Source organism: Notolepis coatsorum (assembly GCF_963971535.1).
Source record: "Notolepis coatsorum genome assembly, chromosome: 6".
In the NCBI taxonomy this organism is placed as follows: Eukaryota; Metazoa; Chordata; class Actinopteri; order Aulopiformes; family Paralepididae; genus Notolepis; species Notolepis coatsorum.
Genome location: NC_140170.1, coordinates 161,832,674 through 161,904,762, shown reverse-complemented (window position 1 = coordinate 161,904,762; position 72,089 = coordinate 161,832,674). Strand labels below are relative to the sequence as shown.

The following is a 72,089-nucleotide window of genomic DNA, read 5'->3' as shown; positions in this document are numbered from 1 at the left end:
GCTCAGGGACGAACCACCTGGGTAGTGAAAGACTCTCTGGCTGCAGCGTTTTAAAGGCAGCTCAATATGGGATTGTTCAAACAGAGGACGAGCATCGTTGAGCGTGTATGAGCTCTGAATCAACATAAAGACCACCTGCCTACTAGTTTTGGGCTAAATCGGAACAAACACAACAAAGGAGGCCCATTGCAATACGCCCAACCTGGAGGGGCTTCCGACCACAATCATCTATTCACTCTCTGTCCCCATTCAGCTTTGAATAGGATTCAATGGCCACATCTGTTGATGTGATGATGGCTATTAGCTATATGAATTTGCCTATACAGGACACCGGGCCAACACACGAGAGGGACAGGAGGTTTTACATGGTCGTTGAGCCATTGCTTTCCAGTGTGAATGCTGCTGTGTTGTGTATCTCCGAGCCCAGGCAGAGAGTAGGTAGGCCACATCTTCAGCTCACTATTCCTTCACCATATAGAATTAGACAGGAGACCAACAACAACAACAACAACAACATCTGTTGGCGTATTTAACTTCAGTCAGGAATCCATTTTGAGCTGTTAGTGGCACTTGTTGTTGTCGGCCTCCTGTCTGATCCTATGGTGAAGGAATAGTCTGCTCAAGCAGCTGTGAGACTGGATCTGCCTCTTTAGTCCCTGGTGAAGGATCCCTGAATTACTGCTGGCTCTGTTCCCTGGAGACCCTCTGGCTGTCTGTCAGTCGCATGAGCTCCACGACCCTGCAAGTTCACCTTCCCTGGCATGAGCTCTGTGACCCTGCAAGTTCACCTTCCCTGGCAGGAGCTCTATGACCCTGCAAGTTCACCTTCCCTGGCATGAGCTCTGTGACCCTGCAAGTTCACCTTCCCTGGCATGAGCTCCACGACCCTGCAAGTTCACCTTCCCTGGCAGGAGCTCTATGACCCTGCAAGTTCACCTTCCCTGGCATGAGCTCTGTGACCCTGCAAGTTCACCTTCCCTGGCATGAGCTCCACGACCCTGCAAGTTCACCTTCCCTGGCAGGAGCTCTATGACCCTGCAAGTTCACCTTCCCTGGCAGGAGCTCTGTGACCCTGCAAGTTCACCTTCCCTGACATGAGCTCCACGACCCTGCAAGTTCACCTTCCCTGACATGAGCTCTGTGACCCTGCAAGTTCACCTTCCCTGACATGAGCTCCACGACCCTGCAAGTTCACCTTCCCTGGCAGGAGCTCTATGACCCTGCAAGTTCACCTTCCCTGGCAGGAGCTCTGTGACCCTGCAAGTTCACCTTCCCTGGCAGGAGCTCTATGACCCTGCAAGTTCACCTTCCCTGGCAGGAGCTCTGTGACCCTGCAAGTTCACCTTCCCTGGCAGGAGCTCTGTGACCCTGCAAGTTCACCTTCCCTGACATGAGCTCTGTGACCCTGCAAGTTCACCTTCCCTGGCAGGAGCTCCATGACCCTGCAAGTTCACCTTCCCTGGCAGGAGCTCTATGACCCTGCAAGTTCACCTTCCCTGGCAGGAGCTCTGTGACCCTGCAAGTTCACCTTCCCTGGCATGAGCTCCACGACTCTGCAAGTTCACCTTCCCTGGCAGGAGCTCTGTGACCCTGCAAGTTCACCTTCCCTGACATGAGCTCTATGACCCTGCAAGTTCACCTTCCCTGGCAGGAGCTCCACGACCCTGCAAGTTCACCTCCCCTGGCAGGAGCTCTGTGACCCTGCAAGTTCACCTTCCCCCACTGGGAGCTATGAACTGTGAGACGGGCCTGCTCAGGGTCCGGGAGTAATGGTATAGGATTACATTAATGCAAGTACAAATCAAATAAAGTACTACTTAACGCAGCCTGTTAATAGTTTCTATGTAAAGGATATATATATATATTATGGATATATTTAGCTGATTTGATGACACTTTAAGTCAAGATGTGGGGCTTTGCACTATGTTCCCAATTAAATGTGAATTGACTGCCACCTTGTGGTGCATTCCCACAGGGTTTTGGTGAAAGGCACAGAATACCACAAAGCACACACATTCTTATTTGTGTTTCTTATTTGATGTCTTGCACTATGACAATACACACAACATCTGCAACATGTAGAATACTCACGTGTAACAGTGCTAATCAGATGTATGTACAGATTTGTAGTATGTACACAGTGATATAGGTATAAAGACAGTATGGTCTTTGTATGTATACACATGTATGCACACACACACACACACACACACACACACACACACACACACACACACACACACACACACACACACACACACACACACACACACACACACACACACACACACACACACACACACACACACACACACAAATACTGCTAATTTCAAAAGGATGTATTTTTAATTTATTTTTTAATTTATCCATTATTTATCCAGGAATGTCCCATTGAGATACAAGATATCTTCTTCTGTTCTGACCAACATGGCACACAACAAGTTTCATGTACAAACAACTTATTCTTGAGAAGTATGCCGTGGATGGTTAACCATGTGTTTCGAAACTAATTGATTAGATCAATTGTAAAAAAAAAAATATTGATTTGATTTAGATTGTTCGTTATTATTATCTTTTTTTTTATTTTTATTTTATTTTTTTTGTATTTATTTTTTTTATTATTTTTTAAACAAACATATAAACAAACATGACAACACACGATAAGATATACAAGCATTAATTGTCAGGGCACATCCAATGAGTTCACATTTTAGTTAGTTAATTTATTTATTTTTTATAACAAAGATCAGCGATATATTTAAGATGGTGCACTGGGTTAGGGCATTTACAAGCTTGTAGCTTCAGCCCTAACCTTTTCGGCCAACTTGTAATTTGATTTGTGTGTGTGTGTTTTTTTTTGTACATGCTAAATGGCTCGAAAAATAAACTTCATTCAATCATTCATTCAAGTGCTAGGTGCTGGACAGAAAAACAAGTTCCTTAAATGTGTCTCTTTATCTTTATGTATGTCTGTGCTGGGGGGGGGGGGGGGGGGCTAGCAGAAGAAACATTTCACTCTCGGTGTACTTCTATAATGTGTATGTGATAAACTTGGAGCACATACTCAATGATACCTCGCGGAAAAAAATCTAATCTACGAATTCCAATCTGGCTTCAGAACATCCCACTCCACTGACACATGCCTTCTCTATTTAAACGACCACATCAAACAAGAGGTGGACGCGGGCAAATACTGCGGCATGGTCATGCTGGACCTACAAAAGGCCTTCGACACTGTCAATCACACCATTCTGATTGACAAGCTAAAAGCAATTGGTTTTGATAGTCTATCAGTGAGCTGGATGCAATCCTACCTGGAGGGGAGAGAGCAGATGGTGGAGGTAAACGGTACCCTATCCCCCCCCCCCCTCACAGTAAGCTGTGGTGTTCCACAAGGAAGCATACTAGGTCCGCTACTGTTCCTAATTTATGCAAATGACATGTCGTCAGCTTGTGACTGCAACTTGTTCCTGTTTGCGGACGACTCAGCCCTGCTGGTCTCTGACAAGAACAAGTTACAGGTTGAAAAAACCCTCAGCTCAGAACTAGGCAAAATCTGCATATGGCTCGCTGATAACAAACTATCATTACACATGGGCAAAACAGAGTCCATTCTCTTCGGTTCAAATAACAAACTCAGCCAGACCGACGGCTTCTCAGTTACAGTGGGTGACAATATTGTCACAAGGAAAGAAGATATTACCTACCTGGGTTCCATCCTAGAGGCAAATCTTTCCTGTGACAAAATGGCATCCAATGTAATAAAAAAAGTCAACCAACGAACTCGATTCTTGTACCGGATCTCCTCACTGGTAAACAAGAATACCATGAATACTCTGGCAGGAGCACTCATTCAAGGGTACTACGACTATGCGTGCACCTCATGGTACCAAAGCACCTCAAAGGCGCTAAAAACAAAATTACAAACATCTCAAAACAAACTGGTCAGACTACTGCTTGACCTTACTCCTAGAACCCACCTCACCCCTGCCCACTTTGACAACCTAGGATGGCTTAGAGTAGACGACAGAGTACAGCAACTTGCAATGGGCCTGGTCTACAAGATACACTACACGACCAAGGTACCCATGTACATGTCAAAATACTTCCCAAAGGTCAGTGAATACCACGATCACAACACCAGAGGGAGCTCCACAAATCATGTTAAACCCAGATTCGGCTCAAACAAGGGACTAAACACGTTTCGCAATTATGCCACATCAATGTGGAACGCCCTACCCAAAGCTGTAAAGGAATGTGAATCACTACCCACTTTCAAAAACACTCTCAAAAAACACCTACGGGAGACTGCAATTCGAAACTGGCCCCTGTAAATGTCCTAACACAACCCCCTCCAATGTACAGTAAATTACCAAGTATGGTCTTGTCAATATTCCAATGTACAGTTTTGTTTGTACAGTTGTACAGTGTCCCCCACCCACCCCTCCTACCCAACCTCCCCCCACTCCTACCCCCCCTCCCACCCAACCACCTCCAATGTACAGTCCCCCCCACCCCCCCCCCACCTACCCAATCCAATGTACAGTTTCTACGTCAAATGTATATACTCTTTTTTTCTGGACTCTTTTTGTATCACAAACAGTACTGTATTTGCAAATCTGGTATGTCATAAATGTATAGATGTAGCAGTACTGTCTATCTGTATGTCATGTATGTCATATATGTTACGATGAATTGAAAATGGGGGACCCTGATGTAAACAAGACGAAAGTCTTTCTCTGGTTTGCACCCCCTTAACAATTGTATGTATTGAGCTGTACTGTACTGTACCCATTCTGCAATCTGTTAATAAAGTTTTCAATCAATCAATCAATCAATCAATCAATCAATCAATCAATCAATCAATCAATCAATCAATCAATCAATCAATCAATCAATCAATATTGATGTTTTCATAATATATCTCAGAGACATAACAACAATGACCACCAGGGGGCAGTGTATGACAACAGAATAAAATCCCAAAACAGAGGTCAGATAAAAGATGCATGAGTAGGCGGCCTACTGTCTGTATTTATGACACTATTAAACAAATGCTGCTCCCAGACATCATTCCTTACTGAGATGAGGTAACACAAACACTTTACTATCACTGAGGGGAAATCGTTAGTTGCAGCCCTACATGGAAATTAATAGAAGAGAAAGTATTGATTGATTGATTGATTGAAAACTTTATTAACAGATTGCAGAATGGGTACAGTACAGTACAGCTCAATACATACAATTGTTAAGGGGATGCAGACCAGAGAAAGACTTTCGTCTTGTTTACATCAGGGTCCCCCATTTTCAATTCATCATATAACAAATAAACATAAACAATAACTAAGTCATTTTACAACAATAATTATCATACTTTGCTGTACAGCTTTTTCACAATGACACAACATCATGTATCATACCACTTTTAAGATCATAGTGTATAGGCGTAAAATGTTGAACATTGAAAATTGTGCATAATGAACGACACAACTGTTATAACAACATTATAATCATCATAATCAAGGCTATGATGCCTTATAATATGATTACAAGCCACTCAAATGAGTAGTGAAATAGCCTTACTCACTTTAGTGCCTTGTAATCACACTATAAGGTATTATTTCAATGATCATATTGCATTATTATACATTATCTACATTTTGAGTGTTGTTATAAAATAGTATACCTGTCAGTCAGTGTGTATTTAGAATTATATGCTACTGAAATTGTGCTTTCAGTAGTTCCAAGCTTACACCAGTGACTTCACAAACACACAGAACAAGTTTACAGTTTTTCATTTGCATACAGTAGAATGAGCAAAGCCACAAGGCAGCAGCTCGGGGAGGATGCACAAAGGACACTATAAAAGAAGGAAGGGTCATTACATCAGAACACCAGCTTTCTATAACAAGGAATCTATAAAAGAAGGAAGAGTCATCACGTCAGAACACTAGCATTCTATACCAAGAAAACTATAAATGAAGGAAGGGTCATCACGTCAGAATACCAGCATCCTATACCAAGGAAAGTATAAAAGAAGGAAGAGTCATTACATCAGAACACCAGCGTTCTATGCTCTGCTTGGTGCCAGTTTTAGTATTGAAGCCTATGGCAGATACATGGAGAAGCAAAATATACAAGCTATCTGAGGAAATATACATCAACCAATATGAAACGTTAACTAGTTAACAATGCAACAAATTGCAGATGCTTCTGACATCTGAGGTAATAACCCGTCTAAACGACAGGTCATAAATGAGGAGATGGGGATAATGTTTTCACACTTGGCAACAATGTGAAATTTCCTCTCTGCCCTTGACCCATCCCGTCGTCCTTCCCCCCAAGGGCAGCAGGGAGCAGACATGGGCTGCAGCGTGGGGCCGCGCCCGGGGACCAATCCAAGTGCTCCTGTCCGTCTCCATTGGGTTTATCTCTTCTTCTGGAGGGGAAACCCTTGTGAGCACGGGGGAGAACATGCAAACTCCACACAGAAAGGCCCGGGAGATACCCCACCTGGGTACCTGGCAATCTGGCAACCTGGTTCCCAAGAGGGATTCAAACTCAGGACCTTCTTGCTGTGAGGCGACAGTGTTAACCACTACATCACCACGCCGCCAAGTGGAGGTTTGGGCAAACTAGAGACCCCAATTGACCTATCTTAAACCCACCGCCCTTTTTTATTGGTCCTCCAATCACAACTGTTGCTTCGAGAGGGGTTTGAGATAGGTCAATTCCAAAGGGAAGAAAAAAGGGTGAGATATCCTGGGTCAATTAGTATAGACTGAAGAAATTCAAATGGTATTTACGGCAGACTAGCACCTGTTGTGGCCCCTGTGTTGTGGCCCCTGTGTTGTGGGCCCTGTGTTGTGGGCCCTGTGTTGTGGCCCCTGTGTTGTGACCCCTGTGTTGTGACCCCTGTGTTGTGACCCCTGTGTTGTGGGCCCTGTGTTGTGACCCCTGTGTTGTGACCCCTGTGTTGTGACCCCTGTGTTGTGGGCCCTGTGTTGTGGCCCCTGTGTTGTGACCCCTGTGTTGTGGGCCCTGTGTTGTGGGCCCTGTGTTGTGGGCCCTGTGTTGTGGCCCCTGTGTTGTGACCCCTGTGTTGTGACCCCTGTGTTGTGACCCCTGTGTTGTGGGCCCTGTCTTGTGGGCCCTGTGTTGTGACCCCTGTGTTGTGACCCCTGTGTTGTGACCCCTGTGTTGTGGGCCCTGTGTTGTGACCCCTGTGTTGTGGCCCCTGTGTTGTGGCCCCTGTGTTGTGACCCCTGTGTTGTGACCCCTGTGTTGTGGCCCCTGTGTTGTGGCCCCTGTGTTGTGACCCCTGTGTTGTGACCCCTGTGTTGTGACCCCTGTGTTGTGGGCCCTGTGTTGTGACCCCTGTGTTGTGACCCCTGTGTTGTGACCCCTGTGTTGTGGGCCCTGTGTTGTGACCCCTGTGTTGTGACCCCTGTGTTGTGGCCCCTGTGTTGTGACCCCTGTGTTGTGACCCCTGTGTTGTGACCCCTGTGTTGTGACCCCTGTGTTGTGGGCCCTGTGTTGTGGCCCCTGTGTTGTGGGCCCTGTGTTGTGGGCCCTGTGTTGTGACCCCTGTGTTGTGACCCCTGTGTTGTGACCCCTGTGTTGTGACCCCTGTGTTGTGGGCCCTGTGTTGTGACCCCTGTGTTGTGACCCCTGTGTTGTGGCACCTGGGTACGTCCTTATTTTCCATGTCCACTGCACTGAGTTCCTCCTACACACAATGGCGGCATGTCCTCTCTCCTGACACAGGAAGCACCTGAGTAGGGATTGCACACATGGTCCGTTAACTTACATCATCTAGGAAAACCCTTTTTGGCAACTGCTCTGCAAAAACACAACAAAACTGACTCAGAGTCAGCCTTCTCTCCGAGGTTGTTGCATCTTGTTTAGTCTCCTGACCTCACAAACACTCTCAGTGCTTCTTTAAACCTGTCCAGATCCAATGATAACGGAATGACTCCCAATGAACGATCGGTAGGAGAGAGGAAAAAGGTGCTGATGAACCATTATAGTTTTACACATTAAAAAGATCCTCCTTGTTGCACTGTGGCAGACTCTGTCACAACCAGTTCACTCCCTGTCACCCTCACGGATTGTTGAGAGTTTCCTCAGTTTTCCTCTGGATTCTCTCCACCACTTTGTGTGGATTTGCAAAAGAATTGCAGATGTCCCTCTCCACTACATTCAGACCTTGGCTACTACATAAGACACTTTATTAACTTTTATTGTATTAGATTTAATTATTTTCTTTGTATTGTAAGTAAGTAAGTAAGTAAGTAAGTAAGTAAGTAAGTAAGTAAGTAAGTAAGTAAGTAAGTAAGTAAGTAAGTAAGTAAGTAAGTAAGTAAGGTTTATTCATATAGCATATTGCATATACAGTTTCTTCCCCTTCGGATGTATATATATTTTTTATGATGTATTTTTCTTATACAGTAGGCCTACTGTATATTTGTATGTCTTGCATGTCATAAATGTCTTGATGAATTGAAAATGGAGGACCCTTATGTAAACAAGACGAACATATTTTTCTGGTCTGCATCCTCTTAGCAGTTGTTTGTATTGAGCCGTACTGTATTGTACCCATTCTGCAATCTGTTAATAAAGTTTTCAATCAATCAATCAATCAATCAATCAATCAAGCAATCAATCAATCAATCAATCAACCAATCAACCAATCAATCAATCAATCAATCAATCAAGCACCTTTCACAGACCAGGGTCACAAATTGTAGTCATACTTGTACCACTGTGTATAATACTGCACATACATTAGTTTGCATATTTACTCTGTAGCTTTGTCATATATACTCCATATAGTCACACGTTATACTGTACACTACAATGCAGTTTACTGCTCCTTTGCACTCTGATGCCAACTTCCTGTCGTTGTACTTGTACTTGTGCAATGAGATTGAATCTAATCGAATCTAATCGAATCTAATTTCCATCCTCATTCACTCGTGCCAAGTTCAAAATAACCCCTGACCTCCATCCTTCTCCCTTCACAAGCCACCCTCCTGTCTCACTGACGTAGGCCTTCCCTGGGGAAGATGTCCTCCCTGACCTCTCTAAGGGCCCTTTCTCACTCAGGTATTGGGATCGAATCACCGCCCCGGAGCACGGGGGGGAGTGTTCTCACGAGACATTACGAGACATTCTCACTCACCCCTTTTGGGATGCGAAACGGCGCTGATTCGTTTTACCCCCCGCTGAACGGGGCCAGTTGGATTAGGTGGTCTCGGAATCGGGCCGTGGGAACGGGGGGCGTGACACACACAACGTCGTTACTGTCATGCTTGCTTGAATTTTGGGCAGATAAAACCACCTCAATCAAAAACAAGCATGTGGAACCTCACAGCTCAGTGGATGAAAACATGAAGCCACATTACAAAGCACAGCACTTCTGGCTCGCATTAGGCCTGGCAATTTTTGTTTGCCATGCTATTTCTATACATTATTGTTTCTTGTTTGAATGCATTTATTTCTATTAGACCAGTGGTGCCCAACCAGTCGGCCGTGGTCGACCAGTAGATCAATGACATGTAATATAATTGCCACGAGCGATGGGATGTTAGCTGCTGGACAGGCTAAGCTAACTAGCGTTAGCCGTTAGCTTAGCGTTAGCCATTGCTGTATACTATACTTTCTTGTTCGAATGCATTTATTTCTATTAGACCAGTGGTGCCCAACCAGTCGGCCGTGGTCGACCAGTAGATCAATGACATTCAATATAATCGATGCAGCAATGTTACTAGTAAAAGGCTAAGCTAACTAGCGTTAGCCGTTAGCTTAGCGCTATTGTTAACCCTGCAAAACGCTCAAAAGCGGACTCTACAACACCATCCATTCGTGATAAAATGGGGTGGGTTATATTGACAAGGCTTGACAACAGAGGTTCAAATATAACTTCATATTTATTGGTAATTTTGTTCATTTTATATCAGCATTCAGTCTCCGCAGTAGCGTTAAGACACTTCCTGTTTACATTTTTGAACGTGACATCATCGCCTACGGCAAGCGTAAACGCTCAAAAGGCAAACCGTAAACAGAACCCGAAGCGAACCAAGACTGCAGTGTGTACACAAACTAGAGGGGGGAGAGGGGGGGGGGGTTCGCACTCTGACCCGGAATGAGGACAGTACGGGACCGGTACGGACAGAATGAGTGAGTGAGAAAGGCCCCTAAGGAGCTATGTCCTGGAATGTGGGCCTTGGTTAGGAGGTAAGGGGTGGGGGGGGGGGGGGGGGCTTCCTTTCGGGATCGTGGGCAGATCTGGCAAAGAAATGGAGAGAATAATTAGAAGTTGCACAAGATATGGAAATACACTTTACATTTACGTTTAGTCATTTAGCTGAGACTTTTATCCAAAGCTATTTACAAGTTCTGTTCAACAAGTGAGCAGGAAGGGTACAACTCTGGCAGCTAAGGGTAAGTAACATTGTTCGTCAACTTGAGTGCTACAGACTTGAGTGTATAATTTAGCATAGTAGGTAATGAAATAGGCAACAAGGTAGATTCCTTATGTAGCAGTCTGGAAAATATGGTATATTATTCAGAACTGCTGACTGTGTTTATATCCCTTTTTGTACACAAAGACATTCTAACTAGTGTCATTGATTCACACGAACAATGACACAAACGTCCCCGTCCCAAGAGCATGTGAATACGGATTATAAATGACAGTATTGATTCATATTTTACAGTGCGTCTCCCCTTGTGACTGGCGGGCGGGACCAGCAGGGGGCAGTAGCAGGCAGAGAGTGGCGGAGAGAGCTGAGAGATGATAAAGGGAGGAGGCGAGCGGAAGTCGTTCTCTTCGGCAGTGAACTTGACAACGAGAAGTCACGTCTAACGGGGGGGCTCTGGATAGCCCCGTTGCTGACTTTATGCCGGAGTGCCCCGTGGAACAGTGACGGGTGATAGGAAGTACTGGCTAGTGGATACGATATCCTAGCAGTACCAGTGTTATGATATTATGAACATTAAGTGCAGAGTCAGGCACTAAGAGTCGAGTTATACCTAGTTACAGTGAGCGGTATAGGTAGCGTGCGGCTAAGGATCACAGTAGCATTGCTCGTGTTATACCTAGTTACAGTGACGGTATAGTCTGCGTGCCAGAGACGTACGGGACATCCAAGCAGTCTGCCCGGGCGTCAACAGCTGTCTGCACCGGAGAGCAGCAGCACACCTGCTCCAGGCTGCCTGCAGGACACGGGGAGTTCTTTACCACCAGCAGAGTTCGCCCAGCACCAGCTCAGCCAGCACTGCCTCTCTGCTATAGCTCCGCCTGCTAGCACCTGCGGCGCGAGTGTTCGACGCCATCTTGCCACCAGGACGGTGGTGGAGCGGCGCGGCCGCCATTTTGGTAGAGTAAACATTAGGGCTTCGGCGCCCAGGATCTATTGCACCTTACACAGTGTGGAGCGGCCTGCGGGTGAAGTTAACGTTGCTAACTGCAGACCCCAAACATTACATTACATGCCGGCATTAGCATAGGGCTTTTGTTTTGGTAATTGTGGGCCCACACTTTTGGTTTTATTTCCTTTTCTTTGAGCGTGATACAATGTGTGTGTATTAATATTTTCCCATTCAATTAACCATTCCCTGAGGGGGGAAGTTACAGACCTGGTGCATTATAATTAAAGCCTTTTGAGGTATTATTCTGACCGTATAATTAAAGCCTGTTGAGGTATTATACAGGGTGAGGACCCAGACGTGGGTGGTGAGTCAAACACCGTGAAGTATATTATCCCTGATAGTAACCCAGAGGTGGGTGCATAATATACGTGTTTATGAGGTATTGAGTTGAACAGCAGGGGCTATAGTAGGACTTCAGCCCAATTGGCCACTAGTATTAAATAATTGTAACTGAACAGTACAATTAACATAAAGACTTGAATGGGGTTCTGTGTGCGTGTCCATTCCTGTGCCCTGCATTAACTCTTTTGGTGTGGGTAACGTATATATATGGTTAATCCCTTCCTACCCAACTCTCCCCTTTTCATTTTAAGGTTTCTAGGGTCATTGAGGGAGGGTACTGCTTGCGGGGGGAACTCAGAGTATTTGATTACAATTCAGTCACGAGGTGTGGGAGGGTCTAAGGAGCGACTGGGAGGAGTGGGAGCGTGTTGGGGAGTACTGCTGACCGCCCTGCGACAGGGAAGGAAGACCAGAGTACCAGACCAGGTTGGTAAATCCCGGGCCCCATCCACTCACACTACCAGCCTCCAGTCGACGCCCCAGGCCCAAAGACGAGGGTGCAGCCAGACAGAGTTCTGCTGTGTCCAGCTACCTCCTGACTGCCAGCAACTGTTCCCACGAAGCAGGGATAATCCACCCTGCTACACTTAGTATGAGAGTGCATACTAGTGAACAACTAGAGTTTTTTTCACTTCAGGTATTGAGTGAAGAAGTGTGTTTTTAGTCGACAACGGAAGATTGGTCGGATTTCAGCTGTCCTGACCGTGGTGGGAAGTTTGTTTCACCATTGTGGAGCAAGGATCGAGAATAGCCGGTTTCTACTTGATGACTCCCCTTTACCTTCAGGGTTCCGGTCTTAGAAGAAAATATGAATGGAAAATAGGAACAGCGAGCAGCCAGCATCGGGGACTGGCCAGATATAGATACATTACAAAGTATGGCATTTTTATTTTTATTTAACCAGGCAGGTCAATTAAGAACTAATTATTATTTTCAATGACGGCCTGGCGAGAGGACAAAAGGTCCACTGAAGGGTAACAGGGAATTTTTTTTTTAAATAAATGATAGAAAAGAGACAGATGGTACATAGATCACAGTGTGTGATTGGTGCAAGCCCTCCTCCTGACACTTCATCAAATATTCCACATTTATTATTATTATTATTATAATACAATACAGGCATGGGCTTCACAGAACATGTTTGCTAACAAAATCCGAACACTTTCTTAAGTCAGGGACACACATTGTAGGAACCAGACTTATTGAAATGAATCACAAACTTACGAGACATTTTTATAAACTGTTGTCATGTGGGGACCCACCAGAAGAGGCCCTGCGACCCATTTTGGGGTCCCGACCTGTAGTCAAGGAACCAGACTTTACATCATTTAAAGTGGTAATCCGCAAGATCCAACATCTATTGACGATAACCATCTTGAAAATTCATGCTGAGTTAGTCTTCTATTCATTCACGCTAACTACTGAGTTAGTCTTCTATTCATTCACGTTAACTACTGAGTTAGTCTTCTATTCATTGATGTTAACTACTGAGTTAGTCTTCTATTCATTCATGTTAACTACTGAGTTAGTCTTCTCTTCATTCATACTAACTACTGAGTTAGTCTTCTATTCATTCATACTAACTACTGAGTTAGTCTTCTATTCATTCATACTAACTACTGAGTTAGTCTTCTATTCATTCATACTAACTACTGAGTTAGTCTTCTATTCATTCATACTAACTACTGAGTTAGTCTTCTATTCATTCATGTTAACTACTGAGTTAGTCTTCTCTTCATTGATGTTAACTACTGAGTTAGTCTTCTCTTCATTGATGTTAACTACTGAGTTAGTCTTCTCTTCATTCATGTTAACTACTGAGTTAGTCTTCTATTCATTCATACTAACTACTGAGTTAGTCTTCTATTCATTCATACTAACTACTGAATTAGTCTTCTATTCAGTCATACTAACTACTGAGTTAGTCTTCTATTCATTCATACTAACTACTCAGTATCCTGAGTAATCGGGTCAATGAGACATTGCTTTGGAGTTTTTCAAATAAATTTGTTGGTGCTTAGAGCGCCACAAGCCGAGTGCCATAAGATAAGACAAGATCATTTTTTATTGTCCGTTGGTACAGAAATGTGTTTTGTGTCAGAACTCACAATTCTCGTATCCTGCATGTAATACATGTGAGGGATCTTCTATGATTTTATAGGCCATTCTCAATATATTTGTAGTGTAACTTTCCAGAAATGTTTGGTTGATGGATTTGCCGATTATCTGAGTATATCTGCAGAGCCGCAAGCCCAACGTCTGGGCGGGGCTTTGTGGCTTGGACTAGGTTTGAGGCAGGTATTCGTGGCTTGGACTAGGTTTGACTGTGCGTGGGCGGGGCGTCGTGGCTTGTACCTTGTTTTGATTGATTGATTGAAAACTTTATTAACAGATTGCAGAATGGGTACAATACAGTACAGCTCAATACATACAATTGTTAAGGGGATTTACACCCCTTAATGGGAAAGCATTAAACAGATCATCTGTCTAAACCTCGTAACTATATTCGCCCTCAAATCTGTGTTCATTTTTTATTTTACTGTATTGTATTCTGCATCTGTTAATAAAGTTTCAATCTGTAAGAGCCTCAAATTTCCATGTACATTTAATAAGTTGTCAGCCAGTTTCTAACCTGTAACATTCCTAAAGTAAAGGCACATGGGTAGATCAATGTCATTGAAGTTGTGTAGACAATCTTTCCATTCCTGGTAACTGTAATGCATTCTACATTGTTGGCAGTATTTATAGTATGTGGAATCTAGAGATGGAAATATGCAGCATTGCACCTGATATACAGTACTTTCTCACATGGTTGATTATCAAAACAATCGCTTATCAGTTGCAGTTAAGAGTGGGTGTCAGACAAGAGGGAAGACTGTCCGGTTTTAAACTGTGGATACCAAACAGAAGGTAAAGATTACTTTGAACTGTACAGTAACAGTAATCCAGAACTATTTCATTGCACTGTAAAGAAACTGATTTTATAGTATGTCACATCAATGTCATTCTTCTTTCACATTCTACTAAAACTGAATCAAACCATAAACAAGGTGGCCTGTTGGGATGTTAGATCCTAATGTGAAAAACTGATTTTATATGTCTGAGGAGAAGACTGGTACTCATCATCAGGTCCACAGACGGGCCTCCCATCTTCGTCTCCACAAAGTACTGGGGGGGGGGGTCTACTGTATGTGAGACATATTTCCTTTAGAGTGAAAGAAAAATGATATATATGAACAAGTATGTTGTGTGCCAGGTTTATGTGCAGTCATGGTAAAGTGAGAGGTGACAGGTGGACCACCACTTACAGTATGTCATGTGTCCAGGCAGGCCTCGGGTACAGGTCATTTTAACTCCAGCAGCCCATTACGTACCAACCCGTTTCTTTTCCCATGAATCCCTGCACAGCCACAGACACTAAACCGAAAGAAGCTTTAGCTGTCATGACAAAGATGCCATACATCCATACATCTACTTATAGATCTGTTTGATAATGTCTATAGCTCAGGAAAGGCTAAAGTAATCTTGTGTGCATTTAACATCCTGCTATCCTCAAATTTACAATTTACATTACATTTGGTTTCCTTGAGGTAAATTTCACCCCAGCAATTTAAACCTCTAGAAAATTCTTTAAATTGTAACCAAAGTTTGTGTCTGTGGTGCACAGGGTAAAACAATTAGATTTTAGAATATTTCAGATAACGTTTATCATCAACTATCTAGTTAGTATTTATAGGTACATTGAGTCCATCCTCACCTCCATCACACTATGACACGCTGCAGCCAAGGACAAAGGCAGGCTGCAGCGTGTCATCCACTCTGCTGAGAAGGTGATCGGCTGCAATCTGCCATCTCTCCAGGACCTGTTCGCCTCTCCAGAACTCTGAAGCGTACAGGTAAGATTGTGGCCGACCCCTACCACCCCGGTCACAACCTGTTTGAGTCACTCCCCTCTGGAAGGAGGCTGTGGTCCATCAGGGCCAAAACCTCACCCCACAAGAACAGTTTCTTCCCCTCTGCAGTGAGCCTCATCAACAAGGCTCGGGACCCTCACTGACACCCCCCCACTGTGTTACATTAACACACCCTACTGGACTATATACTTGCCCACTGCATTGTTACTCATTCTAATTAGTGTATATAATTGACCACATCTGCCCAGTACAGCCCTGGCCTATTCCTATTTTATTTTTTATATATGTGCTATATTTAATTTAGTTTATATCCCATATAATTTTATTCAACCTCTTATTTACTGATTCTGATGTAACTCTTAACCAGTTAATTAACAGTCTCTCCATCAATGTAATTCTAACCATATTTGCATATCTTGTATGTCACAAACTTAAATGTCCAAACCCAACCCCCTCCAATGCACAGTCCCCCCCACCCAACCCCCTCCAATGTACAGTTTTCCCCACCTACCCAACCTCTTCCAATGTACAGTTTCTTCCCCCTCAAATGTATATACTCTCTTTTTAGACTATTTTTGTATCACAAACAGTGCTGTATATTTGTAGATCTGGTATGTCATAAATGTCTAGATGTAGCAGTACTGTCTATCTGTATGTCATGTTATGATGAATTGAAAATGGGGGACCCTGATGTAAACAAGACGAAAGTCTTTCTCTGGTCTGCATCCCCTTAACAATTGTGTGTATTGAGCTGTACTGTATTGTACCCATTCTGCAATCTGTTAATAAAGTTTTCAATCAATCAATCACAAATGTAACACAAGACGATGTTGTGTATGTCGTAAACAAGGAGAGAGAGAGAGAGAGAGAGATAGCCCCCCCCCCCCCCTCATCCGCATGCGCAGTAGTGCAAAACAAGGTACACGCCACGACGCCCCGCCCACGCACAGTCAAACCTAGTCCAAGCCACGAAGTCCCGCCTAAAACCTAGTCCAAGCCACGAAGCCCCGCCCAGACGTTGGGCTTGCGGCTCTGCAGATATATGCCATTCGGAGAGTAGGCACAGATTCAGCTTGATTGTATTGGAGTGAATGCAAATAATCTCTATGGCAGATGTCTTCAAATTTTTCTTTTGGTGAACTGCCCCTTTAACAAGCACTGTGTCAAATTTGGTGGCAGTATCTCCACGTTTAAAGTGTTAAATGGGAATATTATTATACTTTTTTCAAAACAAGATCGCATGCCAGGTCCAGCTGCATTCACGCCGCCTGGTCTTGTTTAAGCACCGGGCAATGATCAACAGTTTTCTTCCAAAATTCACATTATAGTGAAGTGTTTTGGAACAAAACATATTTACCCCCCCCCCCCCCCCCCCCCCCCCCATGGAGTGTGGTTGCACCTTGTCCCAGGCTAGCTCCCCGCCATTAGCATGTCTCTTCATGTCCATTCAGGTGTCTCCTCCACTGTTGTTGATCACCCAGCTAAAGCCCCCCACCAATAACAAGGGTGGGCCCAGGAGCTTTGTTTTGAGTTCAAAGGTGTGTGTCTTGAACATGGGATTAAGGGATTATCCCTCATTACCTTCTGATTGACCAAAGAGGAGGGGCTTGGAGGGGGGGGGGGTTCTGATGTAGACCTAGAAGCGGGAGAACACATGCCACGGCAAGACACCTTTGTGAGATCATGTGAGAGGTTCCTGCATATAACGTACTTAAAGACATGCGCTCGTGTGTACGGCACATGCATGTGCACACATGCACACGCACACACATTTTAGTGTCCTCAGATCAAATCAAACAATAAGATTAAACTATTAAAAGGGCTGAGCATGCCTTCAGGGCATCTAAGAAAAGCAACGTCCTTGTTGTTACCTGTTAACAGTAAAGATATAGAACAAAATATTGCCAGCAATTTTCTTTCACACACACACACACACACACACACACACACACACACACACACACACACACACACACACACACACACACACACACACACACACACACACACACACACACACACACACACACACACACACACACACACACACACACCTATCTATCTATCTATCTATCTATCTATCTATCTATCTATCTATCTATCTATCTATCTATCTATCTATCTATCTATCTATCTATCTATCTATCTATCTATCTATCTATCTATCTATCTATCTATCTATCTATCTATCTATCTATCTATCTATCTATCTATCTATCTATCTATCTATCTATCTATCTATCTATCTATCTATCTATCTATCTATCTATCTATCTATCTATCTATCTACTATCTATCTACTATCTATCTATCTATCTACTATCTATCTATCTATCTATCTATCTATCTATCTATCTATCTATCTATCTATCTATCTATCTATCTATCTATCTATCTATCTATCTATCTATCTATCTATCTATCTATCTATCTATCTATCTATCTATCTATCTATCTATCTATCTATCTATCTATCTATCTATCTATCTATCTATCTATCTATCTATCTATCTATCTATCTATCTATCTATCTATCTATGATGACTAGACCGTTGCCCTGCAGTGTGTGGCAGCACAGTGTTCTTAGAAAGCTCTGCCTCATAATTTTGTCTCTGAGTCAAGTGAACTTTCCACACAGCAACTTGAAGAACAGAGAGAATGTGAGACACGTTTGACCTTTGACCGCTTAGCACGGGACCAGGGATTCCCTAGCGTGTGCCAGGCTGAGAGGACAGGGGGGGGGGGCATGGGCACAGCCGGGGGCTGCCAGGGAGCGTGTTGGCATCTTGTTTGCATATTATATTGCAGACAGAATGAGAGAATGAACAAGCCTGATCGCACACACACAGACATCCAGTCACACACACACACACACACACGCACGCACACACACACACACACACACACACACACACACGCACACACACACACACACACACACACACACACACACACACACACACACACACACACACACACACACACTCATCATACATGTTTATCTGCCAAGCACAACAAATACACAAAAATGTGTCTTTTAGTGACACATGCACACACTGCAGTGTTTGCATTTTGATCAGATTGAAAACAATATAATTTTTGAATCCAAGGTTTAGCAGTCTATAGGCCCTGGGCTATACTTGTCAATTGCTCTTAGTGTGAAGCCTATTATGTTTATGTATATGATCTTGCCTTGCGTGCATGTGTGAAGTAATGCTGTATAGGCTTTGTTGCGCTATCTGCTTATAATGTGTGCTTATGTCCCTTTTACGCGCCACTTGCTGCTTGCATCACCGTGGCTTTGCAACTCTGCATGTCCAAACACAATCACACCTGATAGGGCGCTTAGGGTTTGAACCTTATCGCGGGTGAAGTGGTCCCCCGCCGCCCACCTATCTCATTAACAACATACAAGAGTAAACGTCATTAAGAGGGGACATTGATCCATTCTTGTTCTAGTTTCATCAAGCACCCCCCCCACCCACGGTGACTATTACTCATTCATTCCAGTCACCACGGGCTATCAACCCCAGTCAACACTCCCCGCCCCTCCCCTGATGTTGAACCTCAATAAATAGCCATGGTCCCACAGATACGAGCAGCAGTGCATCAAACTGTTTGGCCGAAGATTGTGTGAAATTGATTGATTGTATATGGCTATCCCGTTTTTGAGGATACAAGCAATTATTCATTGTGGATTGATGTTAGGCTTGTTTTTGAGAATACGAAGACGTGTTAATTATATATAGTTTATGACTTCTTTTTTTTCTTCTTCATGAAAGTGCGACATTCCCACACCAGGATATCGATTAGATAATAAAGCCGCGCGTAAAACTCTGAAATGGTGACAACGACGTCCCACCAAAGCGCGCCGGTGGCGCTCGCCGCGGTCCTTATGGCGTGGTGGAGTTCCTGCGTGTTGGCCGAAGTAGTGACCTTCTCTAACTATTCCCTGGACAACAACGAGGTGCAGTCCAGCTTCCTCCAGCGGCGACTCCGGAGCCAGGAGCGCAGAGAGATGCAGCGGGAGATCCTCTCCATCCTCGGGCTGCCTCAGCGGCCGCGGCCGCACGTCGACACCGGACACAGTAACCTGGCGGCGCCGGTGTTCATGCTGGACCTGTACAACACGCTCTCCGTGCAGCAGGACGCGCGGCCGCCGCCGGGCTACTGGACCCAGGCGCCCCCGGCCGTGACCCCCCAGGACAGCCGCCTCCTAGACGACGCGGACATGGTGATGAGTTTCCTCAACCTCGGTATGTTTGTTTTCTTTACGCTGCATTCTATGCAGAGTCAGACCTGTTCACGAAATCCGTCGATTAATAAAAGTGATCAGTGCGCCATTAGCCTACAAGTCCGTTTTGTATGATCTGATTAATTAACTAAGCTTCCCTTGAAGCTTTATTATTAAAGTTTATTATTATTCGGGTATAGAAATCAAATCTCCCGGTTTTTATTATCAGTTGCTTTTAATGTTCCTTGTTTTATTTACATTTAAATGTGTCCATTTACCTGACGCTTTTTATCCAAAGCGACTTACAAGTTCTGTACAACTCTTTCTGCTGCTGAGTAACAATGTTCGTCAAACAGTGTTGAATTTGAGTGCATAGTAGTATAGACATAATATTAACATAGTAGGAATATTTTTTAACTTTTTGTTTAGTGTATTTAATTTAAGCCGGGTGTGTTTGTACAATTATAAACCGGAGCTATTTTGTGCAGCAGAGCTCTAGAGAGAAACATAACATTGCTCTTCCTGGGATTTCTCTGTATACACTATAAGGTGTCAAATGTGCTGTTGGCAATGAATGAGGAAAAACATACAAGTGCGATGCTCTGCTGGAACAGGAGGGTCAGACAAGGTGAACGCTGGCGAGTTAAAGGGGGATTCCGTGCATGAATGAATGAATGAAAACTTTATTTAACAGATTGCAGAATGGGTACAATACAGTACGGCTCAATACATACAATTGTTAAGGGGATGCAGACCTGAGAAAGACGTTTGTCTTGTTTCCATCAGGGTCCCCCATTTTCATTTCATATAGACATTTTTGACATACACAACATACATGACATTTATGGCATAGGGACATATAGGTATTTAGTACTGATACATTTGTGACATAAGCGGTATTCAAATATACAGTAGATCCTGACAGAGTATATACATATGATGGGGAGGGGACTGTACATTAGGAGGGGTGGGTGGGTGGGAGGGAAATATTATATATACATACGGCGGGGAGGGAATATATACATGCGGTGGGGAGGAGACTGTCTATTAGGAGGTGGTGGGGGTTTTGGGCATTTACGGTGGCCAGTTTCGAATTGCAGCCTCCCGTAGGTGCTCTTTAAGAGCGGTTTTGAATGTGGGCAGGGATTCACATTCCTTTACAGCTTTTGGTAGGGCGTTCCACATTGTTGTGGCATAATTGCGAAACGTGTTTAGTCCCTTGTTTGAGCCGAATCTGGGTTTAACATGATTTGTTGAGCTTCCTCTGGTGTAGTGGTTCTGGTATTCACTGACCTTTGGGAAGTATTTTGACATGTACATGGGCACCCCGGTCGTATAGTGTATCTTGAAGACCAGGCCCATTGCAAGTTGCTGTACTCTGTCGTCTACTCTAAGCCATCCTAGGTTGTCAAAGTGGGCAGGGGTGAGGTGGGTTCTGGGGTTCAGGTCAAGTAGTAGTCTGACCAGTTTGTTTTGTGATGTTTGTAATTTTGTTTTAAGCGCCTTTGAGGTGCTTTGGTACCATGAGGTGCACGCATAGTCATAGTACCCTTGAATGAGTGCTCCTGCCAGAGTCTTCAGGGTATTCTTGTTTACCAGAGAGGAGATCCGGTACAAGAATCTAGTTCGTTGGTTGACTTTTTTTTATTACATTGGATGCCATTTTGTCACAGGAGAGATTTGCCTTCTAGGATGGAACCCAGGTAGGTAATATCTTCTTTCCTTGTGACAATATTGTCACCCACTGTAACTGAGAATCCGTCGGTCTTGCTGAGTTTGTTATTTGAACCGAAGAGAATGGACTCTGTTTTGCCCATGTGTAATGATAGTTTGTTATCAGCGAGCCATATGCAGATTTTGCCTAGTTCTGTGCTGAGGGTTTTTTCAACCTGCAATTTGTTCTTGTCAGAGACCAGCAGGGCTGAGTCGTCCGCAAACAGGAACAAGTTGCAGTCACAGGCTGACGACATGTCATTTGCATAAATTAGGAATGCAGTCTATATGTTATCCGTGTGTCCGTTCGGTCAGCGACTCAGCGTTTGTGAACGTGCACCATTCATTCGCCCCCGGTTTGACGTCCAGGTGGCGTCATAAATGCAAGGGCTCTCCCAGAGTTCTAGCGTGGAGAGTAGGGATGGGTACCTTCACATTTGAACCGATACCGGTACCGGTACCGGTACCTGTGAATCGATACCGGTACCCAACGGTACCTTTTTTCGGTACTTTAAAAAAAAATAAAAAAAAAATATTTTTTATTAAATTTTTTTTTAACCTTTTTTTTTTTTTTTACTTCTTTCTTTTCATGTCAACGTTCACACGCACAATATATGCTTACCTAGGATTTGACTTGATTCAACAACAAAGCAGTCGGAGCAATGACAAGCCGAAAACTGTCGAAATTTAATTTACCTACCTCAGTCGCAAAAAAAAAATCCAAACTTCAAATAACTACAATTTCGACAGTTTTCGGCTCGTCATTGCTCCGACTGCTTTGTTGTTGAATCAAGTCAAATCCTAGGTAAGCATATATTGTGCGTGTGAACGTTGACATGAAAAAAAAAAGTAAAAAAAAAAAAAAAAGTAAAAAAGAAATTAATAAAAAATATTTTTTTTTATTTTTTTTTTATTTTTTTTTTTGGTTTCTCACTTGATTCGATACTCGGTAGTACCGACGTGTTTCGGTTCGGTACCTCAAAAGTACCGAATTCGGTACCCATCCCTGGAGAGACTGGTTCAGTGGTTCATTCTCACAAATACTGAGTCAACGATCCTGGGGAACAGGAAGAGGAAGACCATACTTGATTGATTGATTGAATTGATTGAAAACTTTATTAATAGATTGCAGAATGGGTACAGTACAGCTCAATACAATTGTTAAGGGGATGCAGACCAGAGAAAGACTTTCGTCTTGTTTACATCAGGGTCCCCCATTTTCAATTCATCATAACATATAACACACATGACATACAGATAGACAGTACTGCTACATCTATACATTTATGACATACTAGATTTGCAAATACAGTACTGTTTGTGATACGAAAAGAGTCCAGAAAAGAGAGTATAGGAGGTTGGGTAGGTGGGGGGGGGGGACTGTACATTGGAGGTGGTTGGGGGGGGGGGGGGGGGGGTTGGGTAGGAGGGGGGGGGGGGACTGTACATTGGAGGTGGTTGGGTGGGGGGGGGGGTTGGGTAGGAGGGGTGGGTGGGGGACACTGTACAAGCAAAACCGTATGTGAATTGTTAAAATGGGTGCCACCCCCTTTAATTATTCACTTCTATTACTATTATTATTATTATTATTAATAATACAATCTCTCTCTCTTTCTCTCCTTCTCTCCCTCTCTTTCTCCTTCTCCTTCTCTCAGTCTCTCTCCCTCCTTTTTCTCTCCCCCCCCCCATCTCTCACTCATGTATATGTATACATACTTCGTGTATATGCTGAGAGGACAGATCACGCCTCTCACTACAAACAATCACAAGTTGTCTCATATTACATTTCCAAGTGACCTTTTTGCATTGCCTTTTTTTTGTTTGTTGTTAATAGGAGTTGAATCCACGAAGTAGAAGAGAGTGATTATTTCCATTTAAGATCAACTCATTATTTGAGTGGACTAAAAGTGGCCAGTGCAAAAAGGGCAAGTCAATTACGTAAGCAGGAGTTAAAATCGACCAAACAGGAGTGATTTAATATTTAACAGTGATTTAATTTAATATTCACTCTCCCTATAGTTATTGATTCAACTATAAAAGCCAACGCAAGAGGCTATGAAATTACAAGTTATAGACAACTTAAAAAATAATGAATTGCAGTTAAGATCCTTTATACATTTGACCCGTGTTAACTTTAGGATCAATTATTCCAATGGCCTTTTTATGGTTTGCCGTCTGCCTCCTTTAGTGCAGACTGTGCACTAAAACAAACTGCATTAGCTAAGTGTTCGCCTCTCTTTCTGACGCTGAGCTCTTGGACACAGAGGCTCTTAAGGTTGTTTTTCTCTTTATTTGAGATCGGACTGTTCTGCATTCCGAGTTGTAAATGTTATGACAACATGGCTGTATCCAATTCCCCCCAGAATCCCTTCAAAGCGCAGAGAGAGAGGCTTTAGTGCGGCTTTGCTTCGCATGACTGGGATTTGGACAGACAGGCATTTCTGAACCTTCAGGGAGTGAAGACTAGTAAGATCAGGGCGCATCTACTGCACACTTATATATCGCTCAACCAATCACAGCTTGTGTGTGTGTGCATGTGCTCCCAGGTTTGACACTGTGCGTGTGTGCAGGGGTGTAGCTCCAGATTCTGGGCCCCATGAAAGAATGTATTTGTAGGCCCCCAGTGTATGCGAGCGCGCGTGAGCGCGCGAGCGAATTTTTTTTGGCAATTTTTTTATTGATGAAAACGCATAATATGGTTTTTACCTATACATTCGGATCAGCAGTTCAGCACCTGCACTGTTGGTGGGTGAGCCTAGTAAAGGATGTCGCATTGCGTTCATCTTCAATGAATGGACCAATGCAATAGTCTACCAAAGCCCCCCCTCTCTCTCTATATATCTCACACACAGACACACACACACACACACACACACACACACACACACACACACACACACACACACACACACTTCAGAAACAAACATAGTATCAATGAGAGCATCAATAATACACCTGAGTGATGTCTAGTAAAAAAAAAAGAAAAAAAAAAAATGTGGGGCCCCCCCCTCAGTGCTGGGCCCTTGGAATCATCCTAAGCTACCCCCCCCCAGCTACGCCCCTGCGTGTGTGTGCTGACATTTTGTGCGTGTTTGCATCTATGTACTGTATGTGTGTGTGAGTGTTTGTGATATGTATTTGAGTGTGTAGGGTGTAGGCTAATATGTGTGTGTGTGTGTGTGTGCACTAGTGTTGTTTTTCGATACCGATACCAGTATCAGATACTGGTTCTAAAACGATACCACGGCAAACACCTAAAATAACAGGACGCTATTGAGTATAATATTAGATGACAGAACATGGAAATATAAAATTATTTTTATTAATGAAATAACAGAAAATATTTTGACACTGTTGAAACTTCTAAAATAATTTAAAAAAAAATTCTGTTACAGCTGCTGAGCTATTATAGCAAATCTCCGTTACTGGTCAGCAGACACTGTTGACACGCCAACTACGCAAAGCTTGCGCTCTCTCTCTCTCTCACACACACACACACACACACACACACACACACACACACACACACACACACACACACACACACACACACACACACACGCACACACACACACACACACACACACACACACACTGCTCCAGTCACTCGACTCATAGAAAATCTGGCATCCGGCTACTATTCTAAAAGTATCGATACTAATGGATTATTGGACCGTTTTTAACGGCTGGGTATCAGAATACTTTTCTAGTATCTGTATATCGTGCAACCTTAGTGTGTGTGGGTGTAAATACACACATTTCTAGATTACACCATGTTTATGTCTGTCTCTGCCCATGTGCGTTTGTTTAAAGGGTGCGAGTCGAGGCGTTCGGTCACAGGTGGGGCTCGGGGGTCTTACTCAGATGTGGGCTTTCATCCAAAACCAACCGACCCACTTCCTCTTCCTCCCAACGTCCCGTCTCCTGCTCCTCCTCGCGTTTGAAATGTCCTAGTTAGAATTTTTATTTGCGCCTAGAAACATGTCAACTAACGTATTCATTTTTGAAAACATTACACATTGATTGTATGTGACTGACACAGGTGATTTAGCTTAAACTATGGATTTAACCAGCTGGTTGTACTTGTCTAAAACCTTTTCTAATCATTACCTGACCCTTACCCTAACCTTACCCTCATCCTAAACAGGAAAAAGTAATTTCCTGGATGCCTTTGTGTGTCCCAAAATGTCAAAATAGGACCTACAAAAATATTATCTACTCAAATGTACACAGAGGAGGTGTTTGACTTTCAAGACATTTGAAACCCCAACTGATTTGTCTACTAGTGTGACTAGTAGAGGGTATTACATGGTACTATTACATGGCACTAGGATACTACATGGTGGTACATGGTATTATGTTTTACTACATGGTAGTATGGGATACTACATGGTACAGGGCAATACACTGCACTACAGGGTATTATATGGCACTACATGGTAGTACAGGGTATTAAATAATGGTACTGATTGGTACTACATGGTACTACAAGGTATTACAGGGTACTACTTGGTACTCCATTTAGGGCTGGTAAAAAGACGGAAGCCCCTTTTGGACGTGCACTGGACTCCCGTTTTTTTTTTATACTTAAATTTTTATTTCCAGTTTTTTGCTTTACAAACAAAACATCCACATACAATAATACAATTGGCGGTCAAAATTATAAACGACAGTACAATAGAATTCGATAGATAAGAACTAAAAGATATAGCTGATATTAGAAAAATTAATATCGAAATCGAATGACAAGTTGACCTAAAATAAATTCACTAAAGGGGAAAAGGAAAAAACACAGCTAAACAAAAACAAAGAAAAGAGAGAAACAATGGACTCCCGGTCTTAACTGTACATTAATCTTTTTGTATTTCATTTTTTTATAATTTTTTTAAACAAACATATAAACAAACATGACAACACACGATAAGATATACAAGCATTATTAACAGTGCACATCCAATGAAATCACCATTTAGTTAAATGTCTTATACAGGATATACCCCTAATACCTGCTATCTAATACCCTATACCCTACCGTACATTAATCTGTGTGTCTGAACACAAACATGCAAATTATTCCACGCAGAGTTTACCCCCCCCAGCTCACTAGTCCTAAATCAGCGTAATTACAACCTGCCCCATGTCTGAACACAAACAGATCATTGTCTGCAGTACTATTCACACAGTGAACAAGTGAGCGTATTGATCAATATAGACTAACCATGTTCCATACACAATGACGTCGCGTACAGACGGCCAATTTCAGCTGATAGTTAAATGAAAATGCATGGGTTGTGGATGAAATGTATATTTTCATTCTCTTCAATTTCCTTCCCGTCCAAGGACAAGACACACGAGGCCTTTGTCTCGGCAACATTTGAGCGAGTTTGCGAGGTGCACCCAATATGTTTACCGGTTACATTGTGGAGGCGTGCGCCTCGAAGACTGCAGCAAAGTCGTACATTTATATTAAACGTGTGCTTCTCACAGTGTTTTAGCTTGTATGGAACAATTATTAAGTGGTCATAATTTGTTAAATAGTTCAGCCTTTGCTCAATAATGATTTGAAACGGGAGAAATATCAAGTCAAGATGATATGCTGGCCACTTTGCTTTGTTATCTGACTGAGGATGGATGAGAGATATGAAATGCTGTCAGACTGAGGATGCATGAGAGATATGAAACGCTGTCTGACTGAGGATGCATGAGAGATATGTGAAACGCTGTCAGACTGAGGATGCATGAGAGATATGAAACGCTGTCAGACTGAGGATGCATGAGAGATATGAAACGCTGTCTGACTGAGGATGCATGAGAGATATGAAACGCTGTCTGACTGAGGATGCATGAGAGATATGAAACGCTGTCAGACTGAGGATGCATGAGAGATATGAAACGCTGTCAGACTGAGGATGCATGAGAGATATGAAACGCTGTCTGACTGAGGATGCATGAGAGATATGAAACGCTGTCTGACTGAGGATGCATGAGCGATATGAAACGCTGTCTGACTGAGGATGCATGAGAGATATGAAACGCTGTCTGACTGAGGATGCATGAGAGATATGAAACGCTGTCTGACTGAGGATGCATGAGAGATATGAAACGCTGTCTGACTGAGGATGCATGAGAGATATGAAACGCTGTCTGACTGAGGATGCATGAGAGATATGAAACGCTGTCTGACTGAGGATGCATGAGAGATATGAAACGCTGTCTGACTGAGGATGCATGAGAGATATGAAACGCTGTCAGACTGAGGATGCATGAGAGATATGAAACGCTGTCTGACTGAGGATGCATGAGAGATATGAAACGCTGTCTGACTGAGGATGCATGAGAGATATGAAACGCTGTCTGACTGAGGATGGATGAGAGATACGACACACTGTTTGCTCGCCATGCGCTCACTCTACCTATAGGTGTTGCGTTGTGCCTAAACCATATTTCCATATGTCCGAACACCTCTGCCCTGGAGAATTGCATGCTGTGTGCTACATGTCCGAAAAGGCAACTCCGGGCAATGCCTGTACATTGTCCTGAGTACATGAAAGGGGCTGAAGACAAACACTACCGGTGTGGGGCTCTGGACTGAACACAAAACAGCAATTCACCTTTTATTTCGAGTCTGCTGTGCCGTATAGTAGGTGGTCTAGTAGCTGTGCCTCTTCGTGTTTTGGAAACGATGGAATCATTTTAGTTTTTACTACCCTTACTTCCTTAAAGTTCTTTAAGTAATTAACTGTGAAACGGAACGTTTGGCTTCATGCAGCCACCCTGGTATGGTGATTCCATTACAGACGCACACACACACACACACACACACACACACACACACACACACACACACACACACACACACACACACACACACACACACACACACACACACACACACACACACACACACACACACACACACACACACACACACACACACACACACACACACACACACACACACACACACACACACACACACACACACACACACACAATAAAGTCTGCTAAATTGTTTGGGGAGTTATTCAACCAGCCTTTCTTCAGTCATTGGAGCAAATAGAGAGCTGCTGCTTAGATGTATTCAAAGTCTACACACATCACACAAGCTCGTACAGAGAGAGCGAGAGAGAGAGAGAGAGAGAGAGAGAGAGAGAGAGAGAGAGAGAGAGAGAACCAGCTGAATTCCAAACCACATGTTCTAACTTCTAATACAACATCCCACTCCTCAGAAATATGTTTTTATCTTATCATATAACATGGTTTCCTAGTAACAGTGGGCCGTACAGGGTGTGGTGGTGATGGTAGTGGGTAGTGTTGGTGCTGGAACCAGGGTGAGGGTAGTGTTGGTGCTGGAACCAGGGTGAGGGTAGTGTTGGTGCTGGAACCAGGGTGGGGGTAGTGTTGGTGCTGGAACCAGGGTGAGGGTAGTGGGGTAGTGTTGGTGCTGGAACCAGGGTGAGGGTAGTGGGGTAGTGTTGGTGCTGGAACCAGGGTGAGGGTAGTGGGGTAGTGTTGGTGCTGGAACCAGGGTGATGGTAGTGGGGTAGTGTTGGTGCTGGAACCATGGTGAGGGTAGTGGGGTAGTGTTGGTGCTGGAACCAGGGTGAGGGTAGTGGGGTAGTGTTGGTGCTGGAACCAGGGTGAGGGTAGTGGGGTAGTGTTGGTGCTGGAACCAGGGTGAGGGTAGTGGGGTAGCATTACACATCTGTAACGTTATTGCACGCCGGCTGCTGGACCTGTGGACTGAATGTACTGCAGAGTCCGGGTCTGTCTTGACACCTATACTACATGTCTATCAACCACCACATGTTCTTTATACGGCCTGTTCTGTCCACTGACTGACCTCAGTTTGGACCTTGTCGTTTTAGTGCTAGGCTATTGAATTGAGACATGTATGTGTTATGGCCTGACCGGTTCCTCCTGAGAGAACACACCTGCAGAGCCTCTGAGGAACAGGCTCTCTGCCAGACCGGCTCAGTGCGGCTCACTGGAAAGGAAAGAGAGGGCAACGTGCTTCTCATCATTCTTCTATGGAAAGATCGCTGTGTTTTTATAATCGCTACGCAAGCTGCCACCATGGACTTGAGCTGATAGCTGCCACCATGGACTTGAGCTGATAGCTGCCACCATGGACTTGAGCTGATAGCTGCCACCATGGACTTGAGCTGATAGCTGCTACCATGGACTTGAGCTGATAGCTGCCACCATGGACTCAGGTTCAGCTGATAGCTGCCACCATGGACTCAGGTTGGGTTTATATAGCTGCCACCATGGACTCAGGTTGGGCTGATAGCTGCCACCATGGACTCAGATTGAGCTGATAGCTGCCACCATGGACTCAGGTTGAGCTGATAGCTGCCACCATGGACTCAGGTTGAGCTGATAGCTGCCACCATGGACTCAGGTTGAGCTGATAGCTGCCACCATGGACTCAGGTTGAGCTGATAGCTGCCACCATGGACTCAGGTTGAGCTGATAGCTGCCACCATGGACTCAGGTTGAGCTGATAGCTGCCACCATGGACTCAGGTTGGGCTGATAGCTGCCACCATGGACTCAGGTTGAGCTGATAGCTGCCACCATGGACTCAGGTTGAGCTGATAGCTGCCACCTTGGACTCAGGTTGAGCTGATAGCTGCCACCATGGACTCAGGTTGAGCTGATAGCTGCCACCATGGACTCAGGTTGAGCTGATAGCTGCCACCATGGACTCAGGTTGAGCTGATAGCTGCCACCATGGACTCAGGTTGAGCTGATAGCTGCCACCTTGGACTCAGGTTGAGCTGATAGCTGCCACCATGGACTCAGGTTGGGCTGACCTGAACACAATAGATTTCTCAACGTTTAGTTAGGTTTAGCATACAAAAAAATCCTGTTGAATAATACCATTATTTACAGTTTGTCATCTAATAAGACATTTATTATGGCTCGGTTTGGGATTGGATATGAATTATTTCTGGGTCTGGGTCCAGAATCAGAGTCAAGCCAGAGTCTGGATATACTCAAATAACAGCCGGCTACTGGCCCGCGACTGAGGAAAAACCAGTGCTGTTTTCTCTGCTGCTGTGAGTTGCACACAATACACCTGTGCTGTGTGATGCTGTTCTTTCCTTGTCTCGTTTCCACGCTGCTAGCTTTTAAATCTTATACTGTTGTTATTGCTTCTCGATTCTGATTCTGAGTCCAGTTTTGTATAAAAAGGTCGAACTCTAACGTGAACAGGGAGAGTATTGTCACAGTAAGAACGAGCAGCCTGTGTTTGTCCTGCTAAGCCGATGTCTGGGGGAGCATAAGGAGATCATACTAAGGATTTCTTTCTTCGCTCCCAAGAAAATCTCATTATCCCTCCAATTATTTTTACATCCCTCCTTGAAAAGATGCCTTTCTTCTCCCGTCCAGACTCGTGTTCGCGAGTCCGCCGCTGAAACGGCCCGGCCGACGCTTCCGCAGGGGCCTCCGTTCTGCGGTGCAACGTTTGTTTAGCGCCGCCCGTTACGGTGGTTGGGATGATCTCCTCTGGGAGGAAGGGGCCCAGGATGCACCAGGGCTGCTCCGTTATGTCCCAGGATGCACCAGGGCTGCTCCGTTATGTCCCAGGATGCACCAGGGCTGCTCCGTTATGTCCCAGGATGCACCAGGGCTGCTCCGTTATGTCCCAGGATGCACCAGGGCTGCTCCGTTATGTCCCAGGATGCACCAGGGCTGCTCCGTTATGTCAAAAATCATAATCACGATTATTCTGATTGATATTGAAATCACGATTGTTAGGCGGCTGGGTAGTGCAGCGGACTAAGCGCCTGCCTACCACCGCAGAGACACTGGTATCGAATCCAGCTGTCAGCGGTACCTCCGGCTTGGTCGGTCGTCCATACTAACACAATTGGCAGTGTTAGTGGGTGGGAAGCCGGTGGGGTGTGTATCCTGGTCGTTGTAAACAGCGACTCCTACAGGTCGGTCGGGGCGCCTGCTCAGCGAGGAAGGGAACTGGGGGAGGTAGTGTGAGCCTCCCACGCGTTACGCTCCCCCAGTGAGAGTCCTCGCTGTCAGGTGAAAAGAAGCGGCTGGCTGACTCCACATGTATCAACCCTCCCTAGACCGGCAAGTGGGGGAAAAATGCGCGCAACAACCAGGAAGGGAGGGAAGGGAATTGGCATAACGACTAAATTGGGATGGTAAAAAAATACAGAAAAAGGGGGAGAAAAAGTAGACCAAAAAAATAAATCACGATTGTTAAACACGATTACTCAATGATTTGAGAACATCATATGACGTTGGCTGAATTAGTTTGAAAGGGGGGCGCACCGCTGTGAAGGAAGGGTGAAGGGTGGGTGTGCTGCATTTACAACACAGGACAAAATGAGAGCAACACGGCACGCAGCAAAATAATTGTTTTATCTCGATTATCTTGTGTTCATGATCGTAATTTAAATTAAAACTTGTTTAACCGCCCAGCCCCAGGTTGTACACAAATTCCCAATTCATGAGTGCGATAAGTCTGGAACCATCAAGTTTACCAAGTGCAACAGCCGTATAAGAACGCTTGATTGACGATATCACAGTAAAACAATTGAAACCATGTACATTGTAAAAGCTAAGAGTTATATTTTCATTATTTTCACGACTTCTTCAAGGGCTCCTCTAAGAAATACCACCCACACTGACTCCGAAAATGACTCTCGTTCTAAAATTGCAATAGGTTAAGCGCATCGCTGTGGCTGTGTGGCTAAGCCGTGTTAGGAGGTGCTCTGAAAGTGTTGAAATGCCTCCCAGGGGAAGTTTGCATATCTGAGGTCTGATCTGTGGCGCTAATGGTCCCTAACGTAAACACGGCGAGTCCTTACAAGCAATTATTGCCTTCATAAAAACGCCCCTGGTTCCTTTCCAGTCTTTAATTGCGGTTAAATAAATGACTAGCAGGGTTCAGAATGCGGGGGTGTGTGTTTGCGCACGGTCAGATGTGTTTTTAGAACAATATGTGTCTGGTGTGTGTGTGTTCTTTTGTATCTTAGTGTGAGAACGTTTTGCGTTCACTGCATAAAGGTTGTGTATGTATGACGTGCGTGTGTGTGTGTGTGTGTGTGTGTGTGTGTGCGCAGGTCAGGCCATGCATAAACCTGTAAGTGTGACGTACGCCTGCGCTCTATGAGCCACTAAAACAATAGCTGGCTGTCAGCTAGAGGGAGGGGAGGGTGATGTCATGCCCTCTACCAGTGTGACAGGATGTGTTTAAGGTGGCTAATCGCTGGTTCTCTACCCCCACCACACCACCACCACCACCACCCCCAACAACATTCACCCCCCACATCCCCGCTGTAGAGGAGACCTCCGCTGCTCTTTCCAAGGACAAACACATTGGGTAATGCTGTGAAAACACAAGGCTCCATAGGAAAAGCAACAGGAAGAGCTCTCTGGCTCTGTCTGACCGCCATTCTTCTTTTCTGGAAAGTCTTGTCTAATAGAGCTTCACAGCTGGCCTGGGGCAGGGCAGGGCGGGAACCTCAGGGAGCCCAGGGGTAGCGTCCAGTTTAAAAAGACCCCTCAGTTACTTTATACTCTTAACAATCAACGGGACAACGCACATTATTTTAGTAGCATAATAATACATTTGTGTCCAGCGGATTGAAAACCTACAGCGTTCATAAGCAATTTAAGATTCGAAGTAAGCCGGGGAACTTTTTATTATTATATTATGTTCACAGGTTATGCTGCTAAATTTCTTTCCTGTGCTCCAAGTGGCCTTTAGCTGCAACCAGCAGCACTATAGCTCATTTGTTGATGGTTGGTTGATGGTCCACAGAGAGCAGCCACAGTTTTCGCCCTAGGAGGCTGGAGATTTGCATGGAGGTCAGATGTCAGAATGCACGCTCGTATGCGGTTGCAGCTATTGCAGATTTGCGCTGGTAAACAAGATAGCTGAGCATAGTATTATCTGGACCCTGCTCTTCTATGGACTATCCCCTGCACACCAATCCAATGTGTATTACCTAGGTTCTGTTTTAGTTTCCGTTGTTTGTGTGTCTGTGGAACAAGATATCTCAAAACGTATGGCCGACTTGTCATAAAATTCACTGTGCACATACATGACACCTAGAGGAAGATCTTGATCTTTGTGACCCCATGACCTTTCCTCTAGCGCCACCATCAGACCAAACTTAAGATGAGGCATTAGTCGTACAGTCACACAGATTTGCAGGGGGGGGTCACAAAAATGTAAATGGCTTTGCATTTATACAATAGCTTTTAACCAAAGTGAATTTCAGACATTTGATTATTGTTGTCCCTTTGTGAAAACCCATTGATGGTATCGATATTTATTATTTACTGTAGATAGTGGCAATACAGGCAACTCTGGTTTCTGTCATCTACCCAGTAGAATGTCCAGTGTGAAGGTAAAGTGGGAGATTGTTAGGTCTTGGCAGAGTCTACTGGGTACATTCTTCTAGTTCACCCATGTGTTTAACAGGGAAGCAAAGACTAGGCTTCCCAGGGTACTATACACATTTCAACGTTGTCACTCAACTCACTCACTCACTCACTCACTCACTCACTCATCACTCACTCACTCACTCACTCACTCACTCACTCACTCACTCACTCACTCACTCACTCACTCACTCACTCACTCACTCACTCACTCACTCACTCACTCACTCCTCACTCACTCATTCAACTCACTCACTCACTCACTCAGTCACTCACTCACTCACTTAGTGGATTGTGTGTGTACAGTATGTGTGTATCTACATGTTCTCTGTACCCATAAGTTGTCCTCTAAAGCATATTCAACGTTTTCATATTTTAATGTGTACTGTATGTGTGATGTATGATCTGGAGTATTTGAAGTGTGTGTGTGTGTGTGTGTGTATGTAATCACTGGGTGCTGTGGTTTCCGGCTGGCCTTAAGGGGCCTTTTCTTGTGGTCGGCACATGTGTGCAGTTTAAACAGGGAGCCAAATTGAGCCCCAAAACGTGCGGTCTCCCCCCCTCTCTCCCCTCCACCAACACGTATGGCAGGCTTGACGTGAGTGTTTAGAGATCAATCACTTCTCTAATGGAAGCAGGGAGTTTTCCTATTTTCGACGCGGCACTTCAGAGATGTGGGCAGAGCTGCACGGATCTGAGGAGGATTTGATTCAGCGACGGCTTGGACCGTTATTATAAGAGCGGTCTCTGATTATGTTCACAGCAGGCGGTCTGGTTTATCATCAGCGATGAGATACACTGTTCAGTGATGCTGGAGCTGGATATTGGGCCGATACTAGGCCAGAATAAGGTATTGGAGAAGATATTTATACAAAGAGCCGTGGGAAACATCCCAAATCAATGGACTAAGTCTATATTATTTGCACTTTACCGTCTTCTCCAGAGTCAGACAAGAAGGCAGATACCAATTGTGTGAGACACTCCAATGACTATAGGCTGCTCCTATAGAAGATAATGTATTCTTCTTAGTCAACGTGACGCATCAATAATGATGTAAATAAAGTCTCTTTCAGTACAATAAACCTATCTCTCTCTCTCTCTCTCTCTCTCTCTCTCTCTCTCTCTCTCTCTCTCTCTCTCCCCGCCGTAGTTGAGCAGGACTCCTGGCCCAAAACCACTGCAGGGAATTCCGCTTTGATTTGACCCGTATTCCCGACGGAGAGGCGGTCACGGCGGCAGAGTTCCGCATTTACAAGGACTACGTTCGGGAACGCCGCGAGAACGAGACCTTCAGAGTCAGCGTCTACCAGGTCGTGCAGCAGCAGCCGGCCAGCAGGTATGAATGAGAGTTTCTACACGGTTTCTGCCGTTCTAGTACCAGTACCACACAAAGTGCTTAGAAGGAGGTAGAAGAGGCAGTGCACATTTGTAGGAATAAATAGATACAAATATGGTGCTGTGTTTAAAAAGGGTTTAAAGTGTCAATGAATGTTTAAGGTGAATTGTATTGTATTCATTACAATCAAGACACATCAGGAAGATTCATTATGTGTTAGTGCCATGCTCTACCCGCTGAGCGAGAGAGAGAGAGAGAGAGAGATGGAGAGAGAGAAGGATGGAGAGAGAGAAAGAGAGAGATGGAGAGAGATAGAGATGGAGAGAGAGAAAGAGAGAGATAGAGAGATGGAGAGAGAGAAAGAGAGGGAGATGGAGAGAGAAAGAGAGAGAGGGAGAGAGAGAGATGGAGAGAGATGTAGAGAGGGAGAGAGATGGAGAGAGAAAAGAGGGAGAGTGAGAAAGAGAGAGATGGAGAGAGAGAAAGAGAGAGAGAGAGAGAGAAAGGGGGGGTGTTCGAGAGCACTCTTACCCAGATAAGAAACTCTTACCCAGATACAAAAAAAGAAAAAAAAGCCTACCATTGGCCAATTGCCCCCAAATACGACTTAAAACCCACCAGAACGTTTCAATAATAATAATAATAATAATAATAATTCATTATTATTTTTTTATTATTTTATTATTATTATAATAACTTATTGCGTGCGTTCGGCATAAAAAACTTTTATCTGGGAGTTTCTTTTCTGGGTAAGAGTGCTCTCGACCACTCTTAGAATTTGGTCTTGCCTGGGTGGCTGAGTGGCACAGTGTGCAAGGCACTCGCCACTAACGCAGGAGATGCTGGTATCGAGCCCAGCTCTCGGCGTTGCTACCGGCTTGGCCGGCCGTCATACTAACACAATTGGCAGTGTTAGAGGGTGGGAAAGCCGGTGGGTGGGGATTGGACGTTGTGGACAGCGACTCCTACAGGTCGGTTGGTGCGCCTGTACAGCAGAATCAGGAAGTATCGGGGGCAGCGTGAGCCTCCCACGCGTTACTCCTCGCCACTGAGAGTTCGAGCTGTTGCGGTGAAAAGATGCGACAGGCTGCCTCCTCGTGTACCGGAGGGGACACGTGATGCAAGGCTTCTATCCTCACTACAGCCGACCTGTGGGAGGCATAGTCTAGCAACGTTCAAGACAGTGGAGGGAAGAATTGGAAAATACGAAATTGGGATGGGAGGAAAATAGAAAATAAGGAGAAAAAGTGGATACAAAAAAAGAGAAAAGCAAAATAAGAAAACATTGCTGAATCCCATTCAAGAACAAAATAAGAAAAAATGCTAGTTAAGAACAAAATAAGAGGAAATCTGTTCTTATATCACTTCGTGAATGAGGCCCAATAAATCTGAATCTAATCTAATCTAATCATTAGTTTGTTTATGTGTTAAATCAACAGTCTCAGTAGCCAACGTATTTAGGACTAATGGCCTTCTTTCTAGGCGTAAACACTGAAGAATTGGAAAATCTTGATCAGTTTTCCACCTATAATTACCCTATTACTTTACAGTCAAAGCGCAAGTAGGTTGAACCGCAGGGTTGAAACAGACACCCGCCACGCCACTGTGTGTGCGTCTGTGCGTCTGTGCGGACTGGTAATTACCCCCGCTATGAACACATGGGTCTGTCAGCCTCAGCATGCCGACCCACAGGCTCTTTCTCTTGACGCGGTGCCAGGCCCGGCTACCGCACTGTTGTGTAGCACCAAACAGCTGTTTACATAGACATTAGTGTCAATTAAGACAGAGGGTGGTTCTGGGGAGAACGGCCTTCATACTCTCTTGGTTATAATGGCACAGAAAACAGTCCCCCGCAGGGTTATCCTCTCTAGGCCACACATAACACCCGGGTCACTTGTGCCATCGCTTCACTCACTTTCTCCCTCATGTAGGTGGTTAGTCTGTCTGTCTGTCTGTCTGTCTGTCTGTCTGTCTGTCTGTCTGTCTGTCTGTCTGTCTGTCTGTCTGTCTGTCTGTCTGTCTGTCTGTCTGTCTGTCTGTCTGTCTGTCTGTCTGTCTGTCTGTCTGTCTGTCTGTCTGTCTGTCTGTCTGTCTGTCTGTCTGTGTTGTGTGTTTTGTTGGCAACATGCTTGTTATTTCTGTGTGTCTGTCTGTGTCTGTGCTACTTATGTACCGGCGCTTTCTCTCTCTCTCTGCCCAAACAACGTCAAAGATTAGCTGACAAGACACCTCTCCCCAGAATCAGAATCGGAATCAGAAAGGTCTTTATTGCCAAGTGTTTTTTTTTTACACATACAAGGAATTTGATTTGGTCATTTGGTGCAACATTAACTGAAAGACAATTACGGTAGAATAAAGTAAAAGGTAAAATTGGAAAATGGCATATAAACTAAATTAAATAAAGGTATAATATAATATAATTATGAAATTAAATTGAATAAAAAATTGTCTCCTGATGCTCTGGTTGGAGAATAGTTTGATTTCAGTACCCCCCCCCCCCACCCCAAGGGGATCAATAAAGGAATATCTTATCTTATCTTACACATCGCACGCACACACACACACTTACTCGCATACAAACACATGGATGCAGATACACATGTGCGCGCTCACACACACTCACACACATCTATCTCCACCACTACTCTTGTCACTCTCCCACCACCTCCTCCTCCGTCGCCTCCTCTTCTCTACCTGTCAGCTGTCTGCTGTCACTGCACCTACTGGGGGAAGACATCATAGGTCAGGGACAAACAAGGACGGTGTCCCTTGACTCCTTCATCGGTGACAGCGAGGCTGCGGTCATGGTGTCAGGGCCGACGCCATTGTCATTCGGAGACGAGCGGGCGGAGAGACGAGAGACATTCCTCCCTCCCGGGGGGGGGGGGGGGGGGGGGGGGGGGTGCTGTGAAATCTGGTGCAACATTAACAGACGATTAAGGTAGAATAAAATGGAATATATAAACTAAATTAAAAGAAAAGTACAATAGAATATTATATAGGGCAGGGCTGTACAATTGTGCAGGATGTAGTAGAGTATACACTAAACTAATAAAAGAAAGTAAATCGGCTGTCCTTGCCAGGGAGAGAAAGTTTAACCTACGTGTAAAGAGATTACAATAATCTAATTACAAAACGTTGGTAACTGTAATTGGTCATAATTACCATAGGAAATTCTAGCAATAAATTAATCATATTAAAGATCCATTTGTCCAGGAGGGAAAAAAGTGATTACTTGTTGGATTACCAAAAAAGGTGTCTTGATTGTGAGATTATAGTGCAGCACGTGAGTTCACTTTTGTGAGAATACACAGAGGAGCCTGCCAGAGCTCACTCTTCTCTGGGGGAGGAAGGTCGCTCATAACGTTGAGATTATTAACATCATATTCTATAGATTTTGGAACCAAAGTAATCCACAAGTAATCAGATTATGCTAGCACTTTGGTTGCCACTTGTTAACATGGTAAAACATGGTTGAATGCCACCACCCACTTCAATGATAGCGCTCTTGTTGTTTTGCGGCTCGGCGATCACTTGGATCCTTCAGTTGGCTTGACGGAAAAGTAAAATGAGGAAACTGCCCCCCCCCCCCCCTTCATCAGTCTAATCTAATGGGGTGCAGTTACACAGGGAGAGACGATAGGGGGCGGTATATACACTAGAGTGAGGCTCGATTGATGAAATATGAATTCAAATCGCTAATAAAAAAAAATACGACAAACAAACGCTATATAGTAGAGCTGCCGCGGTATTGATTATTTCCTTACCGCACAAATTTGCAAAATATTTCCTACCGCCGCGGTTTTTACCACACGCACACAAAAAAAAAAAAAAAAAGTTTGAATGCATTTTTTTTTTTTAGTAGTAGTCTACTCTTTATAGCATATAGCCTGCCTCTAGTCTAAATGTCTATATTTAGAGGATGACTTTGCAGCATGAATATTGTTTGGGATTCGGCAAGCACGCATTAGTTATTGAAAGTGAAACACGGATGCGCAGTTCACTCGGTGTCGCGGGCAGGGGTGGTTACCCCTAACCCCCCCGACCCTTTCTTATTATTATTACTATAAAGTTACTACTTTATAATAAAGGCATTCGTTTTGTGGCATTGACATTATATAGTTATACGTTCAATAACATCAGCGTATTTACCGGACCATAGCAAGCAATACTCTATTCATATCTCAGTTCCTTTCTTTGCTCAGAGCGTGCTGAGTTGTCCCATTCTGCGGTCTGTTAATAAAGTTTTCAATCAGACAAGTGTATAGAACGAAGGGCTTTTATTATAACATTCGTTGCAGACAGTAAAATCATTATGTCTCGTTTAGTACTCCTGAGGCGCGATGTTAGTCCACTCCGGCGGAGAGTTAAAGCTAACGTTATTAGCCGTGTTGTGATGACCTGACATTCAGGACGTAAAAACGTGTGACGCGTCTCTCTTCTGACCAATCAGTGGTCTGCAATGTTTCACGTGACTTTTCTGGTACCCAATAGGGTCGCTTGGAACCTCGATAGACGAGTAGGGTATATCTGCAGAACCGCAAGCCCAACGAGAGGAGGGTAATTTATTATTATTATTATAAAAAACAGCGGTGACGCGGTATTCAGCCTACTCTGCGGTGGCCGTGATGTAACAGCGATACCGCGGTAATGCGGTAATCGCGGCAGCTCTACTATATAGCGTTGCTGGCATTCAACTGGCGGCATGAACTAACGACAAAACGCGTCTCTGTGGCACTCAAAGTGTTAAGAGGTTGGCCTAATCCAGTCGATTTCGTTACTGATTACAATTCATTTGGCAGGTACCAGGTAGTCAGTAATCTGTAATAATAACTTTTCCCAACCCTGATTCTTCTACTGTGTCCGTCTGTCTGTGCTGCATTCTGCCACAGAGGACTGGACAGGTTGACCTGATGTTACACAACTGTAATAATTATACATCTCTGCTGAACCATTGACCTCTTTAATGAAGTAATACAGGCTCTATAGGGAATTAGGTTAGTCCTCCTGTGTTGCATATTTCTCCTGATTTGATGCGGTAGGCGAGCGCTTGCACGTGCGGGCACACAAACACACAGTGTTCTGCTGATTGTGTTGCCCTGATCATGGCATTGCATGTAGACTATGTAGTAAACAATGTCATAACCATGTGCTCCCCTTCCCCACCCTTCACCCCCAGAGGAGTGGAGCTGTTCCTGCTGGACCAGAGAGTGGTCTGGCCGGCTGAGATGGGCTGGCTGACCTTTGACCTGACTGCCACAAGTAACCACTGGCTGGTTAACCCTCAGCAGAACCTAGGCCTGCAGCTGTTGCTGGAGAACAACCATGGTGAGTTACTGACACAGAGACCAGAGATACACTAGTGAGTTACTGACACAGAGACCAGAGATACACTAGTGAGTTACTGACACAGAGACCAGAGATACACTAGTGAGTTACTGACACAGAGACCAGAGATACACTAGTGAGTTACTGACACAGAGACCAGAGATACACTAGTGAGTTACTGACACAGAGACCAGAGATACACTAGTGAGTTACTGACACAGAGACCAGAGATACACTAGTGAGTTACTGACACAGAGACCAGAGATACACTAGTGAGTTACTGACACAGAGACCAGAGATACACTAATGAGTTACTGACACAGAGACCAGAGATACACTAGTGAGTTACTGACAGAAACCAGAGATACACTACTGAGTTACTGACACAGAGACCAGAGATACACTAGTGAGTTACTGACACAGAGAGCAGAGATACACTAGTGAGTTACTGACACAGAGACCAGAGATACACTAGTGAGTTACTGACACAGAGACCAGAGATACACTACTGAGTTACTGACACAGAGAGCAGAGATACACTAGTGAGCAGGGGAGGAAATTAGGCCACTTTACTGGCCAAATGCTGGTATTTTTTACGTTTGGCTGGTAAAAAAAATCAGATACCCGCCAGTTGGCTGGTAAGCCAAAAAGTTAGTTTCCTCCCCTGCTGGCGAGTATACAAAAAAATAAAACATTCTGCAATCACTGCACTGGCAAACGGTGCGCGTCTTCTGAGTGTTCGCTTTAGTTGACAGTGCCACGAGAGCACTGCACAAGACCACCCGCGGACATATAATAATAAAAGTCCCGCGGTACTAGGCTAGCCATCAGGAGCACTCGCAAACAGATAACGTTAAACACAGCAGAAGATGGAAAACAGACAGACTGACCAACGGGGAACTGCATCCAACCCTAGTACAACCCTCGAGTATAAGTTACTAAGGACACATTTAAATCACAGAGGTGTAATGTTAGTCTACTGGAACTGTATACAGTGGTTAGCTTCTAGTTAGCGTTTTAGCTATAGCTGCTTGCTAGCTAACGTTAGCCCCGTGTGCTCAAAGCAGCCAGCTAGGTGTATCTGTTATGACTATAATGTTTCCAAAAAAGCACCGGACTACGACGTAAGGTTAGACATTTTATTTCATGCTCAAAAGCCCCTGGCTTGCACATCGCAGTCACGAAAGGGGCTAGCTAAGCTCAACCAGTGCACTGTGTACAACAGCACACCAACCCAACCAGTGCATGTGAGCGGATCGGAGCGCGAGCGGCGCGGGGCGCGGAGCGGCCGGTTTTGACTTGAGCGAGGAGTGGGTTTTAAAATGAGTCGGCGCGACGTCCGGAGCGAGAGTTCTCCTCCGCTCCAATCCACTCCAGGCCGCTCACAGTGGTTTAACACTGATGTAATATATACATGCAGTACAATGCCAAAGCAACAGATGGCGATGTACAAACATGAAGGCCATTTTCAACCAATGAGAAGGGTGAACCTGTGATAGGCTGTTCGTTCAGGCTTTGTCACTGTAGAGACGCCCACACTCACTCTAGTTAGAAAAAGTATATCGACGCCATTGTTGTTGACGTTAGCTTACATGCTAACGTTAATGGCAGCGACCATAGCATTGTGGCTCGGCTAGCCTATCATCGCTTAATAGAGATAGTGAATGGATAAACAACGTTATTTAACATTGCAGAATGGCTACAATTACAATGCGGCTCAATACAAACAATTGTTAAGGGGCCCAGGGGGTGTAGACTGTTGTAGTTTGAGCTCATTTACACCATGCTCCAAAAAAAGAAGAAAAAAAACTGCCGAGCGATCTGGCGCGGGGAGCGGGGAGCGCTCGATTCAAGGTGAGCGGGGAGCGAGCGGAGAGCGACTTGGGGGCGGGGTCAACATGAGTGATTAGCGGAGCGGACCAAGCTTTAAAGAGCTAAGAGCGGATTTCTCGGCCGCGCCGATCCGCTCACGTGGTCTGAACCCAACTGACGTTACCACAACACTTGACAGTACTTCACAGCACTGTCGTAAGACCACCGTGCTGTCTTAAAGGCACAGTGTGCCTACCCAGATGCATACACAACATTGACACGGCTTGACATACAAAGAAGTAATTATCACAATTAGCGATTTTTTTTGTCTGGTAAAAAATCTGTTTGGCTGGTAAAAAAAATCAGATACTCGCCAGTTGGCTGGTAAGCCAAAAAGTTAGTTTCCTCCCCTGCTAGTGAGTTACTGACACAGAGACCAGAGATACACTAGTGAGTTACTGACACAGAGACCAGAGATACACTAGTGAGTTACTGACACAGAGAGCAGAGATACACTAGTGAGTTACTGACACAGAGACCAGAGATACACTAGTGAGTTACTGACACAGAGACCAGAGATACACTAGTGAGTTACTGACAGAAACCAGAGATACACTACTGAGTTACTGACACAGAGACCAGAGATACACTAGTGAGTTACTGACACAGAGACCAGAGATACACTAGTGAGTTACTGACACAGAGACCAGAGATACACTAGTGAGTTACTGACACAGAGACCAGAGATACACTAGTGAGTTACTGACACAGAGACCAGAGATACACTAGTGAGTTACTGACACAGAGACCAGAGATACACTAGTGAGTTACTGACACAGAGACCAGAGATACACTAGTGAGTTACTGACACAGAGACCAGAGATACACTAGTGAGTTACTGACACAGAGACCAGAGATACACTAGTGAGTTACTAACACAGAGACCAGAGATACACTAGTGAGTTACTGACACAGAGACCAGAGATACACTAGTGAGTTACTGACACAGAGACCAGAGATACACTAGTGAGTTACTGACACAGAGACCAGAGATACACTAGTGAGTTACTGACACAGAGACCAGAGATACACTAGTGAGTTACTGACAGAAACCAGAGATACACTAGTGAGTTACTGACACAGAGAGAAGAGATACACTAGTGAGTTACTGACACAGAGAGCAGAGATACACTAGTGAGTTACTGACACAGAGACCAGAGATACACTAGTGAGTTACTGACACAGAGACCAGAGATACACTAGTGAGTTACTGACACAGAAACCAGAGATACACTAGTGAGTTACTGACACAGAGACCAGAGATACACTAGTGAGTTACTGACAGAAACCAGAGATACACTACTGAGTTACTGACACAGAGACCAGAGATACACTAGTGAGTTACTGACACAGAGAGACCAGAGATACACTAGTGAGTTACTGACACAGAGACCAGAGATACACTAGTGAGTTACTGACACAGAGACCAGAGATACACTAGTGAGTTACTGACACAGAGACCAGAGATACACTAGTGAGTTACTGACACAGAGACCAGAGATACACTAGTGAGTTACTGACACAGAGACCAGAGATACACTAGTGAGTTACTGACACAGAGACCAGAGATACACTAGTGAGTTACTGACACAGAGAGCAGAGATACACTAGTGAGTTACTGACACAGAGACCAGAGATACACTACTGAGTTACTGACACAGAGACCAGAGATACACTAGTGAGTTACTGACACAGAGACCAGAGATACACTAGTGAGTTACTGACACAGAGACCAGAGATACACTACTGAGTTACTGACACAGAGAGCAGAGATACACTACTGAGTTACTGACACAGAGAGCAGAGATACACTAGTGAGTTACTAACACAGAGACCAGAGATACACCAGTGAGTTACTGACACAGAGACCAGAGATACACTACTGAGTTACTGACACAGAGACCAGAGATACACTACTGAGTTACTGACACAGAGACCAGAGATACACTAGTGAGTTACTGACACAGAGACCAGAGATACACTAGTGAGTTACTGACACAGAGACCAGAGATACACTAGTGAGTTACTGACACAGAGACCAGAGATACACTACTGAGTTACTGTCACAGAGACCAGAGATACACTACTGAGTTACTGTCACAGAGACCAGAGATACACTAGTGAGTTACTGACACAGAGACCAGAGATACACTAGTGAGTTACTGACACAGAGACCAGAGATACACTAGTGAGTTACTGACACAGAGACCAGAGATACACTAGTGAGTTACTGACAGAAACCAGAGATACACTAGTGAGTTACTGACAGAAACCAGAGATACACTAGTGAGTTACTGACACAGAGACCAGAGATACACTAGTGAGTTACTGACACAGAGACCAGAGATACACTAGTGAGTTACTGACACAGATACCAGAGATACACTAGTGAGTTACTGACAGAGAGACCAGAGATACACTAGTGAGTTACTGACAGAAACCAGAGATGCACTAGTGAGTTACTGACACAGAGAGCAGAGATACACTACTGAGTTACTGACACAGAGACCAGAGATACACTAGTGAGTTACTGACACAGAGACCAGAGATACACCAGTGAGTTACTGACACAGAGACCAGAGATACACTACTGAGTTACTGACACAGAGAGCAGAGATACACTACTGAGTTACTGACACAGAGAGCAGAGATACACTAGTGAGTTACTAACACAGAGACCAGAGATACACCAGTGAGTTACTGACACAGAGACCAGAGATACACTACTGAGTTACTGACACAGAGACCAGAGATACACTACTGAGTTACTGACACAGAGACCAGAGATACACTAGTGAGTTACTGACACAGAGACCAGAGATACACTAGTGAGTTACTGACACAGAGACCAGAGATACACTAGTGAGTTACTGACACAGAGACCAGAGATACACTACTGAGTTACTGTCACAGAGACCAGAGATACACTACTGAGTTACTGACACAGAGACCAGAGATACACTAGTGAGTTACTGACACAGAGACCAGAGATACACTAGTGAGTTACTGACACAGAGACCAGAGATACACTAGTGAGTTACTGACACAGAGACCAGAGATACACTACTGAGTTACTGTCACAGAGACCAGAGATACACTACTGAGTTACTGTCACAGAGACAAAGGATACAATACTTAGTACAATGATACACTACTGAAGCCCCCAGACAAAAACCATAAATGTCTGCTTTGAAATGTTGTGAACATTCTATGTGCTTGTATTGGTACAGTGGATCCACATGAGTGTGGGTGTGAATGTGAGGAACCCAACCCACTGTATTGTTTCTAAGTGCAACCTCTACAGCCGTAGCCTGTGAATATTTTCAGTCTCTAGGAAATACAGTTTGAAAATGGATTATTGTTGGATTATCATTATCATGAATGGATTTACTTGGTTCTTTGTGTGAGGGAATTCATAATCCCAAATATAAATAAATAAATAAATAAATAAATAAATAAATAAATAAATAAATAAATAAATAAATAAATAAATAAATAAATAAATAAATAAATAAATAAATAAATAAATAAATAAATAAATAAATAAATAAATAAATAAATAAATAAATAAATAAATAAATAAATAAATAAATACAATTGAAACACAATATTGACTTGCAATTCACAAATTGTAAGAGGCTGTAATAGAGATCTATATGGTCTATGTCTATCACAATTTATATCACGATGGAAATATAAACAAAATATCACGATTGTTTTGGTCAATATAATTATGCAGCCCTATCACTGGCAGTGGGCATTGGGCTCAATACAGTCTGTACAGTCCAGAGACCACAGTCACTGTCTCTAGAGCAAGGTTACCCAAAGTAGTGGCTGGGGGGCAAGTTTGGCCCTCTACAGGATTCCTGTTGGCCTTACAAAGGATTCCAGACAATTAAAACATATTCTCTTTGGTTTATCGATGCAAATCGATAAGATTTTAAGAGAAATGTTAAGATAACGTGCTTAATCCAATGTATATAAAAAAAAAAACGCGATGACAAGCTAATGCCTTCTTGTTTTCATTTAATTTCAAACCTTTATTTAAACTTAAAAGGCAACTGAGGTTTCCCTCATTTACAGTCACGTCGAGTGTACATACAGAAATAAGCTAAAGAAAAGGCATATAAAATCACACAGCATATAAAATCATAACAATAAGACAACAAGCCGAGACAAAAGTCAGGATAACAAATCAATTAAAACACGTACAACTTGATTGACAAAGGTTTTTTTCGATGCACTTTTTTATTTTCCTTTTGAAAGTCCACACATGTGTGTTTTTGATTTATCTGTAAACAAAGACAGAAAATAAACTATTCATCATATATAAATTTGATTGTTGATCTGATATGTATTTCTACCCGATCGACGCTGTATCTGTGTGTGTATGTGTGGCTGTTTTCCGTTGGGTGGGAGGAGGGGGGAGAGTGGCGCGGCGGTCTAAACAACATTGCATGCGTGCACGAGGAAGGATAGTCGATAATCAGCCGAAAAATTACAACGTGTTTTGTGTATTCCACTAAAGGGCTATTATCGCGTCTTTCTCTGGAATTACTAGAAATCGCCAAAACTATACCCGTATTCAAAACGGTATAAAACGGAAATGTACCGATTGAAAAAACTATCCGTTTTGTACATGTTGACTGCAAGCAACTCACTGATAATCGACAAGTGTATTAGACCCATAGCCATAATTTAAGATATATTTTAAGCACTCGCAAATCTCCCACTCCTCCCATTGATTAAAGTGGTGGCGCTCTAGCGCCCTCTGGCGCACTTACGGCACGGGCTCACTGCTGACGAATGAACACGGACGGACGGACGGGCGGCTGCCTCTTCACTTCCGCTCCCATGTTAACGGACGATAGTAGGCACACTGGCCGCGAGCGGGAGCGCGCCTCGCGAGCGGCTCCCGAGCGGCAAGCTATCTTTTCGCTTCAAGCCTATTTGAGGCGGCGCGGGAGGCGTGCGCCACGCGCATTGTCACAGAAATACAATTGAATATCTGCATTCTTACCACAGATAGATGTTGTTCAACCAGCTGTGTCTGTATCTGCAAATAAACGCCTCGAATGTTTGGCTGTATGTTTGTTTATACCTATAACTATTACAATGTTGCATAATAATAATAATAATAATAATAATAATAATAATAATAATAATAATAATAATAATAATAATAATAATAATAATAATAATGTGCCTTCCTCGGTGCGCTTCCGCGCGCTCAAGTCGTAGGTCCAGTGTGCCTGACCAGGCGCGCGATCTCACGAGGGAGCCGCGCGTGAAATTCATTCGTTAGCAGTGTGCCCGTGCCGTTAAGCGTGGCGGTCAATGAGTTAAGGACCAGCCAGTCACAGTCACTACTAACCAGATTGTTACATTTATAAATAATGTGAAGACTGAAGCAAAGGAATATTCACACATTTGATTACAGATCCCAATACAGCGATAGGCAACGACTCAAACCTGAGAGGGCAACCTCCCTTTATTATTTATCCTACACCTGGAAGAACGCAGGTGTGATGTGCACACATTGCTGCTCTATTGTCTTATTTTAAGTAATCACTGTCCAGTCACATTCTTGGCCCACTTACATTTCAGCCCTTGGCCCTGTATGTCAAATAGTTTGGGCGCCCATGGTCCAAAACATCAATTTAATGCTCTAGGAATATTGCATATTAATTAGAATATTTGTTTCTCTGGCCGAACTAGCGGTAACGTTATTAATCATGCGGCCGCACTTTATTTAAAAACAGCCAATCAAATCCCCATCAATGGAAAATTAACCCGCCCATACCAATGCTGATTGGTCCTTGTGCAAGACTAGAAAGCGGGGATCTTTGATTAAACACCTGCTATCAGAAGAATACACTCAGAAAAAAAGTTTTTACTTAAAACTTTTAGTACTTAAGTACATTTAAAAGTAGAAACTGTTTGACTTTTACTCAAGTGTGTTTTTAGCCACTCTGACTTTTACTTGAGTATGATTTTGAGATGGTACCCATACCTTCACTTAAGTATAATTTCTGGGTACTTTTTACACCCCTGGTCATATTAGAATAAAAAATAAATGTTTGAAATTCAGATTATATAGTTTAACTCATTCGGTAGGGTTTGCTTGACTGTGACTGAGTTTTCTGTTTATTATCGAGGACTGGGGTTTAAAGATGACAAAATCACGTACACCAGTGTTATGGGGCATAAGTTATGCTTTTGGAAGCTATTCTAAAGGCCCAATGTAAGGCACTATCGAAGTCATTCAAAAGACAACTGTTGTGGAAATTATTAAGGACAAAGGATGAGCCGTTGTGAAATCATTCTGAGTCGAGTTATTAAAAAAAGAAACATAGTTTATTCATCTGTGGCCACAGTGAAAAGTGATCAGTTTACAGAAAGACACGTCATGTTCACACACAAGCGTCTGACCATAAAGTGACCAAGAGGTCTGGTCAGACGTACATTAATACACAATTGAAATGACGTAACACTAGACATTCAGATATGACAGAAAGGTGAACAAAATGGGCCCAGACATTCATGCACATTCATTGAATTTGCCAAATAAATTCGGAGTGATTATGTCTGAAAAGCATCTTAACTTGTCCTACCTGTCTCCTGTGGCCCCCTATAGGTCAGAGGGTAAACCCCAGGCTGGCAGGCTTGGTGGGGGGGAAGGGCCCCCAGGACAAGCAGCCCTTCCTCGTCGCCTTCTTCAAAGCCACGGAGGTGCGCTTCCGCAGCGTCCGCTCTGCCCACGGCCACAAGGGGCGCAACTCCAACCGCTCCAAAACTCAAAGGACGGCCCAAGACGCTGCTCTGAAGGCAGTTGAGGCTGTAGCAGGTAGGACGGGAAGGTTCCCAATAGTTTTTTTTGGCATGTGACCCAATGTATGAAAAGACAGACATTTGAAGTTTTTCATATGAAAGCAGCATTTTAACCCTTTCACTACCACACTACAGAAGGTTAACCTTTCACTACCACACTACAGAAGGTTAACCTTTCACTACCACAGAAGGTTAACCTTTCACTACCTGTTATGGTGGGGCATGATAAATGGTGGATAGAGAGGAACCCAGGCACAGACCAGCAGAGGATAGATGAAGGCAGGTGTTGAGTATTGAAAAGTGAGCAATGCTGCTTTAATGACATAAAGAGTAGCTCAAAAATACAGAGGTAGAGCAATCATTCTCACAAGCTAATTGCCCTACAAAACAAAAACACTATAAAATAAACTATCCTCAGAGGTGGCTGGGTGGCGCAGCGGACATTGCGCTCGTCACCAACGCAAGAGACACCGGTCTCGAATCCGCGTTGCCTCCGGACGGCCGTCATACTGACTCAATTGGCAGAGTCAGCGGGAGGGGAGTCGATGGGTGGTAGTCTGGTCGTTGTAAACAGCGACTCCTACAGGTCGGTCAGGGTGCCTGCACAGCAAAGACAGGAAATGGCAGGGGCAGTGTGAGCCTCCCACACGTTACACCTCGCCAATGAGAGTCCGCGCTGGCAGGTGAAAAGAAGTGACTGGCTGCCTCCACATGTATCGGAGGGGACATGTGATGGGCTTCTATCCTCCCTACGACCGGCCAGTGGGGGGCACATGCGAGTAACAATCAGGACAGGGGAGGGAGAATTGGCACGAGAGGAAAAATTGGGATGGGAGAAAAAAATCACAGAAAAAGGAGGAGAAAAAGTAGGTAAAAAAAATAAAGAAACTATCCTCCGTGACAGGAGCGATAGAGACTTTGACAGGAACAGATCATTTACTTACAAAAAAAGGTGAACAGCGAACGGCTTCACAACACATGAACAACACGACAGGAACAAGGTAACATGAGTAATGACGCGACAGGGAAGACAGGGAACTCACAGGCATACAGACACTGATTGACACAGGAGGGTAATTGGGTAATTAGACTCAGCTGGGAAGAACAGAGTGACACAGAACATTACAAGGTTGAAATATAAATACACACAATATAACAACACTAAACCAGATCACAAGACCAACACAGACAGGAGAGACATTAGACCAGGGAGTGTAACATCACAGACTAGACAGACATCAAATGCACAGACAACAAATTGATAATAATAACATGACACAAAATGGTGATCAGGGAACAAAGCTGCACCACCTGAATTAGTCCACAGGATGGCGCAGCAACCTGGGGAACGTTACAACTACCACACTAGAAGGTTAACCATTTCACTACCACACTACAGACAGTTAACCGTCTGTAGTGTGGTAGTGAAATGTTTAACCTTCTTTAGTATGGTTAACCGTCTGTAGTGTGGTAGTGAAAGGTTTAACCTTCTTTAGTATGGTTAACCGTCTGTAGTGTGGTAGTGAAAGGTTTAACCTTCTTTAGTATGGTTAACCGTCTGTAGTGTGGTAGTGAAAGGTTTAACCTTCTTTAGTATGGTTAACCGTCTGTAGTGTGGTAGTGAAAGGTTTAACCTTCTTTAGTATGGTTAACCGTCTGTAGTGTGGTAGTGAAAGGTTTAACCTTCTTTAGTATGGTTAACCGTCTAGTGTGGTAGTGAAAGGTTTAACCTTCTTTAGTATGGTAGTGAAAGGGTTAACCTTCTTTAGTATGGTAGTGAAAGGGTTAACCTTCTGTAGTGTGGTAGTGAAATGTTAACGTTCTTTAGTGTGGTAGTGAAAGGGTTAACCTTATGTAGTGTGGTAGTGAAATGTTAACGTTCTTTAGTGTGGTAGTGAAAGGGTTAACCTTATGTAGTGTGGTAGTGAAAGGTTAATCTTCTTTAGTGTGGTAGTGAAAGGGTTAACCTTCTGTAGTGTGGTAGTGAAAGGTTAATCTTCTTTAGTGTGGTAGTGAAAGGTTTAACCTTCTGTAGTGTGGTAGTGAAAGGGTTAACCTTCTTTAGTATGGTAGTGAAAGGGTTAACCTTCTGTAGTGTGGTAGTGAAATGTTAACGTTCTTTAGTGTGGTAGTGAAAGGGTTAACCTTCTGTAGTGTGGTAGTGAAAGGGTTAACCTTCTGTAGTGTGGTAGTGAAAGGGTTAACCTTCTGTAGTGTGGTAGTGAAAGGGTTAACCTTCTGTAGTGTGGTAGTGAAAGCGTTACAGATAACAAGACTGTGTTTTATATTCAGTGAAATCCTCTCTGCTTAGGTAGGCCGTACGGTGAAGGCTGAGAAGTGGCTAGAAAACTGCTCTCGTTTCCACCTCGGCGGACTACACAATTTTCACTCTGGGCTAAAGATCTATTGGTGTAGATTTAGGAATAAAAAGTTCTCCATTTACAATCCTGCCCGTTTTGCGCAATCATAATTTTAAAGTCGGGACTAGATCTTTCCTCGCGAACGGATACGTGGTCACCACAGAGTTTTATTTGACGTAATTGGTGCGAGTTCGGTCACGTATCTTGCGCTCGACCAATAGCAGCTCTCTTTGTTGCAAGGATACAGCCGTCGGGGGCGACAACAAATGACATCCACAGAGTAACGTCACAGATGAAAATGGACAAAAAACACCTTCTAAAGTTCGCAAAAAGGTTTCTAAACAATGTTATATGCATCTCACGTCCGTTCAGAAAGAACGTGTGTGAGATTGTACACAGACACGGTGGGATAGACCTGATGCAGACCCTGATCTCTGGTCTGCATCCCCTTAACAATTGTGTGTATTGAGCCGTATTATATTGTACCCATTCTGCAATCTGTTAATAAAGTTTTCAATCAATCAAGATGTGGATACACTATTTGATGCTGTGCCTGATTTTCCCCAAGGGGATCAATAAAGGAATATCTTATCTTATCTGAAGAAAACTAGAATGCTAGTTATGTAAACAAAAACACAGCTAAACTGTCTCTCAGAACAGCATCAAATAATATATTTTTCATATTAGTGTAGCTAGGCTTAGGTGTCACCAGCCCTAGGCACCAATGTGTGTTCAGCACTTATTGCGATCTATTGGGGTTGTGACTCTACAAGTGCCTTTCATGCACTGTAAACCCTAATAAGTTACCAGAAATTTAAAACGTTTTTGCAAGTTGATTAACTCAAATGTTTTCAGTTGGCTAATACTAATACTAATACAGTTCTCAGTTAAGGCAACTCAAATATGTTCTGTTACTGTGACTTACAGTTCTCAGTTAAGGCAACTGTCAAATATGTTCTGTTACTGTGACTTACAGTTCTCAGTTAAGGCAACTGTCAAATATGTTCTGTTACTGTGACTTACAGTTCTCAGTTAAGGCAACTGTCAAATATGTTCTGTTACTGTGACTTACAGTTCTCAGTTAAGGCAACTCAAATATGTTCTGTCGTCCAAACGACAGCTCTGAGAGACAAGAAGATGTTCCTGTGTGTCTGCAAAGCTGCCATGTACAGATCTTTGTCAATGCCAAAACTGTGCAAATGTTTCAAAGGAAACTGAGGATATAGGCAGGGCTACATGTGACTTACAGTTCTCTGTTAAGGCAACTCAAATATGTTCGGTTACTGTGACTTACAGTTATCAGTTAAGGCAACTCAAATGTGAGACAAGAAGATGTTCCTGTGTGTCTGCAAAACTGCCATGTACAGATCTTTGTCAATGCCAAAACTGTGCAAATGTTTCTAATGTTTCAATTCATCATGACATTTATGACATAACACGACATAGAGATATATATTATGACATTTATGACACAAATCGATCTCTAAACAATGTTTGTATGTCTCCGCAATGGTATGATTCTGGCCTGGTAGGTTAAGCCACCGTTAAACACAGTTTCTATATCTATCCCACCGTGTCTGTGTAAAATCTTGTACACGTTATTTCTGAACGGACGTAAATGGAGAACTTTTTATTCCTAAATCTACACCAATATATCTTTCACCCAGAGTGAAAATTGAGTAGTCCGCCGAGGTGGGAACGGGATGAAACGATACAGCCTTCACCTTATGGCCTGTGTTGTTCTTTTACTCTAAGACTCATATGTGTTTGTCATTCATTCCAGGTAACCATGGCAACTCCAAACAGGGCTGTAAAAAGCACGAGCTATATGTGAGCTTCAGAGATCTGGGATGGCAGGTACGATCTATAACTTTCATTTAATTTGGTGATGCAGCAACTAATGACATGGCATCAGTAGAGACATCTAATAGCTCTCATATGTGTGAACATGGCAGAACATCACAGTTTCAATTCTGGCTCTTGGTTTTTTAGCTCCACTGAAATAAGACACCCTGATTGAATCTGTTTTTTTTTTTTTAAGTCTATGATGTAATTTCACATCCTTTCCTTAAAATCCTATGTGTAAATTACTCTTTTAAATATGTGTGTGTGTGTGTGTGTGGGGGGGGGGGGGGTCAGACCACTGGGTGGATCAGCCACGCAACCAGGACCAGGATGCCACCCTGCCGTATACCAGCCAAATTAGCCTCTTACGTCATCTCGTAAATCTATCATTATCCTGTCATGCTGTCAGTTTGAACCCGTGAATCACCCGATAGTAATACTGATTTTGGTACATCCTAACGTCATTCAATTTCAATTAATTTGACTTCACTGAGCTGTGTGGAAATTCCAGGTGAATAAAACAACACAGTCCAGTTGTGGTTCCCAAAAGAATAGTTTGCTTTATTTGAAATCAAACACAAACAATCTACTGTTCTCCTTCCTCTAACTGACTTAACTTGACGTAAACTAACTGTCTGCCGGGCGGCTTCTCCTCTTCCGGTCTGTCTCCTCGCCCCTGATGTGAGAGTGTGCGTGTGTCCCTTACCCCCTATTTCCTCACTTTCATCAACATGCTCATCCCCTCGGGATTGGCTAGCTGGTCTTGGTGGCCTACTAGCTGCAGGTGCGCCTGGAAGCGGAAGGCCAAATATGGGCAGAGTCTAGCCATTGTGCCGTCACATATAACGCCCTTCAATCACCAAGCCCAGTGGTGGCTTGGCGTTGCCACAACTGTTGGTTGTAATGCATGTTGTTGCTGTGTCTCTCATCAGGACTGGATCATAGCACCAGAGGGATACGCCGCCTACTACTGCGAAGGAGAGTGTGCTTTCCCTCTCAACTCCTACATGAATGCCACCAATCACGCTATCGTGCAGACGCTGGTGAGTGGGTAGCAGTCACCGTGGCAGAGATCAGAGTGTGAAAGTGTAACAGTATTAACCTGAAAATCCTGCATCACCGGATGTAATCACAGTATTCCTAATAAGTTAAAGCACGGTAAATCAACTGAACGATAATAAAATTAACAATATAACTAGTGTTGAACGTCTAGTCTAAGCCCTAAACACAGTGGATTAAGTCACGCACTCATCTCAGATATTTACTAATCCTGAAGAATGTTGAACCTCTTCCTTCAGGTTGCACACATTGTTCAATGTGGACTCACTGTAACATGAACTCATCCATTCTACATCCACATGCACACTCATTTAAACATTCATCTTAAACATTCACTCACTTTAGACTTTAAATCTATTCCATCATTTCTGACCTACAACTTATTGTCCAATATTTCGTGTAGACGTACTTGATGTGGTTGGACCTTTCCTCATTCCTGTGAATGCAGTTGCTGGCTGGCTAATGTGCGCTCATATGTATGTAGCATGTGGGCCGACATGTATGCTACATGAGGGTAATAATTATTTGTATTTTCAGGCTGTATAGGCGCTGATACAGCCTGAAAATACAAATAAGTATTACCCTCATGTCATTATCACATACCGCAATATACTGAGCACACATTAGGAACAAACACATAATTCAAATGTAACGTTAGCGCCCACCACATCAAGTACGCCTACACAAAATATAGGACAATAAGTTGTAGGTCGGAAATGATGGAATAGATTCACCAACAAAAAAGGTGTTTAGCCTGCTCTTAAAAGCGTGGGGCAGCACAAAATAATTCCTTGGCTCTGCTAATGTATAACGTGTATGTAGCTTCCATTCAAACTGACGAGAACAAATGGGAAGTCTCACTCGCGTACTACTCCTGGGTCCTAGTGTCCCTCAGGTTACACTATATGTTATGTGTGCATCTTCACTTTAGATTAGGGCACGCAATAGCATCTGCAAATGATTTATAGATGTTTTATGAATGTCTTAACAAATAATTTGTTAAACATGAAAAGACAAGTCTGGTAATTGCTTTGTGTGTATTCATAAATGTCCACAAATAATAAACGATTAGACATTTGTTAATGTCACTTTAGATTAGGGCACACAATAACATCTGCAAATGATTTATAGATATTTTAATGTTTTACAAATCATTTGTTGAACATGAACAAATAAATGGAGGTATAGTAGTTTTTTCATATCCATTTTTCAAAGCATCTACAAATGTGTTACTTACTACACATTACACAACATTATTTAATGATGAACAAATCAAGTACAAACAATGTTGATAATGAGTTATAAATAATGTATAACTAATTTGTAAATGTTATACAAATATAGTTATAAATGATAATAATAATTTAAGAATGTATATAAATGGTTTGTTCATGATTAGTTCATTATCTACAAATACCCTATAAAGGTCTTATAACTGAGTGTTATTATAAAGTGTTAACAAACGTGTATACAAGGCACTAAAGCCGGTTGCCCCTCTTGAGGTTGTGGCTCAGGTGGGGGCGACAGTGTCTCAGGAGGTAGAGCAGTCGTCTGGTAATCGGAAGGTTCCCGGTTCGATTCCCACTCCTCCCGGCAGTGCGTCGAAGTGTCCTTGAGCAAGACACTTAACCCCTAACTGCTCCCAATTAGCAGGTCGGCACCTTGCATGGTGGCCTCCGCCGTCGGTGTGTGAATGTGTGAGTGAATGGGTGAATGTGAAGAACAGAATTGTAAAGCACTTTGGATAAAAGCTGTTATATAAATGCAGTCCATTGAGGTTGTGTGCTCCTCTCCCCGCAGGTGCACTTCATCAACCCGGAGACAGTGCCCAGGCCGTGCTGCGCCCCCACCCAGCTCCATGGCATCTCCGTGCTCTACTACGACGACAGCGCCAACGTCATCCTCAAGAAGTACCGCAACATGGTGGTCAGATCCTGCGGCTGCCACTGACCGCCGCTGACTTCCCCCTTCTACCAAAGGACACAGCGGGGCAGAGAGAGAGGAGGAGGAGGAGGTGGCGCAGGGACAGGAGGCGATGGACTGCCTGTCGCCTCAGAACTTGCTTTAAATTAGAGTCGTATGAGCTACAGCTGGCGGCTAGTTGGCTACAGCAACCCCTCACCCCTTGTGGTGGTGGCAGGCTGCAGAAGATCGGCAGTGGAGAGACTGTGTAGATGCAACACAGTAGTTGCTGTTTAAAGGTTATTATATCATTCGATGGCCTGTGTGTCATTGGGGTGGCCTGGCCGCTGCTTGTTCTACGTATGAGAAACACTGTCTACTTCTGTGTTGACGGAGGTGCGGCCACCACAGCCCAACCTACGCTGTCAGGACACTCTACGCGTTGGACACGGTGATCTGTTGGACGTTGGAGCGAGTCATCTCGTGTTTTCTTCTTCGAGTCGTCTACATGGACTCTTATCGGCGTGGCAGGACCTAACAGGCCGAGAGACGACCACTCGCTGCCAGAAGACAGACATTTAACACTAGATCTGTTCAGTGACGGGCACAGGAAAAGCCCTTCGTCTGTGGGGAGCCTTTTCTTTTTTTACCCACATGACCAGATTTGGGGGGGGGGGCAATTTCGAGCATTTATAAGACAGTTAAAACTGAATCCTTGTTTCTAATGTCATAATAAAGAGACATATGAGAATCATTCTGTTTATACAATAAGAAGACCAATCCCATTGTTTTCCATTTTCTACTTTTTTATGTTCATTTTATGAACTTTCAGGGGCATTTTTGCCCTGAGCATGTGTTTACTTCCTAATCTGGTGAGTCAGTAGAGGGCATTTGTTCTGTTTGCAGAAATCACACCATTCAAAACACAATCACCGTTAAATTTGAATTAGTGCCTCAGGAATAAAACACAGTCTGCATGGAGCCACAACATGTGTGAGAATGCATTTCATGGCACATAAAAAAAGGTTTATTCACCCATGTTCCTATTGCAACAACCACACCTTTTGATCCAAACAGCTGGATCAACTTAGGTCCAGAGGAGAGGGGGAGAAACACCTTCCCGTCTTCCGTGAAATCCGCTGGTGTTTTATCACCAGGAGGCTAGTTCTTTGGTCAGGTGTGAGACATCTGGCTGCCTGTCAGTAGACCATTGATGAAAAGCAACCCAGAGAGGAATGACAGCTCAATAATAGCACAGAGGTGATTGATGGAGCGAGGCTGTCGGGCAGGATAGGAGAATAATACATTAGGGATGACACTCTAATCTTTTCAAATAGTAACAACTGTAATCTGTAACAATTAGAGGAGAGAGAGAGAGTGCCGTGGTGGTGGCGGAGTTACTTGTCAGTTAACTGACAAATAGGCGAAAAGGCATTTTGTTTGTGAGATTCTGGACACAAACATAATTTGACACATCTATTATATAATGATTGATACTAGTCGTGGAAGATGATAACATGGGATAAACTATTTATTTAGCAGCTAAATGCCTAAACGTATATAATATATATTTTACATTTTAGAGATAATGTTAATCAAAAGTAACAGATTAATCAGATTACATTGATGAGTTTGAGTATTCCAATGGGTTGAGTTACTGATTAAAAGTGTACATAGGTAATTAGTAAACTGTGCTGCATTACATTTTGAAAGTAGCCTCTTCAACCCTCAACCATTTCCTGGAGGAATTGATGCAGACGCACCGGTATGCAGTAGACTGTGAGAGGGTTAGGGTTTGGGTGCATCATGTTTTGGTCCGCAACCTGGTTTCAAAATGTGTGTGTATCTGTATGTATGTATGTATGTATGTATGTATGTATGTATGTATGTATGTATGTATGTATGTATGTATGTATGTATGTGTGTATGCGTGTATGCGTGTGTGTGTATGTATGTATGTATGTATGTATGTATGTGTGTGTGTATGTATGTGTGTATGTATGTATGTATGTATGTATGTATGTATGTATGTATGTGTGTGTATGTATGTATGTATGTATGTATGTATGTATGTATGTATGTATGTATGTGTGTATGTATGTATGTATGTATGTATGTATGTATGTATGTATGTATGTATGTATGTATGTATGTATGTATGTATGTATGTATGTATGTATGTATGTGTGTGTGTATGTATGTATGTATGTATGTATGTATGTATGTATGTATGTATGTATGTATGTATGTATGTATGTATGTATGTATGTATGTATGTATGTATGTATGTATGTATGTATGTATGTATGTGTGTGTGTGTGTATGTGTTTACACTAATATTAATATTAAGAAACACATTTGGACCCAAGCTGTTTCAGTGGAAAAAGTCGATAATAGCAACGTTTCAGTTGCAGGGAACATCCCGGAACCCATGGTTATTTCCTGTCGCAGTGTTTGCTCAAATCGACAGCTCACGGGGAAAAAAACAAATGTAGTCCATTTAGAACGTTTACTCCGTCTTCATCGCTGAGAAACACACAGTCCCACAGACACCAGTGATCTGGTGGACAGCGGACTGGCAGCCGGCCGGTTGTGTATCATCATTCAAGTTTCTCTGTTGCCTTTTGATGTCGGGCCAGAGCTGCAGGTGGGTGAACGGGGAGACGATAATGTCCTCGGTCAAAACCAAACGTGTCCAAGAAGCAGCGGGCAGGTGCCACCGGCAGATTCTGCTGTTTTCTTACATTGACCAATCTAAGCGCGGTCGGCTCTCAGAGGCAGGTGGACTGATTTGAAGAATTCCCCTCTTGCCGCTTTCGTGTGAGAACCTTGTATCTCCAAAGGGTCAACGGGGGTCAAAGAAAAACAACCGCATTCTCAGATTGACACCCGCGTATTTGTGGCTTTTCGATTGGGTTCCTATGACTCTATTGACCATAGTCAAATGGTGGCCATTTTGCTCGAATGTCATGCTCAGGTTGGGTTCCTTTCCACCCTATTCCCACAGGAACCCAACCAGAGCATGGCAAGATGGCCCTTGTGTGAATATGGTTGATGGTTCTCAGGGTCATTAAACTATAGCTCACACCATAGAGCACCATGTAAACTGTCAATAAAAAAAACTCCCAACATCTGCAATATGTTATTATTCCATGTGCCCTGGGACAGTTCAGTCAATATCTATGAACATGCAATACTCTTAAATCAGAGAGAGAACATTGGAATTTGTGCCACTTGGATGTAGAATCTCAAGCTGCTCCACTGAATGGGCCTCATAAAACGTTTGTAATGTGTCAGGTTTCAGCAGTCTTACCTCTATCTAAAGTCGTCTACTAGTAAGTTAGCGAACACAGCTGTCCCTGTTGTCCACTGTCAGCACCACCATTCCTCCCACGTGTCAGGCTCCTCATTCACTTCCATTCGTTTTTGGGACCACGTTTAAATATCATACTTCTGAATTATAAGCAAACAATATAGCAATACAGTCAAAGGTACTTGTTTTTTTGGAGCTAATGTTGCCATTTTCAAAGTATGAGTATAGGAACTATTTCTATTTCTATACTTGAGGTGTAGTTTTACAAACTGACAGCTTTTCACAGAATATTTCTTCCAGCAAGGCAGCAGGTAACCATGGTAACCACGGAACCAACATTGTAAATGTCCTAACACAACCCCCTCCAATGTACAGTAAATGACCAAGTATGGTCTTGTCAATATTCCAATGTACAGTTTTGCTTGTACAGTTGTACAGTGTACCCCCCCCCCCCACCCCTCCTACCCAACCCCCCCCCCAATGTACAGTTTCTACATCAAATGTATATACTCTCTGTTCTGGACTCTTTTCGTATCACAAACAGTACTGTATTTGCAAATCTGGTATGTCATAAATGTATAGATGTAGCAGTACTGTCTATCTGTATGTCATGTATGTCATATATGTTATGATGGATTGATTGTTATGGTGTTTGTTATTGTTATGATGAACTGGTCAGACTTCTACTTGACCTTACCCCTAGAACCCACCTCACCCCTGCCCACTTTGACAACCTAGGATGGCTTAGAGTAGACGACAGAGTACAGCAACTTGCAATGGGCCTGGTCTACAAGATACACTACACGACTAAGGTACCCATGTACATGTCAAAATACTTCCCAATGGTCAGTGAATACCACGACCACAACACCAGAGGGAGCTCCACAAATCATGTTAAACCCAGATTCGGCTCAAACAAGGGACTAAACGCGTTTCACAATTATGCCACATCAATGTGGAACGCCCTACCCACAGCTGTAAAGGAATGTGAATCACTACCCACTTTTAAAACCACTCTCAAGGAGCACCTACGAGAGACTGCAATTCAAAACTGGCCCCTGTAAATGTACAGTAAATGTCCTAACTCAATAATACACGGGACCATCTTCTTGGGACAAAGTATGGTTTTGTTGATATTCCAATGTACAGTTTTGTTTGTACAGTCCCTCCCCCCCCCCAATGTATTGAAAATGGGGGACCCTGATGTAAACAAGACGAAAGTCTTTCTCTGGTCTGCATCCCCTTAACAATTGTGTGTATTGAGCTGTACTGTATTGTACCCATTCTGAAATCTGTTAATAAAGTTTTCAATCAATCAATCAATCAATCAATCAATCAATTGTCACTCTGGAACTATGGAAACAGAAGATAATTTTTTAGCAATATCAGTGAATAAGAAGTGTAAGGTTTGGAAGGTTTTTCCAGGATCACAATTCATGCTCTCTGAGATTCTTGTTCATCTGTTATCATTTCCTACTTTTGTTTGCGTTGTCCTGATTACATCTTCAATAAGGCAAAGTAGCAGTAGGTACAGCACACAGGCAGATAAAAAAAACAACAACACAATCAGTGGCATTCACATACTTTCCACAGTTTTAGACATAATTTTTGACTAGCTAATAGAAGTAGATGAAAATTTTTTTATGTCTTCATTGATGCATTCTAAAAAGTTATTGGGTTTTAAAAAGATCCACCCTAATTTGAAATACACCACAGATATCAAATGGATTTCAAGGAGTGACCAATTACTGGGACTTCTTAATTTGCCAACACACAAATATGAATTGAACTGACTGAAAAATACCAATGTTCTTATTCAAAGAGCTAATGTTGAATTCTGTTTGAGGTCTAGGTTAGAGGTTTTTGTTATTGGAACGTTATACACTGCAATCAGCAGTTGTGCAAATAATGTGCAAATGTTACTTGGATAGATATGTTGTGGTCCATGTTTATCCCTGATCCACGTTACCTGGTCCCTGCTTCCTGATTGGCTTTAAAACCAGACATCGACATTACCATTCCCTGAAGAGTTTAAAACCAGATACAACATTACCATTCCCTGAAGAGTTTAAAACCAGATACAACATTACCATTCCCTGAAGAGTTTAAACCCAACTACAACATTACCATTCCCTGAAGAGTTTAAAACCAGATATCAACATTACCAGTCCCTGAAGAGTTTAAAACCAGATATCAACATTACCAGTCCCTGAAGAGTTTAAAACCAGATACAACATTACCATTCCCTGAAGAGTTTAAACCCAACTACAACATTACCATTCCCTGAAGAGTTTAAAACCAGATATCAACATTACCAGTCCCTGAAGAGTTTAAAACCAGATATCAACATTACCATTCCCGAAGAGTTTAAAACCAGATATCAACATTACCATTCCCTGAAGAGTTTAAAACCAGATATCAACATTACCAGTCCCTGAATAGTTTAAAAGATACAACATTACCATTCCCCAAAGAGTTTGAAACCACCAGATACAACATTACCATTCCAGGAAGAGTTTAAAACCAGATACAACATTACCAGTCTTTGAAGAGTTTAAAACCAGATACAACATTACCATTCCCTGAAGAGTTTAAAACCAGATATCAACATTACCTTTTCCCAAAGAGTTTGAAACCAGATATCAACATTACCATTCCACAAAGAGACATCAATCATTATAGGGACAATAAGCCGATATTGTCTTGCAAAATGGTGGTTGACATAAAAGTAGCCAATTCCGGCCACCATAGAACATGATTGATGCCATAGCTAAGTTAAAGGCATAATTCACTTTTTTAAGAAGCCTATAAAAATGTTAAGGTCAGATGTAACTATAGCAACAAATAGATCTTTCAAACAGCAAACTCTATGAAATGACTTGTTTTGTCTTATTGACCTCCATTATCATCTCTAACCAATGCTAAAACATTTTCCTTCTAATGTATTACTTATTATTATAATTTTCCCCTCTTAACATTTTTTTCTTTTAAGATGACATTTTTGGTACTAGTATTTATTTTCAGGTAAACACATATTTTACAACCCTGATACCGGTGTGTTGTTGCATTTTGGAATGAAACCTTTACGTCCCTGTTTATACAAAAGTAACACAGAAAGAGACAGTTGAGCACAGATACCAACAGTTACGAGGTAGAAATACGGCAAAGTAGAACTTGAGTTTAGCTTCGAAAAACTGACTGAACATCATCTTCGCTCCATGCGCGGAGGGAGAGGTGATCCCTGTCAGTACGGGCAGTTGGCACGTGGGCGTCTGAACTCCGGGGCTGACCAACGCCTCCTCCTGGCCGGCTGCACCTCCTTATTCTGGCTCTCCGTCTCCTGGGGGAGCTGGGTGGGGAGTGCAGTCTTGGGTGAGCTTTCCTCAGCCCCTCTGGTGGAGATGTCTGGCTCCAGGCTCGCTGGCGGTGGCAGGCGTGGGGGGCAGGGGGTGCTGTGGAGCGCCACAGGAGTGAGAACCAGGCAGACGTCCCCCACGCTGAGCTGGCGGCACCGCAGGCCGCACAGACGGACTGTCCTCTGAGGACAGCAGGAGGACCAACCTTGCCCGCGGACGAAGAACGGGTACTCTGTGTATACATCCACCGGCAGCTCCTGTAGGGGAGGAGGGTAAGAAGTAGTCACTGTAATGCAGTTTATATAATTGACCACTAGGTGGTAGTATTGTTCCAACATGAGGGATTGGAGTTCCTTTTTTATTTATTTGTATTTAACAACAACCCCCCCCCCCACACACACACAATAGAAACTAGTCTAATAATTCATATTTATTTTTCTTTTATTTACTTTCTTGAACAGACCGTTTTGGGGGCGGGGGATATATTTGAATGTGGAAATACAGCAGCATTGAATTGTTAGTTACACCCATAATACACTCTCTGTCTGCCTGTCTGTCTGTCTCTCTCTCTCACCCTCTCTCCCATCTCACCTGCGTCTCTACTTTCCGTAGCTCCATTTCTGCAGACCCCTCTCTGATTGGTTGAGCCCATTTCTGCAGACCCCTCTCTGATTGGTTGAGCGAAGCCCCTCTCTGATTGGTTGAGCGAAGCCCCTCTCTGATTGGTTTAGCTCGTCACGCGGCAAAAGGCGGACGTAATGTTATCATATCAAGAAGATAAAAAGAAATGTACTACCAGATTCGCGTATAACGTTATTTCGCGTGACTTCGCGGTTTATTCATAACGTTATGCACATTTCACAACACAGCCAGCTGTTAGAAACTGTACATTGTAACGTTATATAACATAACGTTATGTTATTTCGCGGTTATTTCGCGGTTTATTCACATAACGTTATTTCACGTGACAAGTTCAACACAGCCCAGCTGTCAGAAACTGTACATTGAGGGGGTTTGAATCACTGTTTAGTGTTTACACTCCCCACTTACTGTAACTGTACCATGTTCTACATATAACCTCATCTCATGCACCTTGTTGTGTATCCTGTTTCTTTTTCCTCATTATTATATTCAGAGTTAATTATATTGTTTACACTGTCTTTCTTCTATTATAACCCTGCCCATTTGATGTTCCCAAATCATATTCAAACCTGTCGGCAAACAAGCTAGAACGTCCCGGTCATGTAGTCAATTCTTCAGGCAAAGCCGCTGCAGTGGCTTAAACGAGGAAAATATTGTGCACTTCACACGTTTCTATAATTGTTTTGTCGAAACCGGAAAGCCTGTAGCCGGTACTTCCTGGCATATCTTTACCAGCCTAGGCAACGCCAGAGGCGTCTCTACTTTCAAATGGGCTCAACCAATCAGAGAGGGGTCTGCAGAAATGGAGCTACGGAAAGTAGAGACGCATCTCACCTGAGAGTTGTGGTCGTGGAGGAGGATGAGGAGGTGTGAGAGGGAGGAGGAGGTGGAGGAAGGGGAGATCCTCTGCACCGTGCAGCAGCTGAGACGCAGCTCCGGACAGGCCGCCGAGCCCAGCAGGAAGTCCTCCATCTGCAGGTCCTCCACTCTGCGCAGATGCCCGTCTCTCAGCTCGATTAGAGAGCCTGCCGCAAAGTGAGGGAGGAGCCAGGGGATAGGGGAGGAGGAGGAGGAGGAGGAGGAGGAGGAGCTGGCAACAGGGGAACGATGGGGAGAAGAGAGAGCTTTATTCTCTTTTACTCCTGTGGAGGTGTATTTATGAGTTGAGAAATCAACAGGGGATGATCTTAAGGAGGACAGTAGCAATGGACTTTGTCCCAGAAGAGGGCTTTTGTCAACCTTCTGGTGTTTGTACATGAACTCAGGTTGGGATGTTCGGTCCTCGGTGGCGGACGCAGGACTTGACGTCATGCCCACGTGAGACCGGTCCACCTCCCTGTCTCTCCACTTCACATATGGCCCCAGGCTGTGCCTCACGTTCCTCTGCCTCTCCGCCTGCAAACTCAACCGTCCCCTCAATGCAGGCGACTCCCACCCGCGTCCTCCTCCGACCCCGAGTATGTCCTCGGCGACCAAAGTCATCGATCCGAGTTTGGAAGGGTGGTGCAGCTGGTCGAAGTGGAAGCCAGGGAGACGGACATCCCCGCCGTGTCCGGAGAAGGGGTTCCGATGGTGGGGGAGCTCCCATACGGGGTACAGTGTCTCCCAGCTCTGGGGGTAGAGCTCCTTCCACTTTGTCCAGCCGCAGTGCTCCCGGATGGGGGTAGGGACGTGAGGTTTGTGGCTCTGGGTCCAGGGCTGGTAGAGTGGAAGGACTCGTGTGGGCATGGGCTGGAGAGGAGGGCCAGTGTGTGAACTCTTCAAGCCACTGGTGCTCCTGTAGGGGAAAGGGACCTTGAACATGGCATCACACGATCGCTTCGGCAAGTCCAGTTTCTTCTCCTGCTTGTTGGGTGGGAGGCCATCCCTGTCTGAGCCCAGGGTCGGGATGAGTGGGTTGCTCATTGGCTCGTTTCCCTTGTCACTCGCGCTGACACTTCTCCCCCCCCCCCTTAGGAAGTCGAGGAGAGGTTTTGGTCACATCCAGATTCTCTCGTCAAACATAGTAGAGGTCATAGATAGGCTGCCCCACTCTGAAAAGCAACAGAATGAAATATTTGAATCTATCAAGGAAAAAGCATGTTTTAAGTTTAGGATGATTCATGTTTTCAAGACACTTTAACTCATTGGACGCCAGACCCGATGATAGTCGGGTTAACTCGCCAACCGCTCAGCACCAATCACGAGTATAGTCGGGTTTTAATCCTTATTTCTTTTATTAGCGATATCCATTCATTTTCATCCATCCAGCCTGATGTTATCGTTGGGAATGGGTCTGAGCTAGCAAAAGGGCAAATACCGCCCCCTACGCCTTCCGGCTGGTATTGCACTCCACTGGGAATGGTATAGTTTTTTTTCTGGGACGATCCAAGCCGTGCGGGCGTGGTTTAAATAATCAGGCGAGGTAAGTAAGTAAGTAAGTAAGTATTTATAAAGCACCTTTCATACATGTCATGTAGCTCAAAGTGCTGTACACAATTATAGGCATATATAACGAAAAAAGCAATAAAGTCATAGTGATCAGTTAAGATCAATGTCTTATCCAAGTCCCATGGACCCATCAGTGGCCGCGTCTTGTGGTAGAAAGAAAGAAAAAGAAAAACGTATAAAGAAAACAGTCTAAAGTTTGAAAGTTTGGGAGGTCCGCAAAAACACGCCTTCAGCTCAGAAGCTGAGGCGTGTCAAAAACTTTTGAAAAACTGGAGGCGTGTCTCCTATTGTACCCATTCCTTCATCTAAGAAGTTTGAAAGTTTGGGAGGTCCGCAATCAGAGGTAACCTGATTTCAACGATACATCTGCAACGCTCCCCCCCCCCCCCCCCCCCCCTCCTCATATGCAATGCTGTTGAACGTGGCACGGACCTCCGCGCCCAGTACTTCAAATGGCGGTCAGATAATTGGATTATTTCTTTTGCATTACATCAGATACAAGGTAAGAACATTATATATAAATTTGATCGTTGATCTGATATGTATTTCTACCCGATCGACACTGTATCTGTGTGTGTATGTGTGGCTGTTTTCCGTTGGGTGAGAGGAGGGGGGGAGCGGCGCGCCGGTCTAAACAACATTGCATGCGTGCATGAGGAAGGATAATAATTATGATCTAGCGTTGATTTCAGGAAGATTCGATAATCAGCCAAAAAATTACAACGTGTTTTGTGTATTCCACTAAAGGGCTATTATCGCGTCTTTCTCTGGAATTACTAGAAATCACCAAAACTATACTCGTATTCAAAACGGTATAAAACGGAAATGTACCGATGAAAAAACTATCCGTTTTGTACATGTTGACTGCAAGCAACTCACTGATAATCGAAGAGTGTATTAGACCCATAGCCATCATTTAAGATATATTTTAAGCACTCGCAAATCTCCCACTCCTCCCATTGATTAAAGCGGTGGCGCTCTAGCGCCCTCTGGCGCACTTAAGCGTGGCGGTCAATGAGTTAAGAAAGCAGGAGTTGCTCCTGTCTTAACACTTTGAATGCAGACGACTTGTATTCTTGTCTTATCAGACCCCCCGTTGAGTGCCACGACGTGTATTGTCTGAATTCATATTTCATCAACCGAGTCTCCCGTTGGTACAGCAGACTCTCTAGGAGCTCAGATGGGAAAAAAACGCCCCCCTATCGTCTATCCCTGTGTAACTGCAGGTCAGTCAATTATACTGGGAGATCCCTGTGGGGGTGGCCAACTGGCTCCATTGTGCTGGCGAGCCGTCTGATGATGAGGGATCTGATCGTGAGTTGGAAAGCAGCCTGGAATATATATTACAGCAGCCAATAATCAATCAATAAACGCTATCGATATTTGGAATGGCGATCAGGAATTGGAATAATCTTTTTGGATAACATCTGATCTAAGGTAAGGAGTCTATGTTACCAGTTTTAGGATAATCAGACCTATATTCACTGAGATATCAGCATGTGCCGTGTGTGTGTATGTGTGTGTGTGTGTGTGTGTGTGATCTTGAGGAAATGTATAATAGATTTTCAGCCTGCCTCTATAGCGTGCATAAGTACACATATACTATCGATAATCTAGAGTTTATTTGAAAACGATTCATAAATAGGCAGACAAATGACAACGTGTCTAGTGTATTCGAGAATATTCCAATAAATGCCGTTTATGGGGGAATCTTAAATTTTTTTGAACATTTTCGAGAGAACGATAGCTTTTCGAAATGCTATAAAAAGGATATGAACCGATTAAAAAACAATCCGTTTCGACAATGTTGACTGCAAACAAGTCATTGATAAGCGACGGGCAGATTAGACACATAGCCATAATTTAAAACATAGATTATGCGTTTTTAACGCTAACATTGAAGTGGATGATGCATTCAACGAGGTAAAAAGGTAAACAAGGCCGGCACTGATAGTGTTAATGAAATGGAAATCAAATGAAATCAAAATAGATGTTTGTAATTTCCTTGAAAACGAGAAATGAGTCATCCAGCACAGGCCTACTAATTTTTTGTCCAAAGAAATGCTTTCTAGAATGACATTTACAGCACATTGTAACTAAGCTAGCACTCTGCCTCTTAAACTAAATTGAACAAATGTTAAATGTTAGCTTGCTAGCTAACGTTACTAATGTTGCTAACCTATATGTTGCTAACATTAGCTTGCTAGCTAATGGGTCGACCGTAATGCACTATTGGTTACTATGAATGCCAATCAATACCAATGACAAGTCCCTCCCAGCTTCCTGTTTTTACAGTAAACATGACATAAATATGTGGAATCAAATAGCATTCCGCTAGCCGTTTCATAAGCAGTAATTCTTGCTAAATCACTGTCCGTCTTACTTCCTTTGTGGTGGTTTTTTGGCTCAGTGTGTACGTGACAACCAATGTATAAATATCTGCCATGTACCCAATAAACAAGAGAGCAACTGGTGAACCTGCCTTGGTGTGACTTTGTTCTCTGGGCAACTGTAAAACCATTCATTGATGAACTGCTGCCACTGGTCTGCTGATCATAACCACAACAAATTCATAACAGTAGGTGTCTGGTCTAGGCAATGTGACATGCAGCTGGCTTCCTCTGCCTACTTTACACTGCAGATTAGTAGCCTGTTTCTGCTATCTACCTAATTTCCAGTTATATATCATTGCGAGCAGGGATCAAAGACTAGCCTACTCTGCAGAGAAGGCCACATATCCCAAATAAATGCATTGCTCTAATAACTTTTTGTTAGAATTAAATGTGGAAGTAACGCAGGGGACTGAGGCCATATTTGAGTGACTGTGTGTGTGTGCACTAACAAGATACAAGATACAAGATACAAGATACAAGAGTTTGCTTTTTATATATATAAAGCAATAGTTTAGGTTATGCATGGCCTGACACACACAGAGCAAACACACATGTGTCTCAACAGCCAGACTACAAGTAGATAAAGACACCACCATGAATTTACAACAATCAAATGTTATATAATATATATATATAGCAACTGTATGCACTGTTCATTATAACAAAGGGTTATTGTGTGACATTAGTGCAGAACATATTGTATGTACTGCTACCACGAACATATTTCAGATTAGTGCAGAACACATTGAATGTACTACTACTGCTGTATAACATAATACATTAGTGCAGAACATATTGAATGTACTACTACCGCTGTAGAACATATTTCACATTAGTGCAGAACACATTAAATCTACTACTACCACTAGACATTATTTTACATGAGTGCAGAACACATTGTATGTACTACTACCACTGTAGACCATATTTCACATTAGTGCAGAACACATTCAATGTACTACTACTGCTGTAGAACATATTTCAGATTAGTGCAGAACATATTGAATGTACTACTACCACTGTAGAACATATTTCACATTAGTGCAGAACTACCACCAGAGCAGGGTCTTTTAAAGTGCTACCCCCAGAGCAGCGTCTTTTTAAAGTGCTACCACCAGAGCAGCGTCTTTTAAAGTGCTACCACCAGAGCAGGGTCTTTTTAAAGTGCTACCACCAGAGCAGGGTCTTTTAAAGTGCTACCACCAGAGCAGGGTCTTTTAAAGTGCTACCACCAGAGCAGGGTCTTTTAAAGTGCTACCACCAGAGCAGGGTCTTTTAAAGTGCTACCACCAGAGCAGGGTCTTTTAAAGTGCTACCCCCAGAGCAGCGTCTTTTAAAGTGCTACCACCAGAGCAGGGTCTTTTAAAGTGCTACCACCAGAGCAGGGTCTTTTAAAGTGCTACCACCAGAGCAGGGTCTTTTAAAGTGCTACCACCAGAGCAGGGTCTTTTAAAGTGCTACCACCAGAGCAGCGTCTTTTAAAGTGCTACCACCAGAGCAGGGTCTTTTAAAGTGCTACCACCAGAGCAGGGTCTTTTAAAGTGCTACCACCAGAGCAGGGTCTTTTAAAGTGCTACCCCCAGAGCAGGGTCTTTTAAAGTGCTACCCCCAGAGCGGGGTCTTTTAAAGTGCTACCCCCAGAGCGGGGTCTTTTAAAGTCCTACCCCCAGAGTATTGTCTTTTAAAGTATACCCTCAGTCAGAGCAGGGTCTTTTTGGGGGTAAACGAATCCCCCGCAACTTCTGTTAGACCCTGGTCCTGGCGGTGCACGCACGCACACTGAGTTCCTCAACAAGTCCCTAGTTCCAGGGGAAAGGTCCTGCGGTGCAAACACAGCATTACTTACCCCATTGCAGGGCATCTTGAAGTGGATGACACATTGGGGCATGTTCTGACCAGGTGAAATACAAGCTTGTGAAATAATACCACTACATTTCTTCTTTCAATGCTCGTTTTTCTTCCAATCAGTGGACACTTTTTCTTTGAAGCTGATTTTGTGACATTTATTTGAAAGTGGAGTACACTTTTTATAAAATTGTATACACACTTTGACACTATGACTATCAAGGTTTGCTGTTTCCTTTCTTTCCCTCTTTGATGTCTCTCTCTCTCTCCCCTCTCTCTCTCTCTCTCTCTCTCTCTCTCTCTCTCTCTCTCTCTCTCTCTCTCTCTCTCTCTCTCTCTCTCTCTCTCTCTCTCTCTCTCTCTCTCATTTCTGTTTCATAATGATGAAACATGATGGAGAGGGCCTCTCCCTCCCTCCCGTCCTCTCCCCCCCTCCCTTCTCTGTTGCTAATTTCATCGTCGACTCCAAATTAGAGTCTTTGCAAGCCGCGGCCGGCTTCACAGAACGGGAAACGGCGTTTTGATTGATGGGTCTGTTCTCTTTAGAAAGATAAGTTACTATGGCAACAAAGTATCACTGCTGTACCGTCGACGAAGGAGTGAGTGGAGGCAGGAAAAGGTTAGGGACGAGTGGGCTGGATGTCAGGTGGTCTCACTGCGAGGCGGAGGACATGGGAGGACATCCCACATTGAATTCCAGTATTATTTCCTCCACCAGAAGTCAGCAGCACAGTGAGGAAATGTATGAGAATTGTGATCAAAGGTTTCTCTCTCTCTTCTACGTTGTCTCATGGGCCTCTATAGCCCTGACCAGGTCTAAGAACTGGGAAAGATACCCTGGGAGATACCCCACCTGGGTACCTGGCATCATGGAAACCTGGTCCCGAAGCGGGAATCGAACCCTGGACCTTCTTGCTGTGAGGCGACAGTGTTAACCACTACACCACCGTGATGCTATATACCGTGACGCTATATATATATCTTTGTTTGGCTGCTTTACCGTATCATTTTCAATGTGTTATTATTCACAAGGCCTTATACAGCACTTTGGTTGGTCAACTCTTATGTTGTTTTTAAACGTCCTTTATAAATAAATTAAGTTGACTTGACTTGACCAATCACATCAGGGCCGGCCCAAGTCACTATAGGGCCCTAAGAGGGATTTAATTTGGGGGGCCCCAGAGAAAGTTTTCTGGGTGTGTTTGGCTGTTTGATTGATTGATTGAAAATGTTATTAACAGATTGCAGAATGGGTACAATACAGTACAGCTCAATACACAAAATTGATAAGGGGTTGCAGACCAGAGAAAGACTTTCGTCTTGTTTGCATCAGGGTCCCCCATTTTCAATTCATCATAACATATATGACACACAGATAGACAGCACTGCTACATCTATACATTTATGACATACCAGATTTACAAATACAGTACTGTTTGTGATACAAGAAGAGTCTAAAAAAGAGAGTATATACATTTGACGAATAAACTGTACATTGGAGGAGGTTGGTAGGTAG

At 43.6% G+C, this 72,089-nt stretch overlaps 1 protein-coding gene across 1 annotated transcript; it reads left to right on the top strand.

The window, feature by feature from the left end:
- The first annotated feature begins 19,515 nt into the window (after positions 1 to 19,515).
- Positions 19,516 to 57,191, top strand: LOC311230566 (bone morphogenetic protein 7-like). Its single transcript, XM_084316882.1, has 7 exons — positions 19,516 to 19,948; positions 35,220 to 35,397; positions 40,577 to 40,725; positions 49,235 to 49,444; positions 53,572 to 53,645; positions 54,566 to 54,676; positions 56,493 to 57,191. Exons 1-7 carry the CDS (start codon positions 19,534 to 19,536, stop codon positions 56,640 to 56,642), a joined length of 1,287 nt encoding a protein of 428 aa, XP_084173008.1. The 5' UTR covers positions 19,516 to 19,533; the 3' UTR covers positions 56,643 to 57,191.
- The last annotated feature ends 14,898 nt before the right edge of the window (positions 57,192 to 72,089 follow it).

Bases quoted from the DNA above. Each gene is read 5' to 3' on its own strand.
- LOC311230566 (XM_084316882.1), top strand. From the start codon at position 19,534: ATGGTGACAACGACGTCCCACCAAAGCGCGCCGGTGGCGCTCGCCGCG. The intron at 19,949-35,219 runs GTATGTTTGTTT...GTAGTTGAGCAG, and splicing joins GATGAGTTTCCTCAACCTCG to GACTCCTGGCCCAAAACCAC. The intron at 35,398-40,576 runs GTATGAATGAGA...CTTCACCCCCAG, and splicing joins CAGCAGCAGCCGGCCAGCAG to AGGAGTGGAGCTGTTCCTGC.